This window comes from Pieris brassicae, chromosome 7 (assembly GCF_905147105.1).
Source record: "Pieris brassicae chromosome 7, ilPieBrab1.1, whole genome shotgun sequence".
NCBI lineage: Eukaryota > Metazoa > Arthropoda > Insecta > Lepidoptera > Pieridae > Pieris > Pieris brassicae.
In genome coordinates this window covers 13,088,824-13,149,771 of record NC_059671.1, presented here as the reverse complement: position 1 = coordinate 13,149,771, position 60,948 = coordinate 13,088,824, and the positions used below count along the sequence as shown (strand labels likewise).

Sequence of the window (60,948 nt, the reverse complement as noted above, 5' to 3'; positions counted from 1 at the left end):
ACGATGTCGGTACACTTTCGAATTAAATCATAATTTTATAACAATCGATGTGCCTAAGTGTAATGTTCTACTGATGTATTGTAAATAGGGATAATCTAATTAATGTTGTGGTATTTATTGCGTACGGCGTATAATGCCTGCAGGTTCTGAAAGGTATTTCGAGACAATAACTTTTTATTTGCATTTCATTCGTTTGCTTTTACTTCAGGTTCCTTTAAGACGCTATTTGCCGAAATGATAAACTTAGTGATGTTATAATATTTCACCAATATTATAACATCTGATTACCTACTGATTTAGAATATTTAGTTCCTACACGATTTTAACACGTAGAATCCATTTTATACTCGGTACCTAGATGGATTAACAGTTCTACTTGACAGCACGCTATTTTTGCAACTACAGGAACTTTAATTTCTAAAGTATATCTTAGAATTTGTATATTGTACGGTAGAGACGCCTGAATGTACTGAATCGTAAATGTATCATCATCTATATCGCGGTGAATGTCGGGTAATTGGGTAGTTGTGTAGACTTGATTGTGATATCAATAAACATTTTCATACGAGCATCCAATCATTTGTTTTATTTTTACCCTTTTCCTACATATATGTAAACGTTATGTATCTACTATATATATACATACCGTATGTATGTATCTATCCATACTCTTTTCATTTCTGTCTTCTTCATTGAGATTATTAATGTTTAACGACACAACCCACCATTTTAATATGTGCCGCTATGGCTTTGTGAGCGGAATTCTTATATTTTTTATGTAATACGAGGCAACCGGACAGGAGGCTCATCTGATGTTATGATAAAACTGAAGCGAAAGAGTGGACTGTATACGAACCGTTAAGTCTTGATCGACACACGATACCACTTTATCCTAATTAATCAATACTCTCTTCTTTTCTTCTTTTAATGTTTCCATCTAGCGGTAGATCAAGGTACTGTTTACTAGATTTTTTTCCAACTGCGTTGTTTTACATAGGATTCTTTTTCAATTTAGGATCACAAAGAACACTGGAAAGGGATAAAAGGTTATAAAGAAAACAACAGATACCGTACGAAGTAAGCTTTTTTTAAAAACTAATTTTAGGTTTTATACATTACACTTAAGATAAATAAACTTCTCGTATATTTGCCGAATACATGTATTGCAATTACTATTATTTACTCGGCAATGCCTCTGGGGCTATTATGTAGTCGCCGACTGGATAATAAATACACCATGTGCAAAAATTTACAGTGAATTTAGTGCATGGCGCATGGGCTTTAGAGTTCACGCTTTACAGATTTTTAGGTTAGAACAGTTATTGTATAGTAATGCTAAGTATATGTCAAAAATTTCAACTTCATACAATACGTAATAGTTGATACGCGCAGGACTTAGGACTATAACTCCAATATATCAAAAATGTATTTGAGTTAGACATACGGGAACTTCTTATACGGGATTCTCTAGTCTCGACCCTACAATTTCATATATTTGACCCTAAGACAGAGCTGCAAAATTGCGTAATACAGATCTTATTCAATGGATGAATTCCCTTTAAAATTGACAGGTAAAACCCTAGACAAATAAAACTGTATGGTATTCACATGAACCTAGGTCACGTGATCACTCCCATACAGCGGCGAAAGCGGGTCACGCATGTCGCAATGCATATTTGTCAAGGGCCCTGATGTGTTAATGTGTAATCCAAAGCCTATGCGCGACATACCATGAGTGAAAATTAAAAATGTATTTTACAGACACACATCTGAGTCCAGCACGCATGGTAATGAAAACTATTTACATTTGTACCAGTACGGCGATGTTCCGCTAACATTAAAATGTATTAAATGACAAGGCAAATTACTTAACATATGAAATTTGCACGGAGTACAAATTGTGAGATCATATTTTATATAATGTATTAAATTTAGCAGTACACAAGCCATACCGTGTTATGGCTAAACAAAAAAGTTTTGTCTGACGTCTCAAATTGCGGACAAGTTCAGACTGTAACATAATTCATAAATTTCAATTACGTCAAATTGAACACCATAAAATTATAAGGTCTTAACAATTTTATATCGTGAATAGTCAAACAAATTAATTTATATCTCATTTGTCAACTGCATACCACACTTTGGCTGATCCATGCTAGTTCTGATGTACACCTTGTTTTTAGCGATCTGGTCCAGATATTTGAGAAATAATAACTTCATATAAAGATAATTCCATAATTTAATAAAAACTAACTTTTAGAAATGAAACGTCCATCTCTTGATTGGTCAAATCTAGACAATATAACTCGGTATACAATTGTAAGGTATTGATCACGCTTTGTCACGTCTATCATTTGTCTATGGCCAAGTGTCGGAAACTGACTTTGACATGTTAAAACCAAATTGACCAAGATTTCAATGTAAAACTCAGAGATATAAAAGTAATACGTTGTATTTACATAATTTATTGATTTAATTTACATCTATTCTTAATTTTAAATAATAATTCCTGTGTACATCAGAATAAGCAACATTATTACTGATGAAAATGGCAACACTAATAAAATATTAATAAAAACCGTAATATTCAGTTAGTTCATATTTACTGACTTGCCTCTCCACCAGTAAATAAGCCACAAATACATGAAAAAAGAAAGCAAATGTCTTTTAAAGCATTCCGCGCCCCGCCCTTTACCTAAACAATGAAGAAATTTGTACTTTACCCAGGGCAGCGCGTCTACCGAAACAATTTTAAAATTTTGCTCACATCCAGAACACTTTAGACAATATTAAAAAATATTAACCATTATTAATATAACAACAAAACAATTAAACACAAATACTCAATCTATTACAAACTACATATATTAAACATTAAATTGGCAACATTTGTTATAAAGAATAACAAAGTCTATTGAGTATTTGTATTTCTCTTATACTAACCGTTCTATTGCTTATAATCGATATCTTCTTAATTTCCTCGCGTCCTCGAAGAAATTAAAAAAAAAAACATTAGTGAAACTGTCCCGCCAGAGTTAAAATCTAATTTCCACTCGAGCGCGGCAATCACACCAAGGTGGATTAACTTTACATAATATTCCTTATTTAACTAAACCTACGTGTCAAGAGATCATATCAAACTTAAAATAAATTGTCAAATTATAAATAACGCTCACTGGTCCACGTTAACCTAACGAGCCTTCCGACTGTGATGTATATATTAGTCTGAAATCTTACAATTACTTAACATTAATAATTGTTTAACACTGTCTAAATCGAAAAATAAATTAAGAAATATAATTTGCACAACGAAACGCCCGCGTTCCAATTGAACCGACGGTACACGATCGAGTAAAGTCAGCCGCCGCGATACCCGGCATGAAGCTCGTCCTCGGCACTGCACTAACAAACATTCTATTTGGACCTAGGCATTACAAGTGTCACAGCTTGTTCAATTAGCGGGGAGGGCGTATGCCCTAACTGCGTTTGAAGTGCGTCTGCACGAGCCGCGCCACTTTGGGCGGACGGATGTGGACGCCGCGCAACTCTTGCTTGTGTTTGTGGGCCGGTGATTTGGCACCGTTGCTCGATGGCCGCTTGTGCACTCTCAAGAAATCTGGAAAAGACAATATTAAAGTATGAAAAATGGAGTGTATAGTGTGTACTTGATCGTAGACGACAATATATACTATTTAATAGCCGGCTCTGAGATGAAATTATAACATTAAGTTAACCTTACGGAATAAAATCCTTACTAGAGAATTTTTGAAATAATTTCGTTTATAAACAGTGCGTGTTTTCTCTGTTATATGTGTTTGGCATTTGGCCAGATTCCCATACACTGAGTTTCCATGATAACTAATATTTTAACAGATTTATTGAGTAGTATATCCATTTATAAATATAACGTATTAAAAAAATATATATTTAAAATTATTCTAATTCTACACAAAGGACTTATGTAATTATGTAACGAAAGGTCGTAAAATCAGAAGGAACATTACCCATTTTTGAAGTTAAATTTTACGACTTTCGTTTCTTTGAGCATTGGGACCCTTGCAGTTGACATTTACGACTACTCGTATAGAACTATAAAAAGTAATACTGGAATTTTAAAATCCCGGCAACGCCCTTCAAGTCGTTCCTAATTTAAAGAAAGCCTTTAAGGCTATTAAAATATTACAGCCATTTTATGGTCAATAAATTAGCTATTGTAATACTAATATATAGAAATAAATGTTAACCTAATTCAAATGTGCCAATGCACAAAAATTGGGGGCAATAACATACTACAGGTGCAATGAAATGCTATGTTTTATATGGTATAAAAACAAATGAAGAAGCCGGTTTCAAAATCGGATCTTGTAATAATCGCAGCTCATAAAAAGTGCTTAGCAACATGCGATGCGCAAGAGAGCAGGCACCCACATCGTACAAGGCCACAACTTGATTTGATAGAAGTCATATAACCATTACCATAATAAGGAATATAGTATATATAGTAAAAGGCACTAGTGATAGGAACCTAGATATTGATAATGTTAATGTTTTATAAAAATTGTAAATAAATACAATAAAATTAACCTGAAACAATAATACATAATCTCGAGTGTTGTCTGTATTGCGACGCCTGTCTTATAGTACTGGTAAAGCATTTGAAGAGAATTACCTCCCTCTGACAAGGTTAAAATAGAGGTTTTAAAGAAACATTGCCAGTTAAATTACATTAGAGAATGTTGTATCAATATTATTTACGGAAAAAGGTGTAAGCTTCATGTTATAATTGGATATTGATTTAGTCCATTTAATCAATAATTTTTACAACATTCACAAGTTATACACTAACACGTTATTATGAAAATATTTTCGTCAACTTCGCGATTGACCTTGGAAGATAAGGAATTAGAAGTATTGACGGTTAACTATTATCGTATATAATTCAAAGAGATTCGACAGAAACTATGTCAGTGACGCCATCCAAGGCCGACAAGTTTGACCACGCGGACGGTTCCCGCCAAATTTTCCACGTGTGTGAGACATTACAATAGCAAGGGACATAACCTCAAAATGATATATGGCTTGAGTTATTCGCTTAAACAATAATATAGGAAAGTCATAAAACTTAAACAAACGAGAAGAAAACATTTTCAAAACGTTGCATAACTATTTCCCGCCAAACGTTCAATGGAGCGTTTCGCGGCATTTTCGCTGTACCTATTATACCGTAGATTTAAGAAGTGACTAAGAATTGTAGAGTACACTTATTGTGGAAGTATTTCGTAGTTGGTCGGGTTATAGCTTTGGTTTTTTTTAGATTTGGCTCGCGTAAACTGTAATGGCCTTGAGTGCGCACACAAGCCAGTATCAATTCACACAAATATGACGATATCTAATAATATTCAAAACTAAGCCTATTTTCAACTCGTCTGAATAATATTAATCGCCAAAACTGGGTCTTCGCTCATAACTTACGATAGTACCTAAGTAATGCAATGGTAATTAGGTTGAGTAAAAGTTTTCTTATGAGTTCAGTGAAAGGAATTGTTTTATTATAACTTGATATTTGATTTAATTTACCCAGAGTTCATTAAACGACCGGCTGCCCGAATTTATCCGATTGCCGACGTGGTTATTTTCGTCGACCTAAATATCTGCGCGGACGCATCGCGCTTGTGACTCGTCCAAAAGGTTTTACAACTGTCATTATAAAGGGTAAATTTTGCCATTATGGTTGTTACCTATAAGCTAAATGAGCCATAATTGCTTTGTCACGACTGCCATTGTTCGTAACAAGTTGGCAAGCGAGATTGAGAAATGAACCGAATGCAGCGCACGCGCATAAATGACCGCGTCTGATGAACACGCATCCGCCGACCCGAGTGGAATCACTGATGGCTTTGGGATAAAAAATATGAAAGGATAGGATAAATCGTCTAGGAACGTGAAGGACTCATCCTGATGAGCGTCAAATTAACTTTTTCTAACGTCACGCTTCCTTCGAGAGTCGATGATGTCGAAGTGTTTTGTTTGTCGTTTTGTTTTGTCCTTTGTAATTGCCGCAGGATACAGCGTAACATGAATAGGTAATATGCGTACATGACTCAGGAACGTTAATGCCATCGAAAATTAAGTTCTTCGAGACTGATGCACTTAAATTATCTGAAGCTTTGTTCGTTGCGAACAAAGCTGCAGAAAGACGACCGCTCAACAAATGCCGTTCTCTGAATTATATATACAAAAGCAGGAAATTGCAGCGAATTCCCGAAAGTATGAAATCGCGTGAGTGGTTGCGGTTTTTAAAGACTACAGTAATTTCACAACGACAGACATAACCCACGCGCTGCCGTGTTTATGTTATCGCTTTATAAACGCGGACAATTTTACGAATATTTCATTTCTAACAATCACCGGCGGAAAACTGGTTCGATGACGTAAAGAAACAAGTCTAAACTTGCCCGCGTCCCGTGCTACACGTAATGTTCTTGGAAGCACACGTGTGGGGGGTAAGGGGGATCGAAAAGAAACGAGCGCGGATTTGTCAGGCGTAGGCGGTGACTGCAATCAAACAGGTTGCCTCATGCCCTAGCTGTGTTTATCCTGATTATAGGGCTACTACATTTGCCAGTTACAAACCATTTTGTATCACGTTTAATCATCTTGACAGGAAACGGAATTGCGTTTACTGGATAGGGAATGCAAGTATTGATATTTCGAACCAGTTCCTAAATATCTAGGTCAAGTGAAAGGCATGTCAACACCACAGATACGGATATGCAGCCACAAACTGGCTAACACTGCAAGGCAAGGGCAAAAGATGTCATTGATACCTAACAACTTTTGTTTCGTTCTCTATTTATTATTAAATGTTCATCTATTACATATAAAAAATGATAAAAATCAGCAATTGCACATTCCAAAAGCAAGTTAGTTACAAATGATTGCAAGTTACTCAACCCTGAAAGACATCGTTCTATCGATACACGATAAAAAGTGTAACAAAAACGAATCTTGCTTGTATATTATAGCTGTTTGGGTATCGTGCTACTGGTTTTAAGACAAGCCTAAACAAACAAGTGACAGGCAGGTAGAGTGCATTGTATTCCGATTTTAACGTTTGTTCATATTATCTGATATGTTATTTAAAATGCGGTCAACCTCTAAGTTCGTGGTTTATGATTTGATTGACGTGCATTGTGTCTCGTTTATTTTTTTCAGATTAACTGGAATATTATATCAACCTTTCAGCTTTTATTTATTTTTTTCGTAATCCTACAGCGAACAAAAATTATAAATTACAAACAATTACACTGAAAATATATCCAGAGATACATAATATTAAAATACAAATAGGATGAAAATTTTACAAAAGGAAACAAACAATAACAATTATTCAATAAATGTAACTAAGTGGTACCTAATTTGGCTGTGTTGTGTGACGGTGTAAAATTAAGGGTAAGCACGTGAAGGTGTGTATGTGGAGTATTCTCATGAGACAGGTGATTTTGAGCTATGGATATTATATATATAGCTATACGGTCGCCAAACTCCAAAAAAGTATATTGTCTCCTCCTCTTCCATTTTTTGCTGCGTGCTGGGATAGGGCCTTAATCCTTTTAACTATATTCCGCGATAGCTTAAACAAGACATAGTTTAAATATTGATCGTTGTATGTCAAGGCTGCGCGATACAAAACTGAATTTTTTTTATAGTTAGTGTTGATGTGAGGAACGTAAAACCAAGCACGATTTCGAGTCTTATATGCAGGAACCACCAAGGGCATAAATATGTATACTGGACGCCTGTTTGTTATTGTATTGAATCTTTAAAGCGTTAGAAACGTTTAGAACATATTCAGTTAAGAGGTGGCCATTTGATTTATGATCCCATTTATTCATGACACTGTTGTATAAACATCTTTGTACTCTCATTTTCCACTTGTTACTTTCTCTTTAAAATGGTAATGTACCATAACGGAGTTGAATGCCTTTCGCGATTTGGGTTGTGATTTCATATTTCATTTTATTCAAGATTAAAAGACAGGATGTTTCGTTTATTAACATCCAATGTATAGATTCACCTTTTGATTGAATACGTAGGTGTGATGTTACTATGTTTGCTTTTTCGTTAGTATATGTTTCTATTTCTCACGGGTAGTGTTGTAAGTAGATCAAACAACTGTAACCCTGCTACTGCAATAAGCTATTCCATTCGCGAGCTCGACCGATAAATGATTGCTAGCAACGTCATAATATTATGACGTTAAGTCAAGAGCATAGAGTAGGTACTTAATGGATAATCTTGAATGCTAACTTGCTAGGTATATAAATACCATAATATACATATGTGCAGTGTTGGCCTAGTGGGTTCAGCGTGTGACTCTGATCCCTGAGGTCAGAGGTTCGATCACCAAAGGACTTTCTGTGTGCACATTTAACATTCGCTAGAACGGTGAAGGAAAACATCGTTAGAAAACCGGCTTGCCTTACACCCAAAAAGTCGACGGCGTGTGTCAGGCACGGCTGATCACCTTTTGCCTATTAGTTTGACAAATGAGTATGAAACATAAATCTGAAGCCCAGACCTAGAAAGGTTGTAGTTCCATTAATTTTTTTATAGAAAATACACTAGAAGAAATTGCAGAAATAGCTTGGTTGCGTGGCTGGCGTGTGAAAGTAACAGATGCATTGTAGCGAAACGGATTCTTTGTCACGTTTGCGCAAGTAAAAGTCTGTGGTAAAAGTATGTATAGTACCAATTAACTGTTAAACATGCCTTAATTAAAGCATTGAATAAGAGTATTTTGTCATGTATCAAGGAAGTTACGTTAGTCTTGTGTAATGCATATCTAATATGATTTTTTACAGTTTAATATATGGCTTAGTAAATGCATGTGCGTGAACGGGCTGCCAAGCGTCACGATGAAAAAATACCTTTTATTGCAATAATATCTATAGTTACAGTAAGAGCGTGTGAAATTAAACATTTCATTACTTGAAACAATAAAATGCTATTAAATAATTGTTTGCCTTCAAAGGCTTTCAATAACACCTCTCTTTCTAGACCACATCTTGTTAACAAGTTCAACGAACTACAAGCTAGGTCTAGAAGCAGGTGTCATTTATCTCCGCCATGTGACGACCGAGTTTTTCCAATTAAAAAACTTTGCTTGAAGCGAAGTTAAAACAATTTTATAGACACATATTTTACGCTTTCGATCGGGGAACTAATGACGAACGTTATTAACGTTAATTGAGTTAATTTAATTTATAAATTGATTCCGACGTTACTATCGCGATACATTGATGTATAATTATTTAAAACAGCCCTAATAACGTAACATACACTTACAGAGACACCAATACGAGTGTGCATGTGTGCACAACAATGGGACACATTACAATTATAAAAACGAAAATAAATACAAAAATCAAATGTTTCCTAAGCCTAGAAATACCGGCGAGAACTTGCTGCAATAAGATCTTACATCAGAAACAACCAAGGTTTACGTGGTAGTTATACAAAGCATATAACCAGGTATTTACTGAACAAGTGTAATCTATATTCTAAGAAGGATAACCCGGCGGTGGGATCAAAGATGCCGCACCCAATGACGATCAAAGCGCCGCCATTATCGAGCACTTGAAGTATCATTGATGACAGTCCTACCGCGCTACCGATATTCGACATATCTCTCATCTTTACATATTTGTTTTTATACGCGCATATAGTTTCACCAATAAACTGGATTTATGATCACAGCTTCTGATAACATGAAATTTATAGCATTTAAATGGTATTTTTAAAACAAAGAAATGAGAAACAAAAAAGTTCCTGACAGGTAATTCATTCGGACAGGCAGACCGCAGCCAACCAACCGTAAATAAAAATCGCATTGCCATTCCTGCCGGCGCACTTCGCTACTGCATCACGCGTTTAATTGCGAACTGTCTCAACCAGCGTTAATATAAAGTGATTTAAGATTTATCAAGCCTCTTCGTGTCTCTATCATTTTAGTAGCTTTAATAAAAGTCGATTACCAAGAATTGTACTATCATTAGCTTAAGACATGTGTCTACGTCCCAATTTGTATCTAGTCGTGATTGGGATGAGGCACGCAACCTACGTTCCCATGGTTGTTATTCAAACAGTAAGACGGGAGCCGAAACAACTCTATAAATTTGGAACAATAAGATCGATACTGGGAAAGACAGGTAACGATCTTAAACGGTAGCTAAGTACGTTGAACAGCAATAATCTCTATTGTTGAAGCATTGTTCAGGAATGTCTAACAATTGAGAACGAGTCTCCATACGAACCGCTAGGCAATAAACATGGGTTTTTAAACAGAAAACAGAAGTAGACCATTGTGAGATGCGACCTGAGGTTACTAAACGCGACCTGTGGACCAAATTTGAGATGAGACTCGCATTGTGGACGGACAATGCATAGAAAAGATGGGATCAGAGGGGCGAAGCTGCTAAGTATTACATGGACAATGGGCACAAAGACTGGTGTATGTTTACTCATGAATGTAGAATAATAGACAATGGCCGGTGCTATGCTAATATCTCATAACAGGTTCACGCGGTCTTTCCCAAGATAAGTCTACTTGTATAACGAATTCGCGTTTCGTGTTTAATCGTGCATATATTCGGGTTAAGATTTGGTGTAATCCCGTTTTTAAATAGTCTATTTGGACGTTTGCTAACTATTACATCGCATTGTTAAGTAAATTAATGAAATTTCTTTGTGGCTTTTGAATTGTAAATTGTCATCTGAGCACAATGCACAATAGAAAAGATTTCAAAAGTTTGGTTTCGTTATTTTATTTGTACTAAACATAATGTTGCCGTAGTGGCTTCAGCGTCCAACTACCATCCCTGAGGGCGTTGGTTCGTTCCCCCGCTGTGTACTAATGGACTTCGTAAGGTGAGGACATCGTAAGGATTTAGACACAAAAAGTCGATGTCGTGTCTATACAAGGCTGATCTACTTGCCTATTAGATTGACAAATGATCATGAAACAGATACAGTAATCTTAAGCCAGACTTAAGTTGTTGCGCTACTGATTTTTTTGTTACTATAGATTATACACACGTATTTTTTGAAGGTCTGGCAATGTGTTTTGAGCGGCATTTGGCTAGCGCTACGCCAATTATAACCGGTGTAGTGGTTTAGAAGACCGGGGCGACATATGCGCCACATCTGGTGTTTATTATCGCGTATTAAATTGCATCTCGGCTTACAAGGTCTAACGTTAGCACTTGACATTGCTTTTGAAAGTGCGATAACGCTTATCTTAAGTGAGCAAAGCGAAAGCTCACGGCAATATACATATGTGTTTTTATGTGCCGAAAGCTCTCAATGGGATACTTTTTGTGCCCCAAAAGCTCCTAAGGTTAACATCTCCTTATTAAAATGTTATGTTAAACGCTTTAAATCAAGTGTGCATTGCTTTATTAAAAGTCCAAGCAATGTTCAGTGGATAACAAAAAGTTTAACTTTCGAGATACAAATCGAGATAAGTAGAAGACCACCCACGAAAAGAGTTACCAAAATTAATCCAGGCGTGAACATGTATGTAATTAGACATTAGTAAAGTAATATATATATTTTAGTAAATAAGTAGAAGCGTGAACAATATCGCACAATTGAAGCCTATATGACCCCATTAGTCTTTGCCACATAAATTGTAATTTAACATTATCGTATCCGATAATGTCGTATACATAAGTTATCATAAGTATCTTAGTTATGAGCTAATTAAAACAATTGAAACAAAGTTTTTCATATGAACTTTATACAACAAGCATAACCGAACTAATTCGTGCAATTACCCAAAGTCTAGCTGTTCCTGTGATCGTAAATTCAGCTCGTAAATCATATATTTAAGCCGCCAATAAAACGCATCAAAGGAGTCACAATCGTTCTGAACAATAAATATAATTTTTACGACATTATTATGCAGGGCTGGACACTTATACTCGCTAACGAGCCTTTATGGGCGGCCAGATCGTTCGGTTTCGACAAATTCCACTTTTTAAAACGTGTGAAAGTCACATTAAAGGGGTCGCGTTGTCTCGCAATAATGGTCGTGACCGGTGAGGTCGGTTCGTAAAAATGATTGGTCAAGCATTGATGGAGGATTGGAGAAAAGAATTTATGAATATGGGTCACCTTCGGTCTTGGGAAAGGAAATGGCATTTGAATGCAATACTGCAACGTAATAAAACTTGATCGTTTATTTACGTAATGCCACAGCTAACGAACTATATAAAACAATTAATATATAGCCAAAGATGAAAAGCATCAAAAAAATAATAGATAAATGAAAATAATTATAATACTTAATTCGGCTTTGGTGTGTTTTTTAGTGCAGGAGGCTTATTAAGTGATACCGGACACTTGCATTGCCAGAAGGCTCGCAAGTGTGTTGCTGGCATTTCAGGAATTGGTACGCCTTCATCAAGGACCCTAAGATAGTGGTGTGAAAACTGCCTTAAGAAACGCTCAGTTGTTGAACGACGGATGTCGATGTTATGCCGATGGTATTTTGTATTCTACCTTGACATTTCTACTTGTTTGGTGTGAAGACATAAAATAACATACACACCGTATGTTGGGCATGCTGTGCTCATGATGCGATAGCCTAAACAAGTCAAGGCTTAAATAGAGGTCGTTGTTTAGAACATTACTAATCAAGTGGTAGTTTCCAACAACAACCAAGAATATTATCTTAATGAACTAATGTATCATTGAATTGATTCGTCGAAAGATGCACAGATGCACATTTTCATATCCTATCCGATAGGATGTCAGTATAACTGCAATCGAGTAGGCATCGACCTATTACTATTTACTATGTATGTACTGGTCACGTAGCGTGCACGTGTGTCGAAGAGTAATCAAATAACGGGTCGGCCCGAGGGCTTCGATGGTAACCATAGATAGTACAGTAAACATATGAACAGAAATTTGACACTCCACGATCAAAAAGATTCATGTTTTATTGTTCCATATTCAAATTATATGTCAATGGTTTACGCCAGTTAAACGTTTATTAGAGTAGATTCAAATTTAGAATAGATATATATATATGATCAGAATTTTGACACGTCACGATCAAAAAGATTGATTTTTATTGTTCTATATTCAAACTATAATAAAATATTATATATGATTTCGCGAAATAAACGAATCGATTTAAATTTAGAATAATTTAAAAATTGGCCTCGACTGCAAAAATTTAAGTTTTAGAACATTAATAAAAAAGTATTAATGGTTTGCATAGTGTGATGTAATTATTATAAGGATAACAAAAATAACGTCTCGAGAAATCGATTTCAAAACATTGATAAGTTTGTGTTGAGTGGTTGTCAATCATCCACTCAACCGTGTTAATGTAGTTGAGGACTTTTAATTTGAATATTTTCGACCCACTTAGGATTTGAAGTAATTTACGCATTTTATGCTTGGTTAAATTGTATTTGAGTGTGAGATTTTGTGGTTAATCATTTGGGTCCGCTGCTCTATTTTCTACTGGCACTAATCAAGAGGCTTTTGTGTATATATGGTATGCCGATTTTAATAAGGGAAGGTAAGTATTGGTAAGGGAACATTATTTTTGGTAAAACTTTCCTATATTTTTCCGTTATAGTAAGAAGTGTATATTTTTCGAATAATAATCACAAATTTGGAATATTTCTACCCCTTATAGAATAGGGTGAACTAATCATTTTTAGATGTTATCGTAGTTAATGAAATTCTGCGTGATCCGTGGGAAGAAATGGGAGGGCGCACCGAACTGACCTGTTTCGCAAGCGAAAATGCAAATGTACCAATTTATCCCAGACCTCCCCTTATCAAACTGGATCTATCGAATTCTAATACAAACTTTTTACGAATTACAATACTGGCAGCTAAAAAATAAAAGTAACCTATGAAATTTGATACTGGCAGTCGAAAAAAAAATCAATGAATTTTGTTACTGGCAGCTCAGAAATAAAATTAACTGTGGATTTATTTACTGGCAGTATACAAAACGAACGGTGTAATAGCGATTTCCAAATTGTTATTCAAATGTCCTTCAATTACGGGTTTTTAGTAATGCAATAAAAACAAAGGGTGACATTTCCCACAGTGCAATTGTTTTATTAACTTGTAACAATCAAAATACGCGACAATCTTAATACAAAGATCACAAAAAGTTACAATTATGTACATAATTATAATGGGAAGAAAAGGATATTTACGCTCTGATTCCTCAGTGTTACGAACGACAGGATTACAGTTGTAATTATTAAGATTTGCATTTGAAGTAACGAATTTTGAGTTTACGCTCTACTTACTGTATAATTAAAAACCGTTGCAATTTATAATTATTAGAAAACGCTTGTAAACGAAACGTCACATTGACAGAAAGCTCGCAACTGCGTTGCCGGCCTTTCAGCAATTGATGATATGATTTTCCAGAGTCTAAATTGTTTATGGTAAATTACATCGAAATATGTTCCGTCGTTTAAGCAGTAATGACTATATTAATTATATCCAATTAAGTTTCTCGATGATGAAATATATTATGTAATGATGTGCTGAATGAGGCCCAAAAGGTTTATAAATGCAAATCAGTAACTATAATGGTCACGGCCTGTGATTTCCAAGGCTGCTGATAAGGATTTCCACGTGCTATGCAACCATTTAATGCACATTTCACTGTCTTATTCTCTTTGATTCCTTAATTATTTGTCTATTACTTTATTTCGCCAGGTTACCTGCACGATTTGTTTAATAAAATGTTAAAAATCTTCTCAATTTAAATGTACCTATACTAATTCTTTGTCTATACTCGAGAAGCTAGTGTTATATCCGACTTATATTGTAAAATTCGAATAAGTTTTGAAAACAGAACACTTTTAATTTCAGACAACAATATGGAACGTTTATTATTCTGCTTCTGCCACAAAATAAACAATGGATTGCAGTAATGTAACACAAATAAACGAAATCACGGAGCGTGGTGCAGCGCAGGTTCCCACAAAACAGAAAATTGGGGTGACCATTTAATTAGAATAGGCAAAATAATGGACACGAATTAGCATGGGAAGTGGTATAGTAAGGGTAGTACTTGAAAATTTTAATAAAACGTTTACGTAATAGTAGAGAGAGCTACGAATAATAATTTATTCTTCATCCAAAAAAGATTATTAGTGTTAATTCTATTTTTAAAAATTCGAATGTAAATTTAGAATATGAATTTTGATACATACCTAGCATTCAATTTAAAAAAAGAAAAAACTTTGAATTAAAAAATGGAATGCTTTTTCATGTCTGCAAATTTAATACAATGGCGCTCGTTCCCGCCAATTCGTTGACAGATAACATAAACGAAGCGAGAAATATTAGTTCTTGGAAACACGTTTAGTAACCTTTGACCTTTACGTGATATTCACACGAAGTTAACAAAATTTTATTCGAACTATAGATTTCGTGTTCTCTTAATGAAACGCGATAGAGAGATTATATTCTATTAGTTACTTAATCGCCCAGTTGAAGACAATTTAGACGAAGCGAAGTACTTCGTTTTAAAAAAATCCAACGCATCAACCTAGATAGAAATCTGTTTGTGATATTTTTCTAATAGGCAAGTGGTCAGCCTGACACACGCCGTCAAGTTTTTGAGTAGGTTTGCCGGTTTCGTCACGATGTTATACGAACCTACGACCTCGGAGATGAGTCGCACGCGCAAATAGGCCAACACTTAAATATTCAACTTTTAACGTTTTTTCTTCATGTTTTTCATAAGTCTAGCATACAGCCGTGATAGTGTACACATTGTGATACACGATAAGATAAGTTGTTTCGAGATTTTAAATTTTCAATGATATTTAGGTAAAGTATTTTATCAATTATTCATATCGCATTTATGTAATTATTGTTTATGTTTCATTTAATTTAAATGATGTCTAATTGGAGATTATTTATCTAAACTAAATAACACATTAATTATTGGAGATATCGCAAACAAGCGACCAGGCTACCCAGTATGGAAAAAAATATTAAGAGTAAAGTGTAAGAAGTGCCCAAATAAAACAAAATAAATACAAATAATATTGAAAAGAGAGTCACCGAACTTAATCTAAAATAATAAAAAAGTAAAGAAAATAATCCTTCCATTATTTTGAATATGTATGCAGTGAAACAATGTATTTCTTTTATTATAATTCCGGCTGCTAACACATTCGGCGAAGAATTCGAAATTCAAAATTCAAAAAAAATCGAAACAGGAAACTCATGTTTGACTATCATAAAGTAAATGATCATTGTTTATGACCCGTGCGGTAGGTCGGTAAGCACGTGCGAAGCGGGGCATCAAAGAAATTGTATTATTTTGAAAAACTATTGTTTGTATTAACTCCTGACACCTCTATTGCATTAATTATGCCACGGATCAAAATTGACCAAAAACATTAGTTTCATAAACAATAGGGAATAATCCCAGATATATAGATAGAAATTAAGGTATATTAATTGATAGCTACTACAAAATTAATCGATTGTTTTATCAAACAGTAGGGGCGCTATCGTAATTGCCTTTTTATTGAATTGAACGAGCCCAATAATCGTACAGAGATAATTGGGTTTTTCAATTAAACAATTGACACAAATAAATTATAACCATCGAAGTCACCGCGCCCTAAACCATTACAAACTCAATTAAATCCCATTAACATAATCCTAGATTCTTTTCACTATTCTAAAACTTGTCACCACTTTTGTGCCTTGAGAAAGGGCAACTTAGGGTAACAATAGCCATTGAGATGACCCTCGACCGGTATTTGTGTATTTTAAGCAATAAACAGCGCTTTTTATTGCATTGTCAGATTTTGCATTTAAATAAAGAATTGTCCGTTGCGAGCTCGTGCATTGCAGCGTGCAGGTCTGTGCATTAGATGCGTCTATGGAAATCCGTTTGGCGCGGGAAGAGTGACGTTTGAAAGATGTTATGAATGAAATCTTTCCAGCCAGTTATATAAAAAACTTTGTAGACCATAGATTACAAGTCTTTAGATTACAAATACTGTGATTGGCGCCAAATTATTAGGTCGTAGGTCGTCGTAGCTTATTTCTTAAAGACACTAAAACCGAAACTCTAAGTAATGAAATTATATTTATTTATTTATACGCCTTTTTCCCGAGGGGCTAGGCAGAGACCTCGGATCTCTTGCTATGGCCCTGCTATCCCTCTCTCGCTTCAGTCACTTTCAAGATTTACCAAGCATGCTCGTCGGTTATGGGTCTTGTACCTTCTCCAGTACCTCCTGGATTTGGTTTCGGTATAACAAGGCTAAACCCGACTTCACCATCCACGGTTGCCTTGTCCTACTTGTTAACCGCTAAAATTGTGTATCAAATAAAACAATGATAGAACTATTCCGTTGTTGCCTCATAAATTATTCTTTTATTAAAAGCTATTTGATGAAACGATTTGTAAGGCTAGTCAACCAATTTGATTCGCGGCCTATTTTTATTGATTCGTGAATTAGAACGTGCCTATACGCTGGGAACGTGTATTTAGAACAAAATAAATTCCGATTCACGCCTAATCTTTCCAATAGAACAAAATAAGGCATTTGTTACGTTGTATGGAAAGGAATACATTATGTGTTAAATGTTAGAATATAAGACGAAGGCTGTTTTTATATTCTGTGGCATTAGCGTAAACGTGAATATTTTTAATAATGCACCTACCTACACGCACACAACAAACAATAACAACAATTTTCAATCCTTTTTGATGCGTACGCATCCTATCTGTCGCGTTCACTCGTATAGCGCTATCCCACTCGCACGGTCATTGACCGTACATCTTCAACAAGATTGCATCTAGTGGCCAAGCAGCTTCCTCTAAACACTTTCTGACCAATTAAAAGATAATGTCGACGAAAATCTGGCGTTCCAAATTTAAATTAAAGATTTATTTTTAATAGGCGCAAAGTTTGATTGGCTCTGACCCAATTTTCACAGATAAGACAAAGACTATAGAATTTTGTTGTTGCCTATTTAACAAATGCATTGCATTCTGTGACGTACTATTCCAATTTGATCAATATTAAAACCACTTCCACTTAAGACGTGACTCGTAGTTTATTTAAAACGGTGCACCAATAAAACGAGTACAACATGGCCGCGGTGAAAAAAAGCAAAACAATTTTTTGTGCTCCAAAAACTTTACGAGCACACCAATAGTAAACGACAAGGATAGATGACCTCTCTTTCTTACTTAAGGATAATGTTCGAAAATCAAATCCTTTCTCATGTACGGCTTCCAGGAACAAAATTTAAATGAAACGTATTTAATTTGATTGATACACAGAATAGCTTATGAATTAATTAAATTACAACTATTTTCAATTTTGGAATGTTAAAGAAAAATAAATTACGTTATTAGGAGATGTCAATTTCCCCCCGTTGTACGGCTCAATATTTTACTTTGATATTTATAATTTAATATAGTAGACCGTGGCTCTTGGGTGTTACAGTGCTTTTGTATTTTGTGACCAATATTTGTAAACGTCAAATGTTAATAAACTGCATATGATCATAAGCTGTTTAAGGGTTTGATTATTGGTGCCTGAAGGTACCACAGAACACATTAAATTGCATATAAGGTCAAAGAGTTTAAAAAAATACGTTTTTTATAGCTTATACATAACATTATGTATCCATATAAATTGATTGTGCCAAGCAATCACACAGGCTGCCTAATACTTTTTGAGGAAATTAAATCCGTTTAAAAAAAACAGTGGCGTACAACCTTCACAGGTCTGGCTGGGGCTTAGATATCTAATAGATAGAAAGAATAGTTTTCTTTCATCGTTCGAACCTTCGGCCTCATAGATAATTTTACGCACTCTTTATCATTAGATTTAGAAAAAAAAAGTCTCGTTATCAGTCCCTTGAAATATCGGTTAGTGGGGCAAAAACGAAGGGCGTAGTGTAAAAACGATAGCCTACAACCCTTGGGTTTTCAATTTTTTTACTAATGGCAATATTTTATCGAAAATCATGACACTTGACCTAACGGTAACGTTTGTTGACAGATTGAATTAGATCCTTAATTACATTTTTCAGTAGTCTGTCATCTCTTTCTGTCAAATTGTGTTAACGCTGTGATAAAAAGAGACTTACTATGAAAAAAAAACGTAATTCTTATCATTGTTCTCTCGATGTTTTATCAAAGAAATTGAATGTATTGTAAACCTTTTCTTTTATTAATAGTTTTATACGTCCCTAGTTCAATATGGGGCAAATATAAAGACTAAACAAAAATCTTGAGTTAGAAAGAAGAGTGTCTTCCAGATTCAATTGAATTATAGTTCTTTGCAGTTATGCTAGGGACAAAATGACCGGTTATTATAATAATTGGTAGCTTACGTTGAAGAAAGATTTCTAACAACCGGTTCGGGCATTTTTCTTGGCGCTTCTAATACCAACTTAAAACTAATTGTAGTCTTTGATTATTCGAAATTTATATTTTTATACTTCCGATTCCACAGATAATAAATGAAATTTTTCGGTCTAAAATTGAATATTTTTTTAAACATAGTTCTGAAGTAAACAACGGATAATTCGAAATTTAAATTTTTACACTTGCGATTCAATTTTATAAATGGAATGTTTACGTCTCAAATTTAATAATTATTTAAATATTGTTGTTAAGCAAACAAAAAATTATTAGAAATTTTAATTTTTATACTTACTCGATTCGAGTTTATAAATGGAAAGTTTACGTCTCAAATTGAATATTTTTCTTGAAAATCGTGAGGGTTTTTACTAAAAAAATGTTACATAATATCTAAAATCATCAGAACTTGAATAGATTCTATAAAAACTAGTTATTCGTAGACAAGATAGAATTAATCTTCTATAATCTATCATTCCTAGTGACATGTTTTTTTGTTATTGTTTTTACTGAACATTATAAGAATAGATATATGCAGGTGTTCGGAGGTCTACATCCAACCAATTGTTATTTGTATGAATCGTTTTAGCAAATCTATTACAATTTGTTTTTGAGGCACAGGCTTTGATTATCAAAGATTTTACAACAAATTCTAGGCGATATTATAAGAGTTGGCCTCAATTTTATAAATGGTCGTAAATCATTGCCAGCTACATAAATTACAGTAAAATATTTACCTTACAGAAATAAATAGCTTACACAATATCGTTAATGTAGGCGTCCATTAGATAAATTGCAACACTAAATTAATTCATTAATTGCAAAACCAGTTAACAATTCAGAAATGTAAATGTACCGCGATTTATTGACACGCATTAGCGTAGACTATATTTAAATATAGAACTTCATCTGTTCAGTTTTCGCTCTATTCTGTATATTTGAATATCGAATTCTGCACATCTGTCAACATTAGCATTTTCTCTCTTGGCAACGTTCGAAATGAGAATTTCAGAAATTCAAATTGCTCAATGGAAATCGCTCATTGTGCGAAATTCGTAGATCAATGAACTTTGCGGTACGCTTTTCTTGGCCTTATGATGTTTTATCTCATTCGCAGGTAAGAAAGTTGAAAGGGACGACGCATTGTTTGTAAACTAAGTAGCGATTTTGGCCGAGGTGAACTTTATTAAGACAACATTTACAGTTGTAGTATGAACAAAATGTATCTATCGTGTATATTCTCCTAAAGTATTGGTCCAGTTGACCTTAGGAGCTGCGCTATCAAACAGTTAACGGAGGCTGTTATTATTGTAATTTTTAATCTCACTAGAATTATTTAAAGTGATACCCGGTCATTAATTATATGAAATTAGTGCTTTGTTTTGAAAATTGCCAGGTTCAAAAACCTCGCGTTTCGCGGATTAAACTAAATTGCTATTCAGTTTCCGGTGCTCTGGCGCATTTTAATACGCCACAGTCACATTGACAACACGGTTATATAAAACACTGTATAAATAAGATTTAACAAGTAGAAAAATAGGTTAGACTTCTGTGTGAAAGTTGTCAATGGATCTAAGAGGTGATGGTTACTTCACTAAGTATTCCAAGAGCAATTGATGAATATATATCAGTGCACAACCGGAACTAAACGCAGGAACTTAATGTCGAGAGACGAAAAAACATTTTTTATAGTATTTTTGTTCCCATATTGTTTCGAGGGTTGAACTGCGTTCAATAACATGGCGCAAGGTCATCGACACCAAGACAGGCCCAGGACATTGTGTTAACCTAACACAATGTTTTCATTGTTCGGGGTGATTTCGGTTCAATTATCTGGTCAAATTTTAACTTTTGTCTAAAAATGGCATGAGATGAAACTAATAAAAACTGAATAAGAAAAAAAAGTAGAAAGTAGAGACAGGTAGCCTTAGGGGGCCGTTCATGTATTACGCAAGCAGATTCACTGCAATCGGGGGGGGATTCCTCCTCTTGTCAGCAAAGTAAACAAAGCTCTTAAAATACTTGTACTTAAACGTATTCATTTTTGTAGGAATTTTCGAAAATGCATTTCCTTTTCAAGCATAGACAATTTGTGGGTAATATGTGTAATAAAGTACATAGTTATTGTTGACGTAATCACCAAATACGTAATAATTGAGGGGCCCTTATCGCTACAAGCAATGTCTTAACTATAGGAAATAAATGTTCAGGCTAGAAAAATACTGGCCACTCAAATCAGCCGCAGTTTAAATAACCTTTAACATTATTAAGAAAGTTATCTCGTTGTGGTTGACCTCAAGTATGCCTTTTATACCGTAATCAAGGTTGCAGCCTTTGCCACGTAACTGTACCGAGGTACCTATAATCACCCTTGGACGCCTTTACCGCGAAACTGCAGTAGTGAGTAGTCTCATAGCTAAGATAAATCACTGTATCAATAATTTATAGCAGGTTAAATCAAGTAATAATCTAATAATACAGTTTTAAACGTTTCTTTTCGCACGTATACGTACAGGTCTATACGTACGCGGAATTACGCAAGATTAATCAATCAAGGGACGGGATGTTTATGTTGTAACCCACGAGTGCCTCAAAAACGGTTTGGCGTAGACACCGGGTTAACGATCATTATTGAACCCGCGAAAAGGTACCATGTACACCGTTACATAATATATATTTGTACATACATATAATATACAAGAAGAAATATATGATCATTATTAAGCTAAGATAAGCCCTGTCTCCACCCTGTTATTTTTTGCCGTCATCATCATTTTTTTCCAGCTATCCTTTCAATCTCGTCCGTACTGTATACCTACTTATTGTAAGATAAGGATCAATGTTCGCCAAGGTTAAACGTCAAATCCTTAAGATGCCACAAATAATAGAACTGAGTAATAATCTGTAACAAAGGCGTGAGACGTCTAATCTATGACCCGTTTACAAAGGGTCAGTTGTACCCATAATCAATATTCATACGAGTTCACACACAATTAGTTTGACACAATTGCATTTGAAATTCAGATTGTAATACTATATCTTTAATTCCTCGAAATATTAATACAATATTTTTATTGTCGCGGCTGGACTGAAGGGGCTTCGGTGAATATTTAAAGTATTCGTTATCAATCAAACCCTTTACGTTTACTCTTTCCTTAGCACTTCTATAAAAGTTCCTTATGAACTGTGTTTGACCAATTCATTAACGGCAGGGATGTGTTTTTAGTTAATTGTAACCACGTTTTATGATGGAAAAGGTATGTACTGTTTTATTTTCATTTCCCCAATATAACTGAGTAAAAATAAACATACGTGTGAAACTTGAAAGGGCCATTCCGATAATTACGATATTAACATTTCTATTCAATATTAACATAAATTTTAATTCATTTGGGACACATCAAGATGGGACATTTAGTGACAGTTGAATTGTTGCGAAGAATGGATGGATAGAATCAAAGTTCACACGTGTTCTATCCAGTTGGTGTCAACAATAGGGGCTGAAGTGACCCGAAGATTAGAAAGGGTTAAGTCTGGAGTGCCTAATGTTACATTATTACATATTAAATTGCTGAGAAGAACACAGTGTCTAACAATTTCGCATTACATTCAGTTACGTTACGCATAACAGTAAATCGTTGAGCGTAAAGATACCGTAAAGCGTTGACATTTTTTTTGCCTCTCAAGTTTTAGGCAACATTCTCCGCTATATATATATCGTATCAAGATTTTTCTAACGCTAAATTTATATTTTTTGTATACCTTTAGATTAAGTTAGGTTACTATTTTCAATTTTGTTTTTGCACTTTACCCGTAATATTTATTTTTTAGATTTTTCCTTACAGTAGTAGCCTGGAATAGATCGCTTATATCTTTTATGTTATTTGTTTTTCTTTTATAAAACGAAGTATGAGCAAATAAATAAATCGGTCGGGGATTATCGCAGTTATCCCTCAATATTTCTTGATATATCCTATTAATTCCTGATCTTGCTTTAAATGAAATCATTTTTTTTAACAATTTCTGTAGAAAAATTAGAAACGTTTATATGTAAATAAATCAGTTCCCAAAGGGTCATTTCACGTTAAAATTGATTCAAATGCTACAATGGAATAAAAGAATCGAATATACATATAGAGGACTAATCCAACCGCGTTGAAGATCACTCAAGTGGAGATATCAGAATAAATAATGTGTTTCTGTACGGTGATTTATATTTTTTGTATTGAAATCAAGTGATACATCTTTCACGCCCTTCAAGTGACAACGTCGATTTATTTGCATAATGATAGTATTTGAATGATGAATGTATTAAATTATTTGAGTATTAGACGTTAGTCTTAAGTGCAGTGGTAAGTGAAAAAATAAAACACAAGAACAGAGTATCTTCCCCTTAACATAGTGTTATTGGACAATTATCATAAATATTTGAGTAAAAAAGGTCAGTTTTAAATAACTTATTAGTCTTAAGTTAGATCGTAATGTTTTATGATGTGTCAGTAGACAATTTATTATAAAAAAATGCCGGAATCAGTAGAAAACGTTTCTTTAATGTAACATACGAAATCAAATCTACTAGTCAGTCCCATGTTACGTAAATTTAAATTTAGAAGATATTCGTTCGTTGCAAAAGCTACATAACAAATAAGAGTGTGATATTGAATGACATGAAAATGTTTCTTTAATCATAAACATGCGACAACAATTATAACTCTAGTAAACGGAAACTGTCCTTGTTACGTAAATTCAAATTTAGATCTCAATTTTAAATTTAGGACGTGAAGTATTTTGTAAGTTCTTAAAAGTTATATCAGTGTATTTGTTCAACGCAAGGTAATAAAACAGGATACCACTGACCACGGGGCAGATGTAATTTCATATGTCTAGATTGCAATAATACAACCACAAACGTACAGTGATACGAACGATTCGCGGTTACTTAACGGAAATAAGATCGTGATTCTAATTACATGTATTAATTACAATTCAGACTTAATTGCAATATTTGTATCGATTATGAGTTTTTATAACAAATTTGTGCGCGAATATCTCGTTCTAGCCGAAAAGTGAAACCATGGGAAAGTGTTGGGTCAGGACGAGGGAAGTTTACAATACATTATCACACATTCTGGGCCACTTAGGATTCTTTGGGGTAATTATGGTTCCCACGTCGTCGGTGTGACTTCCGATACACCCGCATACATCAGGGTGTAAACTGTCAACTATGGTCAGCAAATATAGATTATAAACGGGTAAGAAAAACCAATAGACTATGGATATTTTGACCGTTATTTTAACTTTAACCCGCACAGCTGTGCATCGGACGCACTAAGCGGAACAATACCGTTTTTATTCTAATTTTTATTATATATTTTGGTACTGGCAATTTATTTGACAGTTAAATAACATAAAACAGCGTCCCAATATTGAAACTGACGTCTCATTTAAAACAATAAAGCTTAAATTGAAAATAATGCAATCTGATTGATGGGTTTTGTTAAAACGCGGATTGTTTGAGTGTGAAGCTTTTTTTTTTGACAAAAGCTTAGGTCACGTTCGCACGTTGGAGTATTATTTATTGATCCGATTATTCCCTTTTATTTTAAGAGAGTTGAGGGAGGGATATCCTGTATAAGGGTACAATTATTTATCGGCTCATAAGTTACCAACTTTATAGCAGGAAGACATGTATAGAAAAAACTATACTTTAGCACAGAAAACTTAACGGAAAACGATAATTAGGACATATTTTGTATTGTTTTTATTATGTAATTTTGTTTTTTCTTAAATGTAATTCTAATTTTTGTTTCGGGTGTAATTATTTTCATGTGTACAGTCGATTTAGGGTTTATTTAGGAGAGGATTGTGTTTTTTTATATAAAAAAAGAACTTAAGACAAGAAACTATGTTCCAGGAAACTGATCGAAAATGAAACATTTTTAAACAAGGAAGTATGAGCGCCGATGATCCATGCTTCCCACACGTGCATGGGAATACAGTTTAACAAGGGTGATACCAATTATCTGCCTGGTCACCGATTGGTATTTGGAGGGTTATTGATATCGCTATGAGAAAATTACTTTTGGAGGTAACGGTTAAAAACAGTTACGCGTTATTATTTTAGCAATTGTGTTTTTTAGAAAGGTGTGTCGACCTCAATCGAAAGTTTGTTGCCTACTCTATAATAACGATGCTTTTTTGTTCGAGATTGCGATCGTAATAAATATCGTAATCGCTAGCAGAGTACCTGTGCTGTTCAAGTAGATATTTCTGATCTTTTATATCTGCTCTGGATATCCATAGCATCACACTTTGAAATATATTTTCTTGTACCAATGTTTTAATGCCGAGCGTTGGCAAGCATGGAAGAATTAAAATCAATAAATATTTAAAAAAAAATGTATACAATACTGTCTAATACTGATATAAAAGCGAGGTTTACAAGTGCTTAAAAACAATTATATGCCTTTTAAAAGTTTCATTTGTGTAGAGCTTGAACCAAAGACTGATTTTATTATTATCCTGGTGCCAGCATCCAGAAGCGAATGCTAAACCGTAGACCACAAGCGCACCATCGATCCCGACTCACCTGTTTTCTACACGTGGACGACGAAGCATGTAACGCAGTGGCGATGAGAACTTGGAGAAGCTGATCGTGGTAACATAGAAGGCGTAGCCACTCATATAACAGATGGACCGATAAAACTATACACTGTTATAACAGAGGCTGCACAGAAACCAGTGGAAACAGGTCCTTGCTGACCACGACGCTTAGACATGAGCTACCGACTGAAGAGATTTTTCGCAAGAGATTTGGTAGATCGTATTGTTCTACTTTTTCAGTTAACCAAATAGAAGAACTTCTGCTTCATTAATGGAAAGTTACGACGGCCTTTCACTTTCGGGGACTTTACGCTCCAAGGGTAGCGGGTTCCCAGACGGAATCACAGTCCGGAACAGGTATTAGCTGTTTTGCGTAATTAACTTATACATAAAGGGACAAGATGCCATAACGATATTGTAATTTTGAATGAGACTGAATGAGACAAAACGTGACTAAGAGGAAATTATACAAATTATGTGTTGTTTTTGTTTTTTTTTATTACAATTCAAATGTGCGATTTTTAATAAACTCGACTATTTTTAGAATCGTAGTACCTAGTCTCGATAATTTAAATTCTATTTTGGTACCTTGGGGAGTGTCCAAGTATTACGTCACGCAAATTTTGGAAATTCTTTGTTTACGCGTACCTGACAATTGTTTTTTTTTTTAATTCTTTCTATCGACTGCAGTAAATCACTTAAAAAACGGAAGGACTTCATTGCCTTTTTTATTTAATTGTTAATAAATAATCATAATATACGTATAGAATTAATAAATCACAGATTTTGATAAAACTCTGGTTACTTAAAAGCTTGTCCCTTTAGCTTTGATCCACTAACGAAGGTTTATAATACTCGAAACTGAGGACTAGAACATCTACTAAGACAGTTGTGTAAGATTTTTTATCATTCAAATAACTGCGCGTGCGCGGGACTTTCTAACATACTTATTTAGAAAGTATTGCTATATAAAAGGTAAGATACACAAATGGACACCAAATACTAGTTTGGAAAAATCTTGTGCATTTTTTAATTTTGTGGTCTTAAAAGCCTGTTAAAGGGAGATCCTTTGAACATTAAATTTCTAATGTAATTTTAACGACATTTGCTAATCGGTAACTGGCAACACAATTCTCACGACAAAGTGCTCACCTGCGGAACCCTAAGGAAGCAGTGTAATATGGTTCAGTGCTTATTAACTGCCATATGTAATATCGGGATAAAACACTGCAGCTACTTTTTCTTTACCTAATATAAAAATATACCTTATAAATAATACGTAAAATATCCATCTTTATTAAACGAAATATTTCGATGTAACATCACGTTGCAAAGTGTCAAGTAACTGTATTCAAAAATAGAACGCAATTGCACAATTTTAAATTTAGAACGTTAGCCAAAGTTATCGTAACTCATTTGTTGCGTGAATGAAATCGATATGCAGACATGATAAATTCCCTTAGGAACGATTGTATGGAATGAGGTGATATGAGACGCATACAAAATGCTTGGTGTATAGCCATTAATATAATAGTTTTAATAGAATGTTATTTTAAAGAACAGTTTGTGGACAGTAGGTACGTACGGTAATAATTCACATACCTGAACTGTCGACTAGTCAATAGTCTTGCACAATTCAAAAATAGAACGTTGGCTAATTCAAAAATGGAACGCCATGACTGATGTGTGTTGAAATCGATCTTTGGACAGATGATGGCATCCCCACGGTCACTCGATGCGGAATGTAGGGTGCTATAAATATTATGCTAAAAGCACGCGGGGGTAGCAGATGCCGCCGCGACCGTTATTCCCCTATCTGATACAATTTTCAAATATCGAACACGTGTGTTGACATTTTTTCAAATCACCCACATCGATTTTTCGCGATCTTGTTTGTCGAGTGTCTAGACTTGTTACTTTCCGAAAGTATGTTTGGAAAAGGAATTGGGGTTAGTAATTCCCCCTATACGCGCTTTTATATAATACGATTTCCGTCCCCCATATAATGCGTTCTCAAGTTATATTGCTGTAGTGTGAAATTTCGTATGATTTGTCAAATTCGTGATGCGTATCTTTCGACTTGTCTCAATTGTGTTCTTATACAATTAAGCTAACTAATAAATAAATTTATTAAACACGTGTCCGCATTTTTTAAATTGTCCAAAAAACTGTTTTTCGAGAATGCTCCAAGAACGCGTTAGTAAGTAATGTTTTTTAAAATACTGATGTCACAGGCATTTTATAAATGATTTTTCATTTTATAAATAGACAAAGTGATAATCAACGTACACAATATCTTATAACAATAGAAAAATCATTATTAAAAAAAATATTATTTATGAATCCTAAAAAGTGCAGCTGAAATGTCTAATATATTACAAACGAAGGGTAAAATGTAACAGGAAGCTATAAGTTGGGGAAAGTGACAGTTAAAAAATCAATATAGCCGTTGACAGAGGGTGAAATGACAGGGACGCACGCGTCGAAATCACCGCATTTCTTAAATACAATTACGACAATACGATTCCTTTAATATTTAAATGGCACGTGTCTTGCAAATTACTATCCGCTGTTAATGCGGTTAATTTATCGAGTTATTATAACAATGTTAAGGAATAGGTTTTATACTGTCTATATATGTTCGAATAATTTAAATTTCGAATCAATGCAAGACCGTGCTGGCACAGACTCTATAAAGATAGTATTGGAAAACGTTCGATATTTAATTTTTTTTTATATTATGGCAATAGTTTTGACTTTATGCCAGTTTCAAGTAAAGATATTTAAAGTTTATGATTTTCTTAAACACAATTATTTTAATTCATAAATTTAACGTGTCTTGCCCAATACTATTCGTTTTTAATTTTTAGAGTTCTTATTATTATTTAAAGCTTTTGATGTTGTCAATGTTCAAGTATTTTAATTTCGAATCAATAGACCCGTGGTGGCATCGACTATAAAATTGCCTTGAAAAACCTCTGATAATTAAAATTTGTAGGCGCGTACATACGTAATAATACTAGTGAAAGCGATAGATATAGAAATCAATAAAACCGTTGATAAATCCGCGAGGGTGACTTACAATGTGCACGCGTCGCATTGTACGCGAATTACCAATAGCAGTGCAATATTATTTTCTCTTTTATATGGGGAAGCGTAATTTAATGTAGCGAGGAACCAGTATGAAATTACGAATATAGTAGAAAATCGCAAAGTTGTTTACGTAAGACAGATTACCGAATCCCTTTCACTGATTTTTGTTCTTGTACTCATGTCTAACGGTAGCTAATGAACGGTTAAAAATATCAAAATTTCCGTCGCGTTTACCCACGCTACGTTACAATTATAGAAACTTGACCGTTTGTTACAATTTCATAGAAACTTAGAAACCCCGCAGTTTCGTCCACTTATGAGAGTTCAATGACATCGGAAAGGTGTAATTACGGAATATTAGGGGCTTGTAAGAAACTGGGTGACATGTTTCTTTACTGCCCCCTGCTAAGCACGGTCAGTTTCAAAGTGTTTTTCAATTTGAAATTTATGCAGGTTTGATTCGAAATTTAAAATTACGAAAACGAGCACAGACTTTTCTTAGTAGTCTTCTACGTTGAGTGTTCTTGGCTTAAAAAGCAAAGGGATGCCATAGATTATTAAATTGTAGAATGCAGTTAGAAGATTACTTTTATAGAAAGATTCTCCTTTTTTTAAATCACATAGTAGTAATAAAAAATACATAATTAAAAATTAATAAAATGTCTATATAATACATGCATGCATTCAATCAATGAAAGTGATCAAAGGCCGCCATTTTGATTTGACGTAAGCTTTACCTAAGTGTGACAGATAACGTCATTTAATTCGTACGGAATTGAAAATTTACGCAAATGTTTACATAGTATTTATTATCGTCTTACAACATGTGTACTCTAAAATAGGACAAGTGTGGGAGGTACCAAGTGTGTACGTACATCAAAACAAATGAATTGGGTCAATTCATAATTTAACGGACGATTCCTTTTAAATAGTACATAGATTAACATATCTGAAGAGCGATGACTAATATATATCTAAATTACGGCCCAATTAACTTAATTTTTTTAGCTTCCGATGTGTTCTGTGAACTTCAGAATCTTATTACAATTATATACTAATAACCTAGTTTAAGTAATGAGTTTAGTACTACTATTATGTCGTATTTTGTACCGGGCATTCACAAAAGGTCTACTAAACAACCACAAAACGCTTCAGCTATACAATACGTTACAACTTTAAGAGCAGTCAGCAAAAAATTTAATTCATTTGTTTCGCCATTAAGGGTTGACACCATAAAAACAATCTAATAAGCAGTTAAACACGTCCCTTACTTCCGTATTAAGAACTTTTGAATCTTAATTTTTAATTACGGAGGTGAAAATTGATAGGTAAAAAGTTGGCGAGGGTTATTATTGTGTTAGCGTCTCGGGTTTTATGTATTCCGATGGATCTCAGTGTCATATGATAGGTCATTGTGCCACCTATGTGCTTGGATCGTTTGGCACACGTTTGTAGCACAGATTAAATAAATACATATAAAAATGTAGACATTTAACGTCTGGATGTTAAGTATTAGATTTTTAATTTCTGGATATAAAAAGACAAGCTAATACTGTTACTAACTAAACGACGTTACTAACTTAAAACTAATAAAGTTCGATTTTTAAAATTAGGCGCCAAATGGCTTCGGTTATTTTTTTTTTGTTTATGTTCTATAGTCAATAATAGAACAAGTATCTGTCACAAAATAACACTATATATCATACTAATATACGAAAGAAATTTGAGATATTGTCAAGTAAAGCCTTGTCCTAGTAACACAGTACTGTTTATTTTTGTATTTAAATAACTTTACGAGGCGCGACTAACTAAACACAAAACATATTTTCATTTTCGATGCTCTATTGTTTAGTTACAATGTTCGTTATATTATCCTAGTAATGTATTACATTCATACAAACAATAGCTACATACATACTATTCTTACGACGCCATTCAGTCTAGCTAAAATTTTAATGCCTACACACGAATCATTTGAATTGTTATAGGATTCAATTTTATGTTTAAAAACATTTAAACTTAAGGCTGTTTGTATGCTTTGGTATAAAGTTGAAAGATTTTTAAAAGATTGACGTGTTACCAGCATAAAAAAATGATTTATTAACAAAGACACGCGTGCTGAGTGCATTGTATGTGTCAATCACACGGTCACCTTTACTTTGTAAATAAATTGTGTTGCTATGTGCAATCATCGTACGTTGAAATAAAGATTTAGTACAATATTATATATTTTGCATACATTACATTTTAGTAAAAATATTTCCTTCTTTTACAAATAGGTAAATTAGTTTTTTTTTCTCTATTATAATGAAATAAGAATAATAATAGCTTTCACATAACAAAAGTCGTCGCCTTATCATCACTGAATGTAAACAATACAGTAATGATAACATTCGTATCGCCAATACAAATGCAGCACAGACGTATCGGTAATATTGTTTACAATGTTATTAACATAATACAACTAACCTGTCATTCTCCTCTGTGGTTTTTGTGTTTTATTGTTGTTTGGGCTGGAGACTTTGGCTTCTTTTACTGGTTTCGTCGCCTGTTGCGTTATGGTGATAGGTGACCGGCGTAGAGCAGCAGGAATTGTAGCCGCAGGGACAAGCTGCCAGGCGAATCTCTGGTCGCCTGCTAAAGGTTTCTCATTCGCGAAATCGAAACCCCAACGCTGACTATCTAAATCCAATTGCCGAGCCAGCTCCCTCTCAACGAAACGTCTGTTTTCCTCTTTATCTGTGCATCCGAATAGATTTCTTCGCACCGTATCTATCGTAGTTTCTCCCTGCACTCGAAGTGACCTAGTGTTCAACATAGTGGCTTGTAGGCCGGGAGCCCTTACACTCAACGCAGACATCTTCTTGTCAAACACTCTGATACAGGATCGCATCGACGTAGTGACCTAACAAACAATAACTGTTTAGTTTTTATCCCTAAAGTTTCATCACGCACCGATTAGAATACTAATTTACTTCTAGTTTGTAAACAAATCGTACGACGCGACGACGCGCTGCGATAGCACAACCACACGCACGAAATCTCAAATTCAGACTGTGCCGTGTGTGCGTTTGCGCCTGCGTACCGCGTTGAATGCGTTGCGCAGTGGAATGTGTCTGTGTGCGTCAGGCTAAGCGATCGCGTGCTCGGTCAACGCGTCGCTTTTAGTTTGCCTGCTCGACGCAGTGTGGCGCTGCCAGTGTTTTAAATTCAGCAGAAAAACTTAACCGTAATCATAAACCAAGAATAGGAAATAAAAAGTACACCTTTTAAAGCAAGTTGCATTAATGTATAATACATAAGGATGATAACAAAGATCTGTCTTTGAGCACGTCGTTTACATTCCTGTTTATATTCCTGTAATCCTAATACAAAAATATAAATTTATACAAGGCTTCATGTTAATTTACTGTAGTTACAACGAAAATAGATTTTGATGAGTTTTTAATTTAAAAGCAATAACTCAATATCCCTCCTAGAACTACATATATATTACTTACCAATCTTCGATAGTATTTAATGTTGTTCTTAAACGTATTATTATAAATTATACTATGTATAATTTTAAAATCTATATAACTTAGATAAGCGCCATCTCCTGATTTTTAATAACATTAACATTGCTACGAAAAAACTGCTATGAATCATGTCTAGCCAATTATACTATACTAAAAATATTATATAGAGGATTAAGCGAAATAGATTTCCCTTTATTTGGGATATAAAAAAATGGCAACACCACAGCTCTCTTGTTTACGAAAAGCGAAGACGTGTCTAGTTACGAGTTATACGCGTGATTCCTACTTTAAAACTTCTTATCTAATGGAATATAGCTCTCTTTATCGCATACCTACATAATTGCGCTAAGCAGAAAGAGATAGATGCTCGTGCACGCTGCACAGAACAGCCGCCATTTTGCCAAGCCGAGACCCGAGTCGATGTATTTTATTGAATTAGATAATACATTTAAAAGGGTTTCTCTATACTACAGAATTATTCGCATTTGTAATTAAAAATTTCAATGTTGTTTAATTATGCACTTGAGTTTGATTTCATATTAGAATCTTCCATAACTTGCCCTTGTACCATCTACATAAAACTTCGATAAAAAAATTGTACTAGAATGCGTGATCAGGAATTTTGTCAAAAAATGTCACAAACGCCCGGAATTTTTCTTGGTATAGACACATAAATGACTTACCTTATACTTTTAATTTGAAATTTTACTGAAAATCACGAATTTACCGTCGGGGTTCACTGCACTGTCGTACTAATTTTCAAGATGTGAGAGTGACGCGATGGCGCGAGCGCGGGATCGGCAACCATTGGTTCAAAATGGCGGTCATTCGCGTGATTGGCTGGTGGATTTTGGGCGCGAAATTTCGGTTGGTCGAGGCGCCGGATGGCGGGAAATAATCGCGACTTTCCGGCAGGCTTATGAGTTTTGTTGAGGAAAATTATGTTTCGCGGGCATCGCTTCCGTGTTTTCATTCGTATAAGAATCTTACTCGAGAAATTTGCGAACTGAAATGCCGTAATGGTGACCCGTACGACGTTTAAAGGGATGGAAACGGCGCTTTTCAGTGTAAGAAATAAATGCAATTTATCAAGAATATACCCTTCTTTTATTTATATTGAATTAATTGTATTTTTTATAATAATATTCTATTCTGTATCTTACTTTGTAAATATGTTACTCATTATTATAAAATAATTGGAAACCAATTCAAGTAATAAAACTGTATTATTTGTAAGTTTAAGTGATTTGTTACACCTAAATCGGGCAGAGCGAATGAATTTGATTTCGTTAAAGTGTCTGTAATAAAATTTTATATATTACTTTTCTGTTAAAACATTTAATATTGTATACTTATTCAAATTTTTAGTAATTAGAGAGATACTTGGATGAATAAAATTTAGATATATGAGCTTTTTATAATACTTGCATTTATTGTATATCATTTTTCAAATTCAGTCATTAGTAAGAGCTTTGATTTAGATTAAGTATTTTTCAACTTATGTAACAGTCATATACGTCCTTAGGTTAATAATTATAATAGCCTTTATTGTATACATAAAAATGTGACAAACTATAAACACTAATAATTAATAGGAGCCGTGTTGGCCTAGGGGCTTCAGCGTGCGACTTTCACCCCAGTGATCGTAAGTTCGATCCCCGGCTGTGCACCAATTGACTGTCTTTCTATGTGCGTATTTAACATTAGCTCGAACGGTGAAGGAAAACTTCGTGAGGAAACCGGCTTGCCTTAGACCCAAAAAATTGACGGCGTGTGTCAGGCACAGAAGGCTGATCACCTACTTGCCTATTCGATTAAAAATGATCATGACACAGATACAGAAATCTTAGGCCCAGAACTTTGAAGCGTACAGAAGGTTGTAGCGCCATTAATTTATTTTTTATTTTGATTAATCGGCAATCCGGTTAATTTCTCTTTTACAGCTTTTGGCCATAGGCCTCCTCTAAGAGCTTCCACACTTCTCGGTGTCTAGCTTTACGTAGACACATTGAGCCAGCTACTCCACTTATAACATTCTCCCATCTTTTTATTTGTCTTCCTCGTTTTATTTTGACATCGCGAGGAAGCCATTCGCTTTTTTCGTCCATTTATCTTTACTCTTCTGTCATGACGTGTTCTCTCCATTTCCATTTCAATCTTTTACTAAAGTTTGTTATGTCTTTTATTTCATCTAGTTTTACAATATCTTTCAATTTCGGACCTAGAACATTAGTTTCGATATTATTTTGACATACTCTTGTTCTTCTTTCTCATAAGTTTGTTTTCTTGTTTATCAGTGACCAGGTTTGACATGCGTTTATCAGGCAAGGTAAATATTAAATTTGGTTTACATTTTCCGCCTTGTCTACGGCGGCTCATTCTGGTGAGCCTATATATTTACTGTTTAAAAAATAAAAGGTAAAATCTGATGTTAATACATAGTTTAGTAGCTTTAAATGATTTAAATGATTTGACAATTTTAAAAATTCACTTTCCTTAATCTTGAAAAATGTTCTTTAATGAGCAGTGTTGAGTGTTCAGTGTGTGAGCTTAATCTCTGTGATCGTAGGTTCGAACCCAGGCTGTGTACCACCCATTCTGTATATGTGCTCATTAATCGCGGCATGTTTAGACTCAAAAGGCCATCGGCCAGGCACAAAATGCTGACGCGTAGGATAAAATTATCGCGAAACATACAATTATCTGTAATGTGAATAAGAACTAAAACTGCATATCAACTTACTATAAACATTTTTTTGCACCTGCAGAGAAAGTATTAAACAAAACCATCTGCGTGCAACGGAAACTGATTTTGTCCCGACCGCATTTCTACCACAGATATCCGTTAGAAATAGGTCAATAAGTCACAGACTAGCAACGAACGAAATTCGTTTTTTCGTTCTGCAGTGCGCTGTTGTATACAAATATGAATGTCTGTCTTTTAATATATTATCATCATCAGACGTCGATGCAGAATACAAAATTCCACCCGTATCACGTACGTCGTTCCACAAGTGAGCGTTTTCACCAGCACTATGTGGAACCGGGCAGTTTGTATTTCCCAAATACTGAGTATTGGTACTGAAGTATTTCCGAACCAATTTGACTTATTTCTTCAAGAAAATAGCGTACCAATTCTTAAAAGGCCGGCGATGCACTCGCGAGCCCTCCTGCAATGTAGTTTATAAACGGTGGTATTACTTAACATCAGGTGAGCTTCCTGATAAGATGATTTTTTTAATACTTTTTCGTACAAGCAATACATATTTATCAGCGCAACAACAGCCGATCTTGGGCTTCAGATTTCCGTTTCTATCTCGTGAACGTCGTCTCTTATTTGGCGAGTGGATGATCTGCTTCTTAGTTATACACTCACATGCTCACATATAATTGTGCACGGCCGTGATTCATAAACCCTCAGGGTTGAGGTGGACGCCACGCCAAGCTAAAAGAAGACATGACCCAAAAATATCAATCACTGAAGAATTAACTAGTTTATATAAAGACATGTGTTTGGTGCCATGCTGATGGGATTTTATACGAACTTTGGCAGGTGCTACTTAATATACTACACACATGTACTTCTATTTGTCTATTAATGTACTCACTTATGTTTTAACTTTACATTCGAATTTCAAATCGGAACAGGCAATTAAAATCTGAACAACAACCGTTACAGTTTTTATACTTCCTACCCTGAATGATTGATCTGAAACACATTTCCATCCTCTTACAAAAAGTAACACCTGGCACAACCTAACTGTAAAGTTTATTTATTTATTCACTAACTTTACAGTAAGCTAATTAAAAAAAAATACCGAAGAAATAGAGGATTATGAAACTTTTTTTTTTTTTAAAGGAAATGCTGGCTGGTTATGCAGAAGTATTCTTTTTTATATTTTTTAAGTATAAATTGATTGTTTTGGATTACTTTTCTTAAAGTACTAATTCTAAATTCAAAGAGGTTACATTCGAAATATGAAATAGATTTTGTCGATGAGACATCGACCATATCTAATATATTTTACATTCTGTATAAACCTATGTTATTACCTATGTTATTTTCTTATCATTATTATTTTAATTTAATAGGAGCCAAAACAAATTTAATACGATGCTCACCTGAGGTTAACCAGTGATACCATGGACACTCACAATGCCAAAAGGCTCGCAAGTGCTTTGCCGGCTTTTCAAGAATTGGTACGCTCTTGACTTGGAAGACCCTAAGTCGAATTGTTTCGAAAATACTTCAGTAGGCAGCTGGTTCCACATAGCGGTGGTGCGCGGCAAAAACTGCATTAGAAAACGCTCAGTTGTGGAACCATAGAGGTCGAGGTGATACGGATAATATTTTGTTTTCTGCCTTGACGTCCAATAATGAAACTCAGCTGCAAACTCAGGCAGGACCGAACAACTCCTTTGAACACTCTCTAAACATGGTAAATGCCGTAGAAGATGGAGAGAGACCGATAATAGAATCGCTCTTCCTTGAATACGGTCAAGCGAAAAGAGCTGGTACTGGGGAGGTCCCGCCCAGAGGTGAGAACAGTATTCTATGTGGGGCCGAATTTGCGCTTTATAGGCACAGGCCAAGCGGTGGCCTGAATTGAAGTAACGTCTCGCCTTGCTGAGCACACCAAGGTTTTTGAGGCTAATTTAGCCTTCCTTTCCTAATAACCGCGAAACTGGTTTAGTAGTTTTTGGTTTAATCTTCAGTTAATTTATATTAAACAATATAATACAATACAATATTAATTAAGAATCGTAACAGGTAATATATTAAAATATTAATAATTGAATTAAAATCCTTCAACAATACAGTTATCAATGTACTAACGGAAATACAAACGGCGCATGCGCAAAATTTAGGCCAATTCGCAGTTCAACGACTGCACTTGATATAATCCTAATTAATATATATATTTATTTTGATGAATTCTAATAATGTGGGTTCTGTTAACTATGATTATTGAAGTGGCATTTTTAAAAGGGCCAAAAATCCAAGACTAAGGATTTAGATAGATTTTTGATTGGTGTATACTAAAATATATGAACATAGATATATGTTTGCCACCTCCCTCGGACAAGCAAATAAGCTGGGACGGCCGCAGAGCCGGCTGATAAACGGCATAAGACGGCTCAAATATAAGAGTCTTTCCTCCGAACTCGATTTTGTTTCCTTTGGAGTAGATACTCTTGGGCCGTGGGGTTCAAGTGCAAAGCGCTACTTAAAGATTTAAGTTGGTGGCTGGAAGATAGTATCAGTGACCCCAGAGCTGTTGCTTTCCTCGCTCAACGAATAAGTATCGCAATACAGCGAGGAAATGCTGCCAGCGTTAAAGGTACACTGCCACAGGTATCAAACTTTTTAAATATTTTTTAATTTTCTGTTTATTAATTTTATTATGACTATGATTGTTATGTTTAGATTTTGTTTATTTAAAACTATCTGAACATAATATATTTATATATCTGTAAAATCCATTGCCAGTAATACGTGTTGAAATATATAACTTTCGGATCGGTCAAGACTTGATGACCATTTTTAGAATATAGCATATTTAACCATCATATTCATTGATTTTTTTTTTATATAACAAGTGGCTGACCTGATGTTAAGTGATACCACCCATAGACACTCACATAGCCAGAGAGAACGCGAGTTGCCATTTAATAATTTGTAGGCTCTTCTCTTGAAGGACCCAAGTCGAATTAGAAAATGCTTCAGTGGGCAGCTGGTTCCACATAGTGGTGGTGCGCCGGAAAATCTGCCGTAAGAAATGATCAGTTGTGTAGGCGATGGTATTTTGTATTCTGCCTTGACGTCCGATGATGAAACTAAGCAGGTATTAATCGAAAAAACTCCTCTGAACACTTTCTTATCTGAATCGTAAAACATAGAATAAAATGAAAATTGACCACTTTTATATATTTTTAACCGACTTTTAAACTCCAAAGAGAAGGTTCACCATATATTGGATAAAAACGAAGTATTAATAATAATAAAAATTAGTTGCAAGAATATGGTAATAAAATATTTTGGTGGTACACAGTCTAAGCTTCGCATTTTCTGCCACACAAATGCGTGCATATTTGTCTTAAAGGGTAAAATTTTACATATTACATATATGTCATATACATACAGTATATGTGAATTCTTATATAATTTTATCACAATATTAAAATATTTGATTACGTTATAAAATTCATTATAATTATGTTTCACCTAAATTGTTATTGAAAGTAATCTGTATAAAACAAGTAAGTCTAGGTCTTAATTTCGTCGGAGATTGTTTTTAATATAAATGTCGCAGTAAAGTAGTTAAATCAGAGAGTTAATTGAATATCTAGACAGTTAAATTAATGTCGATATGAAATCAAGTCGCTAGCATTTTGATTCAAATAAAGCAGCGTTAAAAACGTTTAACTATCCGTCTGACCGAAAGCTAGCGTGTTGATTAACAATGTAAAACAAATGGTAAAAGAAGATTCCGCCATGATTATTTTATTTGTTATTCTTATTTCGGTGTGATCGTGAAGAACGAAGAGCTTGGAAATTCCGTGTTTTGCTTTATTGTAAATGGTTAGATTAGTCATGTTGCCTAGGAACGATTAAGAAACTCGTTAAACGTTTCGTTCACTCACTTGTCTGACGGAACTTGACGCGACTTGACTGAATATCGATTTGCAATTAACGGTCCAGAGATTCAATTAACTCTCGGATTTAACTACTTTACTGCGACTTAAATACTATGTGTATTCGTGTAATAATGATAATTATGACTTAACTATGCTCAGTTATAAGACAAAGCTTACTTTTTCTTTAAAAAAAATTTCAAACGTGCCCCATGTACCACAGAATAATTGTTATCTAGTCATCCACAACACAGGGCCTCCTGAGTGTTTACCGGGTGCATATTGGCTATGCTAGGAAGGGTGGAGGCCTGGAGTGCAATGGTCTCTTTCTGTGAGCATGTAATGCTGCAGAAGCTGCTGCTGAGGGTGAGGTCTGGGGTTAACCGTAGACTGGTCGGTGATATAATGGTCTCAAGTGGTCCGGAACCGCAGGTGATGATTGAGCACTATGTCGGATATAAGCTTTTGGTTAGAATGTCTGGCGATCCCCGAAGGCCTATCTGAAGCGTGTGAACGGCAGAGGTGGTTTTAGTGGGGGGGCCTCGCTACTCCTCTGAATAGCAGAGGGCTTCGAGTGTAGACCCAGCCAAGGCAAGCCGGTTTCCTCACAATGTTTTCCTTCACCGTTCGAGGTAATGTTAAATGCGCACATAGAAAGAAAGTCCATTGGTGCACAGCCGGGAATCGAAATTACTCAGTGTTGAGAACGGCACGCTAAAGTAAAAAGTTACCAATAAAAATAACGATAACATGCCCCTTCAGAATACTGCATTTACGTGGTTTACATTCTGCAGTGACAATTCTTGTGAGAGGCTGGTGCCTATAGGACTATAGTAGTCCTGTCTTCCCTGCCTTCCATCCGACTAAATGTTTTTTATATTTATTTATTTATTGAAGTACTCTCTCTCTCTTCTGTTAATGATATAACCCTTAGATTGGGGGGAGAGGGCGTCCACTGTGAGTCTCCATCGCGTTCGATCTTGAGCCTCGTATTTCACCTCGCTCCAAGTCTTTCCCGCTCTCTCTGCCTCCTTTGCAACTGTACGACGCTAGGGACAGCCATATTTTCACTTTCCTTGCGGGTTCAAGAGCTTCCTTAGAGTGGTGTATACCACATCATGCATATACTGCGGTATATATTATACGCTATCTATTCTAAAAAACCGCCGTCATAAACATCTCAGGGGTATATACAAAACGTTTGAGAATCAATCAGGTCACGCATTCGATGTATAATCGGGACTATCCTTGTTCTAATCGATTCACATCCTTAGATCGACCGAGGCTAACGACCGTGAAATCGAGTACGCTTATGCCTAATCGAAATTTCGGTCAAATGTTGAATGTCATTGAATCGAATAATTCATATTGTCGGGTTAACAATATTACTAGCGGAGTAAATGGTTTGTAATGTGAGGTATATTATATAAACTATAAATACTAAAAAATAAAACATTTTATTGTAAATATCTGAACTGAAAAATCGGTCCAGCCGGTGGGAAAAAAAGTGCGTGAGTATTAAGTACTTCTGACATGTGAAGTAAGTTCTTTAGCAAACTTATTTTTAACATTAGTTCATATTTATACAAATCTAAAACTTAAGATTTTCGAGACTTAGAGAAAGGGTAAAAGGAAGATAAGTATGTTAGGAATTAAATTGTCGTTAAAAGTGTCGAAAATTAATACAAATTATAAATTTATTTCTTCGATGTTAACATTATTAGACATATTTCTATCGGTATTGTTGTGACTGAAGCATTATGATAAGTAAAATATGCAATATAAGCTTGCGTTTCAACATTATCTAAATATCTTGTAAAAGTAGCGTCACCCTTTCTCACTCTCTCTCAATCAGTCTCAATCGCTCTCTCCCTTTTCTACGACAAAAACGCTGCACATCTTCGTTGCGCTAATATTATTATTATTGCGTTCCATCTGTAAGAATTTTATCCTCTTGCGCCTAAAGAAGTTTCACTTTAAATAGATCGGCAACTCACTTGCGAGACCCTGGCAATGTGAGTGTATCACTGCAGCCTGTCCGTTGGCCCGCTTATTATATAAAAGAAAATCAGGAGTGAAATTACAAACACACAGAAGATTTAAATTCATTATTACATAAAACCTAGTCAGTCTTAATCTGGTTTTTGTCTAATTCTGTCAAATTCTTTTTACGATTCAACGAAAAGGGATAGATATATTGATTTCTTTTGTTTATTTTATTTTAGTTCCTAATCTCCCCGACGCTTGTGGGTGCTTAATCATATGATTTTGATACGTGACTTATTTTTTTCTTATGGAAATTCGCGTACCACCAATAATATTTCTAAAAATTATTAAGATAAGAAATTGGATTCGGGAAGACTTTGCTATAGACATTTCCATGAATACCGCTGTCACAAGAGTACGCTCTTAAGAGACTTCATCAAAGGTCACCATTACTATGTGGAACCAGCTGCCCCTGAAATATTTCCGAAACCATTCAACTTAAGGTCCTTCAAGAAATGAGTGTACTTACCAATTTTTAATACGCCGGCAACGCAATTGCGATCATTCTGGAAATGTGAGTGTCGGCGGTGGTATCACTGAACATCAGGTGAGCCTGGCCGATTGCCTCCTGTTACATTAAAAAAACAGTTTAGCATCCTTACGATGACTTCCGTTTGCCAAGAACGCGTTTAAAAAATTGTGTTAATTTTGACTGGAATGACATGGTAATATTACTAACTATGATAAAAAGAATTGGTTGTACGAGAGCGCATTCAGAAACGACACATATTTCTTATTACAAGTGCCATATAACGCTTTGTTGCTTAAATAACGTCAATATTTGTAAGTATATACCAAGTACTAATTAGGGTCGTTACAAAGTAAAAAATAAGTGGCTTGTAAAGGTGCCCCCAGGAATCGATTTGACCCGCATACCTCGAAGTGCACTCAAATGCATAACAAATCAAGAATAATTTGAATCTGGATATTATATAGGTTTATTTACTTCGTATTTCTATATCTAAAACAAAAGGAAGGGATGAATAGAAGAAATTGAAGCGATACCAGGAAGCGAATGGAAAAGAAAACTATGGACAGGGATACTTGGAAAAGGCTGGAGGAGGCCCCTACCCGTGAAGGCGTTTCGACTTTACTAAAGGAAGCTAAGGAAGCGAACATATCTATGCTGGATGCTGGTGTAATGATTAGAAATTACACCGGCTTGTATTGTTACACCGATAACATGAAAGATATACACGCTCGTACCATGTGACTCATCACAATCTAAGGTATTTAATAATTTATTGACCTGATTAGGAATGGAATACACTGAAAAGGAAATCAAATGGATTTCAAGGGCGAAGTTTAACGAGGTAATGTGAATTGCAGCGTATCGCGTGTGACAGGTGCCAATCTTGGACGTGCGCAAGCGCAGCGCAGAATGACACACAGGATCGTTTTAAATAAAAAATATTACTGATACAACTGAATTTTTTTTTTTATTATATTCTATTTTTATGGATTAGAAAACTATGATATGAATATAATATTTTCTTTACATTGACATCGACAAACGTTCGATCGATTTACCTGTTATTAAAATAGTGTTAAAAAATATATGACGAAATGGAGACTAGATTCGATTACAACAATTTATAATTCCTGAACAAATCCTTGCTGTTCCTTGTTTTGGAGGCCACATTATAGGTCACAAAGCCAGCGGTATGAGGGAAAACAATTGACCTTAATTAACACGATTTTACAAAATCTTAAAAAGAAATTACAATTCATTTGACTTTAATATCCACAAGTAGTCACCAAGTATCTCTCAACGTCGATAATATAAAAAACTATTTGCTGCCGCGAACTTAGTTTCGCCTTAATTTGTTTTTTTAGTCAACCTTTTTAGTAGCTACATACTAACATATGGAATATTTTGCTATGATACCCCATGGGGACTGTTCGGTTTTCCGGCATAAAAACCTAAGCTCTAAATTTTTCTTCTCCGGTAAATCCTTTCTTAGAGTTTAGGGGAGAGAAAAATCCTTGAATAGATCCAGACGTCTTCAATTTGCGCTTACCAATATAAATCGAAAATTTTAAAAATATGTCATTGTGGTTGCCATCTATGAATATGCATTCAACTTATTTATATGTAACTCCCCCCGTGTGCGATGTTTAACCGATATATTAACGCGTCACAGATTCCTGGGCAGCGGGCAGTGATTGCGTGAGGATGGAGACGATTAGGACCCTCGATCCCCTTTGCCTTAAATGTCATGCACTGATTTAACTATACGTTTGCTCTTTTCGTTTAATGAAGTCAGTAGAGCGTGACCGGCAGTACTCAGGTTTTAAAAAATAACTTGGGTTGATTTGCCGATGTTTTTTTGGGGACAGGGGAGGACGGGACCGACAAGGAGGGCAATATTGTAAGCTTATACAGGCAATGTAAAAGCACATGTTCTACAGTTTGTTCGCCATGACTGCAGGCAAATGTTGGGCTTGTCCTAATTTTAAACCTATGCAGGTAATGTGCCAAAGCTCCGTGCCCTGCATTGAAGAAATTTGCGCTATCTGGGGTATGAAACGCTTCTCTCTTATTAATTTATACGCAGCTCTAACATTTCTGATGAATAATTTTGTAGTTCAATTTCACCCTCCAGGTAGCGCACATTCCAAGCTTCTAACGTCATTTGCCTTATCTGACTTATAACATATGACTGGGGGTTTGCGGCGTATTCAGACCTTTACCCAGAAGAGGCTTAAAGGTCATCATTTACCAAGCGTCACTTTGTTCTTTAACAATTCTAACATGAGTTAGCTGCTGTGATAGTAGGTATATCTAAACTAACAACTGAAATTAAACTTTAAACGTTGAAATTTAAACTAAAAGCAAGTTAAGTGGAACTGTTTTACAGTTTTATTAAAAAAAAATTATATACCGTACAAATAATAATAAAAAACTCCAATCATGACAAAAAAAATATATACAACTCAGATTGTTTACATTATTATTTATCTTGTTATATATCCTATATCCCAGCTAGGATCAGTTCAGTACCCCTTTTCCTTCTTCCCCTTGGTTCTTTTCATATAATTGTCAATAAAGTCCAGCTTTTATCTGTGTATCTTTATGCCCATCGCCATCGTTATCTTTTATTTAAGGACATAATGTAAGAAACTAAAATTTTACCTATGTTGACCTATGTTAGTCATAGAGCGCAGAATTTACCCCCACAGATAGAATACGAAAGGTCAACAGGGTGAAGGACGCCCAGGGGGGGGGAATCTCCACCGCGAGCGCGGACGGTACCCTAGGGTAGTTTCTGTTGAGATGTACTATTTTAGACAGTATATAATCTTACTTTATGAACTGGCTTTAATTAAAGTATTGAATGGTAACAATTCTAAATTATTTTTTGGACACAAAAATGTAAATTTTCTAGAATCGCTTATTCTGTCATAGTTTTAAGGCGAAACAGTCGAATTTTTGTTCAGTCGCGTGTACGTCATGGTACAAATTGAATTAAAGAAATAGTCGCGCAATAAGAGCTCATAGTAGACCCCCAGCTCTTCTGTATTTTAAATGCTAATAAATACGTGTATTGTTTTACCAGACTATAATAATATTATTTTATTTGCAAGAATATGGTACAAACATGTTATGGCGATACAATCTAAAGTCCCAATATTCTGCCACATTTATTCCAAATAAAATTGTCTTAAAAGGAATTTTACATAGAAGTTATGAGCCATTTTACTATAGTCAATTCAAGTCAAATAACTTATTTGTAGAGTTAAAAGATCTCATTATTAAAATATATTCTTTCGTTATCAAATTAATGTTAATGTTTTACGCAAATAATCATTAAATATATTCTTTTAACGTATGTTACGTTTGTGACGAGCAATGTAACATAATTACTATTGAAATTATTGCTACTTAAAATATTTATTGAATAGTTTAGTGTTTAGCAAAAAATGTTTATGTGAAATTTATTGTTGAACTAGCGGACCCTACAGACGTTGTCTTGTCTTAACTATGAATATTGATTTCGAATTGGTATAGTTAACTAAAAAAATATACAACATTCTTTGTTTCTGGTGCGTATACATCAAAAAAGTTTTGTATTGTAAAAGCGCTATGCACTGAAAAAAAATTTGCTATCGTAACAAAAGTCAGGATTACTTAATATGGTGGTTAAGTATTCTTAAATTTTCTGCGCATTTTTCTTAATTTTTCTGTCATAACCTTCTCCTGACTATAACAAACACAACAAAAAAATAATTAGCGAAATAGGTCCAGCCTTTCCCGCGTGATGCTGTAATGCGTGATGCTGTGTGATGCTGTGACCAAGGGAAATAGGGATGAATTTTTACATAATTATATATAGATTGCATTGTGGTTATAGGAATCAAATCAGCATAATGGGCGACTTAAATATACTTTTAACCGTATTCCAATACAATTAAGAGCGTGTTTAGTCTGATCGGGATAAAGTCACTCGAATGACCAAATTATTTTGTTTACCAAATAATGCATTGAAAATTAATGAGTTATAAAATTTGGTTTTGTAAGTACTATAAGTCGAAAGGAAGTTCGTTATGGGTTAATTTCTTAACTATTAAATTCCTTTATTACATACTCTGTTGGGTTAAGTGATTTTAAAAAAATAGTAATTCATAGCTCGCCTCAAACGTAAATTAATCAATAAAGCTTTTATAAAATTTGATCTTTAAATGATCCTTATCCTTGGGATTAATTTGCTCCAGTTCAAACAATTTGTGACTTAAAACTTAGCCATTAAAAAGAGTGGCGGAGAGTTTCTTGCCAGTTCTTTTTGAGCGATCTACGTCCGTGACTCGCGAACTGGTAGTAAATGTAAAATTAGACTCAATTTAAAATCTTTTCTGACGTTCATAAGTGTACTTGTTTACCTATATGAATAAAGTTATTTTGAGTTTCTTGCATTGGATTTCGGAGGTACCTCCTGTTCGTGTGATTTAAGCGGTCAATATTTGATATTGACCGCTTATTGACAGTATTATAATATTTGTGTTTCGTAAAATAAACAAATTTAAGAGACTTGGTAATTATGTTGCTTCTTTCTTATTTGAGTCTTAGGTTATTTTAATAACATAATAATGAAAATAGCCGCATAAAGTTGTATAGCATATACCTTTACGCAAGACAACTAGAGAAATTCCATTGTATTAGTTAACACAATAGGTTTTCGTATTTAACTAAATAAACTCCTTATAAAATATTAACCACAAAAATTATTTCTTCTGGTAAGGTAGAAATTTACAAATATTAACACTTACTTTATCTAGGCAGTTAAGTTCCGGAACCACTACTAATATATGAGTGAGCTCAGCTCTACTTTCGGCTATTGACTTTGACAGTTGCCAAAAAATTGACACTTGAATGTGTCAAATAAAAAAAAACAAAGCTATACAGACTACTAGACTTAATTACTGTTGACAATGTGTCCATCCAATCCTCCATGTGTGAAAATCCTTAAAAATATTAAGAATAACTGTTCGATGTCTTCGTTTAGTTGGAAATTTCTTTGACACTCTTTAATCTATACTATTCGTTCACAAAAACTTTTATATTTATAATTCAATCTGTCGAAGTAGACATGGGGAGAAATTGCCAAAAATAATCAGGAACTGTATATGAAAAACACCTTTTGTATGCAATCAAGGTTAACAATAATTTACCAAAACCATTAAAATATCTTCCGACTAGAGTTTTTAAAAATGGACTTAATATACTACTTTGGAAAAGAAATTATTTGCGTGAAACTTTATAAATAACAATAATTTGATAACGTGTAATGAAATGTATAATACAAATAATTTAAGAATTGAGTAATTGATATGACTCATAATGTAAAATGTAAAATTCCTATTAAGACAAATTTGCGCGCCATTGTTATTGTTGTCTTTACCACCATACTATTTTGTACCATTTTTTTAAACGTTTTAAAATTTAGTTAAACGTAATCGCAAACAATAAATTTTATTTCCAACACAGAAATATACAGTATTAACAATATTATAAATTACATATTAATAATACTAATAATAATTAACTAATTAATTATCCTTATTATTATTTGGTTAGTAATTTACTGTTAACAGTTTCTTCCATATTCATTCAATCACTGAATCATGAATTAAATTAATGTTTAATTACTTCACGATAAAAGTAATGTTAATATTAAAAAAAAATTGTATGGAAAATACTAAATCTAACCTCACGGAACAACTATATAAAAAACAACTCACAAAATTGAGTGCATCTGCCCCATGCCCCTAATAAGCCTCAAACCACAAAAAGTAGCCTGATAATGTTACAAAAGCACCGACCACCGACAAAAGTGAAACGTGCTCGAAAACGAAAGTGCTTTAAAGCTAAAAAACCAAAATCGTTATTGAAGATGCTTCAGCGGTTTGTTCAAGGACATTGTAAATTGGAAAAATGCTTTTTTATCTACTACCGGCGACGCCCGTGTCAAGGATAAAGAGATCAAAGTTGGGAAGGCTTGAAATATCTCATTACTTCTATCAGATACTGTACGTGCTTAGTCTTTTTTCCGAATTATTAAAAATGATATTTTACTCGCGTAAGCACTCTTTGTATGGTTTTTATTTGATTGTGGACGTATATTATCTTTGAACCTAATTATTATTATTTATATTCCCCCATCGTAATCTTGCTTATGTACGTGTATTGTAAATTTTAGATAAGTCCTTAACTAAATCTTACCCTTTGAATATTTTTTTCAATATATAGGTTTTTCTAGTACAACAAAGTATACAAACCTGTATACTTATTTAATATACGCTACCTAGCAAATTCGATCGCTTAGTCGCTACATTACTTCTAACGTATTGTGCATACATAGAGCAGTGTTGGCATAGTGGCTTCAGCGTGCGACTCTCATCCCTGAGGTCGTAGGTTCGATCCCCAGCAGTGCACCAATGGACTTTCTGTGTGCGCATTTAACATTAGCTCGAACGGTGAAGAAAAACATCGCGAGGAAACCGGCTTGCCTTAGACCCATAAAATTTCATAGCTAAGAAGTTGTATAAATTACTGATAATTTAATGAATTGAAAACGTGTACACTGACTCTTAACTTTTAAGTCCGTGAGGTAGGTTTGTTCTCTGACTGCGCAATGGCTTACAGCCTATGTGCGCATTTAACACTGGTACGGAGGCGACAGCATGTCGGAAACGGCATGTCGGTCCAAAATGTAGATGAGCAGCTGTCAGGCACGGAAGGCTAAAATGCTCCTTGAAACAGCTACAAATCAAGGCCCAGACCTTAAAGGTTGTGGTTTTGTTATTGGGAATGATTTCTAACGTTAAAAACCTTCTGAGCAGAACATTTTAGTACACCATTCAATGTAAAAAATTACTCACAAAAAGCAAATGACCATCCTCATTAATTCTCACTTTCAACACGAGTTTTTACGTCAGTTTTTATTAAGTCTATGAAAAGTTGTAAACGCGTAATCGTAAGTATTCGTTTAATATATTTTTAACCTTCGTTTGGATTTCTTTGCCAAGATTTTTTCGACCTCCTTAAAATTATGAATAATGAATTAAATGTAGCTAAACCTTCCAGGACTACAAAAAGGTACAAACATACATTTTGTTATTCTTATATTTCTTGACCAGAGACACCATTTTATATTGGACGTAAAACATCTGTTTAATTAATATCATCACTTGCTTTGTATAATTTATAACAGTAAAAATACTTGTATTGTAATAATTTATAATTAAAAACTGTCGTCTTAGTAACAAGCTACAAAGGTGCAAAGAAGTACGAATGTAGTCACTGCTTCAACATAATTGTGAAGCTTATAAACTCATCCACAGCACAAACGTCACTCAGAATATAAAAAAAACAGATTTTTTATAATTTAATTATCAACCTGTTGACTGATTCAGCAACATACACATGTTCTATTTGATTTTTTTAACAATATATAAAGTGGAGAAAATAACTTTAAATATTGTGTTACGAGCTTTAATTTCTTAAAAAGGTTTTAGATAGATAAAGATTATCTATTAAAAAAATACTTCGCACTAACGTAAAAGTCATTAAATCACTACATACAATAATCAAATTTGTGGATTGATACGAAAGGCGAAACCATTACGCAACTATGTTTTAAAATAACTTTTAGTCAAAGGCTTGGTCCTATTGTGTTTCCAATAGACTGAGTGTGTCGAAGGTTCAGGAAAGGTGTGGCTGACGCTTGCTCAGCAGCTGGCAGGCTAGTATCCTTTGTCGGCCCAAATCTAGGAATAAGTCTTGATGAGGACGCCCTAGTGCTAGGGAAGAGCCGTCCTTTTGAGCAGCTATGCTCGCTATACAGCTAGACCAGACCTGTATCTTACAAACCAACAGATGAAAAAATAATATTAAATTCACAAATATTTATTCAATTACACTTCGTTGCCTTAAATAAATATATAAAACACATGTTACATAAGTAATAAGGCAACGGCCTTATTGCTAACAAGCGACGTCCAAGTATGGAAAAAATTACCTACTAAGGTACGAGAAGTGCATAAGTAATTAACCAAAGCAATAAAATTATACTATATTATTATAAAAGTGTTGTAATTACTATATAATACATAAATAGAAATAAAAAGGTTTATAACCTAATAAGTTTTATTTAAAGAAAATAAATTTCACTAATTTTGTCATATCTATTTTCTAATTAGCTTGCAAGAAAGCTGCATCTAACTTGTGAACGGTCTTCCTCTGTATCGTTTCCCAATTAATATATATAGCTCTCGTATTTCAACTAAAATTTTTTTTCTATACTATGTAGGTTTGTATGTTATAAATACTATCTACACATTGTGATTTACTATGTAAAATTACGTCAGCATAGAAATATTTGCTCTGACCGGAAAAAAATAACACATTAGGCCGAATTTGAATGGAACAGAAAGCGTTATAATGACGACAGAGGGTTGGTTATTGTAAGGACAAGTGTAACCTTAGGGTCTCACGGGTAACCTCGCTAACAGATCTATGGAGACGGCGAATGTAATAATTTTTATTTTAATATTGATAATATGAAGCACGGAAATATGCAGAATTTTTATACTAGAACGATATCTCAGGAAAGGAAGGCTTCTGGAAGGAGCTGGGCTGGCTTAAAGTAGCCAGGACTCAATGTACAACGGACCAAATGAACGTCTAAGTAAAATTAAGTATGAATTGCTACTAATACTAATGCTATTGATTTGAACGAGATTAGATTACTACTATTAAATTTTAAAAAATCACACTACAACCTTTTTAGGTCTGAGCCTCAGATTTCTGTTTCATGATCTTTTGTTAATCTAATAGGCAAGTAGGTGATCAGACTACCTGACGCACGCCTGGTCTTAGGTAAGTCGGTTTCCTCACGATTTTTTCCTTCACGAACGAATGTTAATTGGCACATAGAAAGAAAGTCCATTGGTGCACAGAATCGAACCTACGACCTCAGGGAAGAGAGTCGCACGCTGAAGCCTATAGAATATATGTATGTTAATTATTTCTTTTTTATAAAGAAAAATGTATAGATGCAAAATTTGTCTATATGTGAGCACCATGTATATACATAAAAATATGCGTATCTGCTAGGTACAGGGCCTTCACATATAATTATCAAATCAATGTGTACAAAATATTGTAAAAACTATTTAAAAAGAGTATGTATGTTTCTTGTCCATTTCTTAATTTGAAACTACCTTCTGGGGCAACTAGTTAGTTTTTTTATATATTTTTATCTTGTCATATTGACTTTTTAATGGGCCTAATGAAAATAAATGATTTGACTTTGGTTTTTAAGAAGTTAACGAAATCTATGAAGTTTATAATTGAGATTAGTACAGTTGCATTCCTAATAAACTTATCGAATTTTGGTATGGATTTGATAGTATTATTATATAATATTTATGTCACACAAATATAAAGTATTTACAATTTTCTTCCTATATAGTAATAACAATAATAAAGAATGTTTAAATAGAAAATTAAAACACATTTAAAAGTTTGGTCCCTGTGGCAGTGTACCTTAAATGCAGCATCATCTCAGTATTGATATAATTATTTGTTGCCTATATGTGTCCTTCTAGTTCCTGGCATCAACTAAAACCAAAATTAAAATCCAGGATTACTTAGAAGTTTATTAAACCAGACACTAGAAGACTGTAAGTATCTGTGAAAACATATATTTTTAATGTATAATCCAAGGATCAGAACTCCACATATTTCTCTGTTCAATCGTCTTCTAAGCCCTCCTTAAATTTAGGAAGGATAAAAAGAAAGATGTGGACAAAAGAATCTCCACACGTGTGGACTCACGTGGTGAGGTCAACGAACTGCCAAAAACAATATGTTCTCATTAATCTATAGAGATTGATTGAATCCGGGTTATAATTTGTCTTTGTGAATGAATGCACAGATTAGAGGAGGGGACGTATGTCTGTTATTACTTTCCTGCGGTATGAGGCCAAAAATCTATGCACAAGAATATAATAAATTTAATGGAATGAATTGTTTTATTTTTAACGCGTGTTTAATATCATATTTTCATATGAAAGCGTACTAAGTTTGCTTGGAATTATACAATAAATATACGACACGAAGATTTGTTATAAGTATAAGGAATTGATAATCGCCCTCAGTCTTTAATCGCAGATCAATATCTATATGTATTAGTGTCCCGGCTTAGCATGCTTCAATTCTTTTTTAAATTGGGAATAGTTACAGTAGTATTGTCTTTTGTTAACATGGCTTTTACACATTAAGAAAACACTTTTTAAACGGATTGAAGCTATCACAGCTGTGATACTTTTGACATTCAACACCTTTTGTCTTCAGTCGCCGTGACCACGCACGCTGTAAAGCACGCGAAACGTCGGAAAAATTCAAATTTAAAATTATGTAAATAATTATAAGTTTATAATAATAGATAGCTTCAATCCGTTTAAAAAGTCTTTTCTTAATAGTAACAGTAGCTTTTGAGTTTATTTTTGAAATTCTGTATAAAAATTAAATAAATAAATGCATTACCATTTGGGAACTTTTTAAAGTAAAAATACCTGCGTCATTCCCAGCTCGTCCACAACAAACTTAAACGTAAATTATTTCAATTATAGTTGTTTACTTTAGACAGTATATATATAATTGGAAAATCACAGGAAATATATTTCATATTCAAGGATGTTTTGTAATCTTTATGTGGCAGTATTATTATTATTATTTAGATATATCGAAATTATCTACTATTAAATTAAGGGTCTGATTAGTTAATGATTTATTTAAGGAAACATCATTAGCACCGGTTAGATCAAGGGCAAAGGATAATATAACAATTGTCCGTTATATAAGATTATTTAAGTGATGATAGTATGAAAACATTTTTAAATTAAAAATGACACAAAAATTTGCTGTTTTAAGCAAAGACGGCCTATTTATTATTTGAAATACTACAAAACAAGTGGTCAATTTACACGGCATATGAGTGAATAGATTCATTTTCAAATTTCTCTTCAAAACTAAACAACCCAAAACAACGCCGCTTATACCAAACGATGTTACCATGCCTATTTTTTTTAAGACAGCATCCTGTTTGTCTCGAGAAAATACATTCGCTCTTAATTATACGCCATTGAGCCAGCCTAGCTCCTTCCAGAAGCTCAGAACTTTCCTGAGCACTTCGAAGGCTTCTAGGATTTCTGCTCGTTGAAAGCCACAGCTACGCAATCCAGCACTATGTAGGTGACTGATCCCTCTACCCCAGACTGTGCACAAAGTCTGTCAAAGACAAAGAGATGTTGAAAGAAAAAAATTCTTTAACCGGATTAAAGCTATTTGTATTATTATAAACTTATAGTTATTACATAATTTTAATTTTAATTTTTTCCGACGTTTCGCGTGCTTTACAGCGTGCGTGGTCACGGTGCATATTACATAATTATAAGTTTATAATAATACAAATAGCTTTAATCCGGTTAAAAAAATTGTTTTCTTTCAATGTGTAAAAGCTATGTTAACCAAAGACAATACAATGCAAAGAGATATTTATTAAGGAGATCGTGGCCCGTAACTGTGCCTATTATAATGTATAACGGCCCGTAATAACTTTGGTATTTTTAAAGTAATCGAAGTATCGATTGTCCACAACCCTTTGAGATTAAATGAACTATCGGGATGCAATTTAGTTATTGTCTATATGCAGCTGTTGTAACGGAAATGGTCAGGAGCATAGGGGCAAAGGGGTTTAAGACCATTGAAAGAATTTGATATCTTGAAGTGGTGATGATGAACGGCTAAATACGTTTATGGAATCCACGGAATATGCAGAAACTATTGCTTAGTTATAATATATTTTAAAATAAAATTTATAAAAACAAAATAAGCGAAAACAATTATAGAACAGGCCGCGAACGGACAAGAGGCACATCTTATGTCAAGTGCTCATGAACACTCTGTCAGGACTCGCGAGTACGTTGCCGGTCTTTTAAGAATTTGTTTGTTCTTGATCCTAAGTCGAATTGATTCTGAAATACTAGGCATTATTTAAATTTACTTAAAATATTTCACTTACATACATGTTTTTCAAATTCCTGACGACTAACTTAAAAAAATCAAAGGTGGTATAGTACTAAGTAATTAAATTAACTTCTTTAAAAGGTGTATGAAGGTTCAAGGACCATGAAAACATCTGCCTTTTTTATTTGTGCTGAGATTGTTTCTATCCGTGGCCTTGAACAAATTAATTTGTTAAAGAAAAGGTAGTTTCTGTATATGTTTCATGATCATTTTCCAATCTAGTAGGCAAGTAGGTGATCGGCTTTTAGGGTGTAAAGCATGTCGGTTTCCTTACGATGTTTTCCTTCACCGTTCGAGCGAATGTTCGCGCAAATAGAAAATCCATTGGTGCACAGCAGGAGACCGCACCTACGACCTTAGGGTGGCACGCTGAAGCTACTAGATCAACATTACACTAACTGATACGACTATATCAATTACAACAATATTTATACTTTATATATTTATTACTCAAAAACTATTTGAGCGAATTCAACATATTCTACCATTATCCCGTAGCGGATATTTTTTATTCCAAATATAAAAAATAATAGAGATATTTTTTTATTACAAAGGTAGCCTCGCATATGGAACAATTTCCTATCTCATAGAGACCTAAGTACGAATTAAATTTATTCTTCTTCTTCGTCGTCTTTAAGTTTTGAGCTTACCAACATATATTGCAATTCATTTTCATTTCATTTAATACTGTCTAGGCGTTTCTCATTGTTATTATCAAAAAATATGTTTTAATTTTAGCGGTCATTGCCACCGTATGACAGGTGAAAATCAAGGTTGTACTGATTTTCGGCGATAAAATATCAAATGATTATTTTAATTGAATTGCTGTGTACGATTATAAATCAAATTTTTAAAGCGATATTAACCTTGACCATCATTTTTAATAATTATAATAGTAAATCATCCCATTTTTCCCTCCTTTCAGAAAAAGGCGTTTTGCCCAAGACTTACCGATATTCAGGTTAAGCATTGTGATAAACGATGAACTCGTTTCGATATACATAGCTCACAATTTGAAATCAATTTTCCGTTAGTTTTTATAAAAACAATATCATATCCTATCTTGCTCAATCGTGACTTTTGTAATTCTTGTATTTCTTATTATTTTGTATTGGATCGCAATTCATGAATCCGTGAGATTAGCTTTTTAGTTTATTTTATTATTATTTTAGGTTTAGGTTGATTATTCTATAATTTTGTTTACAACATTTGGTTATGAACCTGTTTCACTTTACCCATCATATTTATTTATTAGATTTATTAGACTCAGATTTCTGTATCTCTTTTACGATTATTTGTCAATCTAATAGGCAAGTAGGTGATCAGCCTCCTGTGTCTGACATACGCCGTAGACTATTTAGGTTCAAACGCATTCCGATTTCATCACGATTTTCTCCTTCACCGTACGAGCGTAAATCGGGATCGAACCTACAACCATAGGGATAAGAGTCGAACGCTGAAGCAAATAGGCCAACAATACCATACGCTTACCTCAAACTAAAATTTTAAATATCTAAACCTCTTTAGATTAATCCTGAATAAATTAAACCGATTTATTTAACACTCTGTCATCTCTTTTTCAAATCAAATCGGCTTTATACTGTAATAAAAAGAGACATTAGCACTTTAGTTATAACGGGCCTATAACACTGATTAAAGAAAAAGGGGTGTACAAATAGAAACTCCTTGCAGATCGAATCCTGTCTAAGTTTACGAAAGACGTTAATTGTCAAATTATATTGTTATTATAGTCTGTGTTGAAGCTAAAAAACTTTTAATTCCAAAGGTTTAATTTATAGGAAATCTGCGGCATGATAATAATAATTACCCTCTTGTCACTTATAAATATTACCTCAGTACCGGTTATAGAACTGAGATTGAATATGTCAGGATAAAAACAGGATAATGAGTAACATACCCGGAACGCTCTCACGATAGGTCACTGACCCTTCTCTATACTTTTTTCTAAAATTGTTTTACTTAGGCCTTACACTATTAATTATGATTAATATTTTAGACACGATCGCATTTGAGATATTTTTTAATAGATGATAATCTGCAAAGCATATAGTAGTAGTATATAGTACTAAATAAATTCAAAGCTTTTATAAATTTGACGAATATTTAAATGATACTAATCCTTGGAGATTGATGTGCTCCAGTTCAGACAATTTGTATGATTCAAAACGAGTGGCGGAAAGTTATTTTGAGTTGGAGTTTATTTAAATCGCGTTATTGTTGAAACGAGCTGTGTTGGCTTTGTGGCTAATTCTTCTGTGGCCGTAGGTTCGAACCTCGGCTATGCACCAACGGACTTTGGTCTGCGCGCATTTAACGTGTGCTCGTACGGTGAACATCACCAGGTAACCGGCGTACCTTAGTAACATAGTCATAGTAAATAGTCGACGGCGTGTATCTGGAAAATAAGACTGATCATCTACTTGACTATTAGAAAAAAAACCAAATGATAAAGAAACAGATACACAAAATGTGAGGCTGATTTATTTTTGTTGACAATTTTACAAATTTTATGTTTTGCCTTCCCTTCTTTAACTTTACATTTAGGGCTTCTATAGCATATTATAAAAGAATATAGTCTTATGTACCGACTGAATAGAGAGAGAGATGTTCTTATATATTGCGTGTATTAATATTATCTCCACTATTTAGCCAGTATTTCCTAACCTTCCTAACGTGGATACTTGAGACTGAATCTAACCAAATTGGAGCCTAATAATAATCTCCGTTAAAGGATCTCACTATATTAAAATAATAAATTAATATAGTAAAAGATTTATCTAAATTATTTGGAATCTGAAGTTATAACGTCTCGGCTCGAAATCTAGGGCGCAAAAAAGGTTGGGAAGAACTTTTCTATTCCCTTTTATGCATAGACACTAAATCTTATTTGCTTTTAACAGATAAATCTTTAGTTTGTTTGCCAAAGGACATTTTAATAAGTAAAAAAATATGCGATATATTTTTTTTCTGTACACATTTATTTTATACCTACTACTTTTATTTAATATTAGGATTTTAGTGTTCTCTCTTTTGTGGCGGAAGCGATGATAGGGATCGAAGGAAATTGATATAGTTGGCCTATTTGTTTTATTGTTTATGCTAGCAAAGCTACTACGGTGGTCTGATTGATGACTTAGATTGACGCGTCAATGGACGTCTTGGGAACGAGTTTTTTTTACACGTGACGCGAACCAGCTCCCAACGCAACTGGTGCGTGGCTGGCTTTTAACCTTGCGTTTCATAGAAATATTAAATTGATATTGCGTTAGTTTGTAGAAAATTGTTTATATTAAAAGTTTGCATAATATAAAGTGTAAATATCAAAATTAAATAAGAAATGATCATTTGCTACGTACATTTCTGGCAAGATTTTGCAACCCTTTATATATACATAGTTAAAGAATAATTGTAATATTCCAAATAATTTATGTAAAACCACGATATTTACACACAAAACTAGCACAGTAGATCAGTTAAAATCGAACACAAATAGATTTTGAGTTTATTGTTTATAATTTTATGATATGGAAGAATTACTTTGTCGTACCTAATCATACTCAAAAACAGGATAATATATAACCTAACAAATTATTTATTTATAAAGGAATAATAAACGGCTCAATTACGAGTATAAGAGTCTTTCCTCCTTGATTTTGTTCCCTTCGGAGGAGAGATTTAGGTTGGCGCCTGGTAGATAGTACCAGCGACCCCAGAGCTGGTGCTTTCCTCGCTTAACGAATAAGTATCGCAATAGAGCAAGGAATTGCTACCTGAAAGATACACTGCCACAGCGACCAAACTTTTTAAATTTGTTTAAATTTTCTTTTAATTATTGTAAATACTTGATTGTTGTGTGTAGGTTTTAATAGACGTTAGTAACTAGTAACAGATATAAAGAAACGCACAGAAACAAAAGACCTAGTTATGGGAATATTACTAAAGCATTTGTAACGAGTAAAGGCCAAGAACACAATTCCGAGGTAATACAGATTTTAAGTTAGCATATTTCCCTAGTATTTATGTCAAGTAAATGTTAAAATTTTATTTAAATAACACAATTATGTTTCTGCATTGCTTAATTGATAGAAAGATGACGAAAGAACGTTGTTATTCTAGGTTATTAATTACACGCAAATTTGATAACACTAAGCAATTATTAACGTAATTATAATCAAGAGGTCATTGACATTTATTACAATGTATATTTATAAATACAAATTGGTTTTCTATAGGTAAAGTAAAAATTATAATTATTTGTTACACTCATTACAAAGTGTGGCAAGTGAATACGACCAAGACATTTTTATTTTAAAATATATACGTATAATTAAAATTACACAGACATCAATTAACTTTATGATCTAGCCTAACTTAAGACTAATAAGTAATTTAAGTCTAACCTAATTTAGGCTATTAAACATAAGAAAGCGTCCAATTACTCTAATAACAGTCTGTAATAAGGGGAATACGCTTTGTCTTTGTGTAGTATTTTTTTCAGTTATTTAGTGGTAAGCAGTAACATTTATTAAATGTTTTCTGCAAAAATCAAAATAGGATTTCAGGCACCTCTCTTTCGAAGTCTTCGATTTTAACGGATTATATAGTGCTTATCGGAAGCTGGATATTCGGTAGTGGGCTGATCGGTTATAAAGAAAGCATGGTTAAGTGCCTATCTCGAAGCTTATCCAGTGTTTTGCTGCCAATTCTTTTCTACTTAACAAAAAATTTTGATTTGTTTATTTGAACTAATAATATACACATTATAACATTTAAGTTTACCTAAATTGTCAAACATTTTAGATAAAAGAGTTTGTTACATATACCATAGCTTTAGTACTATGTATGATGTGGCAACCTTTAATAAATAAATTAATGCATTTGTCCTTTTCCATCTGAATTACACTACTAGAACCGTGGTGTCGGAGAAACCTCGACATTCGTAGTAATAAGCTTTATACATCTCGAAATGTACAGAACGAAGTCGGTAGACATCGTTAGTAATTACTAAAAACAGGTGGTTCGTGCCATTGAACTCCAACAGGTGAAATTGGTAAATGTGAAATCCCGTAGAATACGCGTAGAAGCCTCTACGATACACGTGCCTTGCTGATTATCATATTCTATTAATTAATACTTTAAAGACAACCTTAAAATTAAGAAGCCTTGTGAAGAAGAATTGTGATAATATCTTAATTAACGAAGGGAAATTTATAATGTAATGTACAAAATAAGACAGAGCAGGATTGGCCTAGTGGCTTCAGCGTGCGACTTTCTTCCCTGAGGCCGTAGGTTCGATCTCCGATTGTGCACCAATGTATCTTTTGTGTGCGCATTTAACATTCGTTCGAACGGTGAAGGAAGGTATCATGAGGAAAACGACTTGCGTTAGACCTAGAATATGTCGACGGCATCTGTCAGGCACAGGAGGCTGATCGTAAAGCCTACCAGATTGACAGATGATGATCATTAAACAGAAACCAGATCAGGTGGTAGCTCCACTTGTATGAACAAAATAAATACAGAAATCTAACCTTATATTTTTTATATTGTAGTGAAAGGAAGTGATAATAAATAAATAAAATTATTCAAATATACACCAAAAATTATAATATGTTTGGTTATACTGAATAACTGTAGATTTTTTGTAGTCAAAAATATATATAACTTGCTTGGGAGTAAGGTCCTGCATGTCTTGACCTGGGCGTTCGTTATTGACAAAAAAACTTCAGCATTTTGGTTTCCCATCCTTTATACATATTACAAAAACATTACTTCAAATTGAACACAATACAAATACGAATAGATTCTTTAGATTTAGTTTAACATCTTAATAACCATAAACCTGCAAATTGTCGATTAGTCGTTTACGTAATTGGATATTGGTACGGCATACACCATTAGTGACATCATTTGAGTGGTAAGGTCGTGGCGAAAATCATTTTCAGCTTAACCTAGTCATTAAGCTGATGTTTGAACTAAGTTGTTTAGAACAATCGTAGCGAATGGGTGATTGTAAGGGCGTAGGAATGCGTTATCAACATTATTCAATCCCTGCGATACGCTTGAATCCTTTACTAATTGATTTTTTTTAATTCCATCTTGATTGAAACACAGACAATTTAGAATTGTAATTGAATTTGTTTAGTATTCGTTAAGGCAGATTTTGACTTAATATCGTATGGGGGGCAGAGAACGTCCACACTGAATCTCCGTCGCATTCGGTTTTGAGTCTCGTATTTCTCCTCGCTCCAAGCCTTACTATTCTCTTTGCCTCATCTGCAACAGTACGACGCCAGGTTTGCCTGCGATGTACACGTTTCGGCTTGCGGGTTCAAAACAACACCTGCTTGCTATAATTGGAATACCTTGGGATTGTGTGGCCTATCTATTTCCATTTGGGTCGCTTGATTTACCACTGAGAAAATATGTTGTTATAAGAGTTATAGAGAATTGAGTTTATATTAAGAGGTTACCTCGACATTTAGGTAATCTAAATAGTTACATTTTATTTATTAAATTTTGACATTTTGCACGCTAAGGAAAACACTTTTTGAACGGATTAAAGCTATGTTTTATTATTAAAACTTATAATTATTTATAAGTTAAGCGATATCAACTTCGGGGCAATAAATACAGATAAAACAACTTTCTCTGCAGTTGTGATACTTTTGACATTTAACACCTTTTGTCTTCAGTCACCGTGACCACGCACACTGAAAAGCACGCGAAACGTCGGTAAAAAATTTAGAATTTAGAATTATTTAAATAATTATAAGTTTTAATAATAAAACATAGCTTTAATCCGGTCAAAAAGTGTTTTTCTTAATGTGTAAAAGGTATTTTAACAAAAGACAATACTATTTTGCACGCTATTTCTACACAGCTTATCGTGAAAATTAGGGATTAAAAGGTTCCTAAAATACCAGAAAAGTATCGGCATTTATGGGTTCCGTTGATCGGAATCGGGACAGAAATCG

At 34.1% G+C, this 60,948-nt stretch overlaps 1 protein-coding gene across 1 annotated transcript; it reads right to left on the bottom strand.

Annotated features, from left to right (window-relative positions):
* Nucleotides 1-1,076: 1,076 nt before the first annotated feature.
* On the bottom strand, nucleotides 1,077-33,434 carry LOC123712138 (cyclin-dependent kinase inhibitor 1-like). Its single transcript, XM_045665109.1, has 3 exons — nucleotides 33,360-33,434; nucleotides 31,628-32,063; nucleotides 1,077-3,616 (listed from the first exon to the last, which is right to left on the bottom strand). Exons 2-3 carry the CDS (start codon nucleotides 32,049-32,051, stop codon nucleotides 3,477-3,479), a joined length of 564 nt encoding a protein of 187 aa, XP_045521065.1. The 5' UTR covers nucleotides 32,052-32,063; nucleotides 33,360-33,434; the 3' UTR covers nucleotides 1,077-3,476.
* Between the last annotated feature and the right edge of the window lie 27,514 nt (nucleotides 33,435-60,948).

Coding starts and splice junctions, on each gene's coding strand:
- LOC123712138 (XM_045665109.1), bottom strand. CDS start 32,051: ATGCGATCCTGTATCAGAGTGTTTGACAAGAAGATGTCTGCGTTGAGT. Junction 3,617..31,627: donor ACCACAGAGGAGAATGACAG/GTTAGTTGTATT, acceptor TGTCTTTTCCAG/ATTTCTTGAGAGTGCACAAG.